Genomic DNA, 60,948 nt, shown 5'->3' on the forward strand with positions numbered 1-60,948 from the left:
TCAAGAACATTGCGGCAAATTCGGTTCTCCATGCTACGGCTGAAAATGATGAAGATGTCCAGAATTAATGTTAAATGTTTAAGGACAGAAACTATTACATTCTCTTAGTGATATTATCGTATCCTGTCTCCGGCATTAACTCCAATTTAATTTATGTGCCATGAACTATTTCTGGGGAACTTGATGGTTTTGTGATCGTGAGTGACAATCAAAATTGACCCAATTGTATAAGTGATAGTGTTAATGTTAGTGTGTTACTAATTTTAGCAGAAAGTTATGGGGGCGAGGACCATTCCTTCATAAGACGCACAGCTGTGAAAAAACGTGCAGATCGAACAAAATTATAGTTACCACTGCCATCTTTCCGGTACTTAGGCTACGTACTAAAATCTACTGGCAAATGACATATCACAGCCCAAGGAAGCTGTAAGGATGTCCGTTTTAAAATGGTGAGTGCAATTATTCAAAATTAATTAAATTTAAAAGAGCATGGTTACGGCACTGGCTGTAGAAATTAACATTTCACATGATATTGCTTCTTACTTGTATGTATGTCTATCCCTCAAGTTCCGTTTCCTGATACGAGGTCGGAGATGAGGTGATATGAAATGTATGCATGTTTTACGGCCGCATGCCCTTCCTGACGCCTACCTCAGTTGAGGAGCTAATGAAGATGAAATTTTAATTTCGTGTGGCTATTTCTAGCCGAATGCAGCCCTTGCAAAGCAGACCCTCCGATGAGGGTGGGCGACATCTGCCATGTGTAGGTAACTGCGTGTTATTGTGGTGAAGGATAGTGTTGTGTGTGGTGTGTGAGTTGCAGGGAAGTTGGTAAAAGCACAAATATCCAGCCCCCGGGCCATTGGAATTAACCAATGAAGGTTAAAATCCCACACCCGGCCGGGAATCGAACCCGGGACCCTTCAGCCAACGAATCGGACATGAAGATGAAATGAACGAAGGTGAATAAAGTTGGGTAAGGAGGTGGAAGGAATCGGCCGTGGCCTATGAATAGGAACTGTCCCGGCATTTACCTGAAAGTAAAAATGGCAAACCACAGAAAACCATACTCAGGACATACCATTACGCGGCCACTCCGTTCGGTATCGCTTCTTACCTGCACTATTTTTTTTTTAAATCTGAATGCAAAATAGACGTAACATGTTTAAAATATGGAAGATAATTTCGTTTGGCTAAAATTCTTTACCGTACTTATTGTCATTAATTAATTATCACCTAATTTTGGGTTTTCATGATCCTTTTTCTTGCGCATTTACGTTTAAATATCTGTCAGCCACTAAATCAGCTGATTATCTCTCATAAGAAGGGGCGAATGGAACATCTCTGTCTTGTGGAAAGATAAGATTTCTTCGCGCGGAAAGAGGAGGCGGGAGTTAGGGCATGCGCTCTCTCTGTTTGGTGCAAGGAGTGGACTACCACTAGACGCTCGTCATAACAATGGCCTCGGCGTCTCGTCTCGCTCTCCCTGCCCAACTCGTTAACTCGAGTTTCCTTACTCGCTTCTTTCACGAGATATTGCGATTGTCTCGCTCTCCCTGCCCTACCCGGTCGATTCGATCAACTCGAGTTGGTAGTGTTTCTGAATACGAGTGACTCGAGTTGAAGTTTTCGACTCGTTAATATTGTGATAATGATATTTCAATGAAATGAAAGAATCCCAACATGTTATGCCATGTCGTATGATGATGACGATAATTGTTGTTCAAAGGGGCCTAACTCTTGGTCATCGGCCCCTAATGGAACGAAATGTTATGACAATTTAAAAATCCATGATCCTCCACTGACCAGAATTAGAAAACTTGAGGACGAAAAATGAATGGGTGGATATGAAGTTAAAACAATCAGTGGATCCGACCCGCAATGCCCCACATTCCCAGAAACTAGCGTTAAACAATAGTTTTACTGACCAATGGACTGCTTCTAAAGCACAATACTGAATCGATGATGCTTGTAGTCAAAACGGGTCCAAAATCCAGGTCATCGGCCCCCCCCCATAATGGTACTTATCGCTAGGAAGGTAGAACCATGCTATGTGCCATGTTGCGGTACTAATCAAAAGTAGCGTAGACTCGCAGTACTCCAAAGATTATGGCAATATTCACAGGTAATGTAATGCGCACATGTAACACAGACATATGGTTTCGCACATTGCGGCACTATTTACAGGCAACCCAAACCTATACAGGCAACGCAAACCTATGGCGTTCCTCACATAAGTGCACTAACCACAGGGACTCACACTATCCCGTGGTGTTCCTCACATAGTGGGTACTAAGCATAGGCAAGGCAGAACCATTGTGTCGCTCATATAGGGATACGAATCACAGGTACTGTAAAATGGACCCTGAGCTACACACTGTCGCTACTAATCACAAACCTATTTTGTACCTAACATAGTGGTACTACGCGCAAGTAAAAGAGACCCATGGTGTTCCCTGCGTGATGCTACTAATTACAAGTAGTCTCATGGTTCTAATTTGATCATCCCTTGGTCGCCCCTTTAAGTCGCCTCTTACGACAGGCAAGGGATACTGGAATGTATTCTTCGTCTGCGTCCCCCACCCACAGGGGGTCATGTCATATGTGAAGTGATTATGAGTGGAATATTTTAGGATCTTCGATAATATGCCGAATGATGTGTTAATATGTAGAGCTTATACATTATCATACGGAGTTAGAATAATGTTAGATATGTAGATGACGGCACACAGAAGACATGTTAATGTTAGTTAAGAAGATATTGATCCAATGACATGAACAGTCGAGAATAAAGTGATTCAATGCGTCAAAATAAGTTATATGTGCGGAATATTTGAAAGATAGGAAGATATATGATATGAAATGGGAAATGAAGAAGATTTTATGATGTTATATGAGTGTAATGAGGAATAAATTGAAGGAATATATATTGCTACGATGATATAATAGATGTAATGGAATATTTGAAGACAAGTATGAGATTATTGACGCAAACTAGGATCGTATATGTTTATGATGCAATGGCATTGTTTTTGGTCGATGATAGTGATGACGTATTGCAACATTTATAAAATATTATGGCAGGATAAGATCATCAAAAGGAATGCTTATTAAATAAGTTGTTCATTAACTTGATCATTTTAACTTGGCATTTCTACTGTAAAATCACATTTTCTTAAAAATTAATTATGGCCTGCATGGGTTAACATGGATAATTATTACTACTTTCTATAGAAAATATAAATGAATAGATATCACATATCTTTGAGAATGATATTCCATACATATTTAATTAATTTGCATGAGGTCACATACTGATTTTTAGACACAATTGAGAATCTAAATGGTAGGTTATGTTCAATGACTGATTTATGTTGGAAAGTGAGTTAATATATGACATAATATTGGTCAATATTTTAATTTCAAATGAATAGTAGCACATGTTTGCTATTGAGTACAAAAATTAACATTTTCCAGAAGCTTAACTTGTGATACTCCGAAAGATGTCCTATAGAACTTGTCCTAAGAAAAACTAAACGAATTGACAAAAAAACACCTAATGTACATAAATAATTGTAAGAAATAACTTAACCATTAATTTCCCACGCAGATATGCATTTATTTTATGTTTCTTTGTAGAATATTGTATGAAAGTAAGATAATACTTCATTTCAACTGTGATTTTTTTATATGCGACGGAGATAACAGTGATCATTAACGATAATTTAAACCTCCAGATCAAATGTTAATTAATCGATTTATGAATTTTAACTTCACAATTTCATTTTCTTTACCCACATTTTTATATATTTTTAGAATAAATGATATAAGTTACGATGTATATGAGACGTTATTTATAATTTAGATAGTAATGTAAGGTAAATTAGAATCAAGGCGTTGGATTATCAATCTTCTTGCAGCCCAACAACACGTTGGATGGAGACGTCCATCTTGATTAATGATAGATAAAATGTTAGTTAGCGTATCGGCATTATCTTGATCCCAAGTAAAAAAATATATTATGAACCCTGAGAGACTGTTCAGGATTTCTTTTACGTGACCCAACCTGAATGCAGGAAGGGTGCACTATACTGGCATATTTGTGATACTAATGCCCTGTAAGCTCAGTATGCAAGCGAGTATGACCACACCCGACAGTTGCTATAGTCCATTCAAAAAACTAGGTTCCAGTGACGTGAAGAGCATACGAAAGAGTGAACCGAATGAGTAATATACTCCAATCTAATCTCAATACAAGCACACACTCACCGTTCCACCGTAGCGCATGTGGCTACATGTTAGCCTAGCAATTAACGAGACACATCATCGATGGTTCGAATCCTACATCTTTCAATATTTTTTGCATCAATATGATATTTTAATACTAAGGCACAGGCTAGTGTGTGCCACATGCAAACAGTAGAACGCCACTGTTATTGGCATTGTGTGCTGCACTGCCATACGCTTGAATGAGGCACTTCAGTCATTCGTCATATTTTTCACGGATGAATATATGGACATACTCCTTATCTATGGGGAAGCAAGAAAAATTGTGTGCTAAGCACTACGTCTGTACCAGAAAAGATATCCAGACAAGCGACATCAGACTGCAGACTTTACGAAGTACTGAAAGAGTGTACGGACAGCAGGCGTAATTCAAAGAGTACCACCTGTCTGAGAGAAAACTGTAACATCTGGTGAGAATGAGGAAGCAGTTCTGGACACAGCTAGCAATAATCCACACACCAGTACATGGGCAACTGCACAACAGTTGAACATCAGCTAGCCATCCGTATGATGAATACTGCATGCATATAAATATCTCCCTTACCATCTACAGCTACACCAAGACCTTCATTTCGAAGGTCGAATGAATTTCTGTCAGTGGCTATTAGGAAATGTGGAAAATAATGCAGCATTCCAGTCGAAAATCTTGTTCTCGGACGAATCGCTAATGGAACTGCCAACCACCACAACATGCACTCTAGGGGTGCTGACAATCCTCGCTGGGTGTGACAGGCAGCCTATCAAGTATAATAGGGAGTGAATGTATGGTGTGGAGTCTTGGGTTATCGCCTTATCGGACCGTACTCCTTCGAGGGTCATTTAACAGGCACACGCTACGTGCACTTTATCTGCCATGATCTTCCACTTCTGCTGGAGGATGTATCACTTGGAGAACATTTAGCGATGTGGTTTCAACAGGATGGAGTGCCACCACATTCAATATTAGCCATCCATCACCATCTGAATGAGAGACATCCAGGAACACGGATAGGGAGAGGAAGACCTTTTCTTTGGCCTGCCACATCACCGAATTTAACGCTACGGTACTTCTTCCTGTGGGGAAATTTGAAACAAATAGTTTACACTCAAGCACCAGAAGATTCCGAGCACATCCAGCAACTCATCACTAAAACTTACAGATACATAACACCGGCCATACTTTGGCATACTAGAAGGCCTATTAAGCAGCGGGCCGAGATGTGCGTAAACCAAGCAGGTCATTACATCGAGTATATACAACCGTAGCTAAAATTTGTCAGTGTAGTTTGGTTCCCCCTACTTCCTATTCCGTATTACGTAGGGCCACACGCACTGTCATCCATTAAAAATATGCCTAAAAGAAGATATTTCACGTAAACTGGGGTACGAGTTACAAACTTCTTTTTTTTTAATATTCTCGGCCCAGATTTAAACCTCCCTGCTCACATGCAAGACCTGCCCACTTTTCTTGCCCTTAGCAACTATGCTATAGTGCACTGCGACATAATGTATGCAGATTATAGCTCATGCAATAATTTTAACGCTGTCACAATGCCCACTTCGTGTTTCACGGATGTTTCATTTCCATATAATTTACAGAGCGCACTCGTAATAGCAATTGTTTAATAATATTACAGCATAACGTCTTCCTATTACGGTTAGGTGGTAAATACAAGATAGCTGCTTGTTTTGCTGTGCGTACCAGAAAGGCCGATGTTTTTATGAAATGTATAAAACGGCCAGTTAGTTGAGCTGCATAAAAAATATAAGGCGGGCACAAGAGAATCACCCGGTATATTTGTAATCCCACACAGTTATCGAAAGTGCACTACTCCTTTCTTGGAGCGAATGGACAAAATAGCAGCTGAGAAAAGATTGCTAACTATAAAAACACTGAACATTGCTTAAGTATGCCATCGCTTTATATGTTCTTTCAGCATGTTGTTACGAAAATACATTTTGCCACAGTGTTGACATACAATTTTTCTCTCTGCGTGGGCAAATACCATATGAGTTAGAACATTACTCTCATGGAAGTATGCTTTTCCACAGATTTTACATAAATATGATCTGATTTTCAAGTGCACCTTCAAAATATGATCCTTGACTCTGATTTTCGAGCCAAATCTTTCCCCACAGTCATGACAAGAAAAAGGTTTATCATGCTTTAGCATGTGCAATGTGTAGAGACCGGCAGACTTACATACTGATCCGCAACGTTCACAAATTAATTTGGTACCGGTACAATGGGTCTTTAAATGTTGATTTGCAGAGCCTTGTAAGGTAAATCTTCTATCACAAAATTTGCACCAAAATGGGAAGAGATTAAAATGCTTTCCTATGTGTTTAACAATAGACGTTCTGGTATTCAATGTTGCCTTACAAATCTGACAATCATATTGTGAATCATTCAAAACAATAAATGGCTTAAAGAAAGACCTATTTATTACATTACTACCAGTGTAAAAGTTTCCTGAAGGTAATTCGACTCTGATACCTATCATATTAATTTTGGGGTTCTTACCTGATGTTTCACAAATTCTTTCTGAATATTTTTTACACATCAATCTTGCTTCGTCAAGGGTTGTAGGTTTCAATTCAGTTTCTGTTGATTTCACATCGGTTGTATTACTGGAGGTTGAATTATATATTACAGGACAATCATTGTCATCAATAGAGGGAACATTACAATTGCTTTCTTGTGCAGTTTCTGTTCGTTTGCCCTTGGCCAGCAATGATTTCTTATTCTTTTCCAGTTTTTTAAGAACATTATCACAAGTGTTTGTATTGTGTATTGAAACAAAATCAGCTGAAGATAGCTTGTTAATACTGGAATCTGAACAGTCTAAGGTAACTGTAATTTGAGGTGTTACATGAAGAGTGTTCGTCTGTCCTCCATGATTATGCTGTTTAAAAATATGATCTGTCAATGAATTCTTACAAGAGAAAATGCTACCACAATCATGGCAACTGAAACTGTTATCACATTCACTACTACCATGATCACCACCACCATTACCTTCATTATCATTATCATGTAATTTACCCCAAATGTTCACTGTGTCACTATCGGAAACAGGATTATTTAAAGCTGAAAATTTTGCTTTCTCTACCAGTGTACTACTTATTTCTTCCTTGGATACAGACTTTCTTAGATGGGTATCTGTACCTTCCTTTTGCAGTGTAGCTCTCCCCTCTTTTTCTACATTTTCATGAGCACTTAACAAATTTCTTAAAATTGTATGCTGGAAATTACTTGCCCCTGTATTAACCAACAAAATTCTAGCTTGATTTATGCTCTCTGACAAATTTCTTCCTGAAGAACTTTCATTTATTTGTTGTTGTGAAACATGATTATCAATGTAAACTGATAGTAAAGCTTCCTGGTTCTTTCCACAGGACAGCATGGAAATGCTCTTCTCCACTTGTTGTGTACCATCTAATGACACTCCTCTCTGAATTTCACTCTCTGATACAACACTTCTTACAGGAGAATATCTACCTTCTGCTGTACTTGTACAAGTCAACTGACTATCTGTTCTGTCCAATAACACATTTTCAGGACTTTCATCATGTGATATAGAAATGATGGGACTACTCCTATTCTCCTGTACAGCACTGCTATTTATATGGTCCACTGAGGCTTGTTTTTCTATAACAAGTTTTGTTTGGAGGACATCCTGAAGCTTTCCCTGCTGTGCTAGAGAATCGTCTATCAAGTCTGGAGAAGTTGCTTCCAGATGATCACTCATCTTCACACTAGGAGATCCAGAACTCCTTCCATCTATACCCTCACCACTATCACAATCCTGTAATATAGACACATTTCTCCTAACAATTTCATCAACACATAGCATTTTAACAGTTGTATCAGTTTCCTGTTTATGGTCCGATCTAACACTAATCTCTGAATTACTGGATGATTCAGCATTGATTTTCCTATAGTGATTCTGTACTGTTCTGCTATTTACAGCGTCTAATGTGGCTTCTTTATCTATGATAGGTTTTGTGTTGAGGACATTTTGAAATCTCACCTGCTGCCCTAGAGTCAAGTCTGAAGACACTGCTTTCCAATGATCACTCTTCTGCACATTAAGAGATACTGCACTCCTACCCTCAGCAATTTTACAATCCTGTAATACTAACATATTTCTCTCAACAATAGCATCTACCGTTTCAGACAGACACAGTTTTTTAACAATTTTATCTGATTCTTGTTGATCATCTAATCTAACACTAACATTTGAATTTTTGGATGGTTCAGCACTGATATCCCTATTGACGTTTCGATATGACACCCGACTTCCAGCTGATGATGCAACAGTCGAAGTCAATACTGTACGACTGTTCCCGTCCAAACATACCAGTTCTTTCTTAATGAAAGGCACATGTTCTAGTTTTATTCTTTTATTCCCTGAAGCACTGTTCGAAGTGTCTTGAGTTGTCTGATGGGTGATGAAGTTTAAACTGCAATGTGGGGGATGCGATGTTCCAATGTTGACTTGATCCTTCCACAAGGTGGCTCGTTCATCTCTGCGCTAAAGTAGTATAAAATTAAACAGAAAAACTTTTTAAGCTCAGATATAGGCCTACATACTAATATAAATATGCTTAAAATCTAAATGAATCCATGATCACTAAAAAGCATTTTGACCCACATTTGTTTAATTGCAGTGAACATTTTGGTTGGTGTTGAAATTTAATCTATATGGTAAATGGGTGCCCAGAGGAGTGGCAATTAGTAAGTAAATAATTTCTGTGAGTAACGAGAGGAGCCTTGTCTATGAAGAGTTGCCTTTCAACATTCTCTTGTCAGGATTCCATACTTTGTGTACCAACAAGTAACAAACACTTTTATGGGATGACATGATTCCAAAACCGGTAAAAATGATTATGTTTAACAGCTATTTCATAGCAATATTGACCTATGGTATTGAAGCGTGCACTCTCACAAAAAGGGATTCATCAAGACTGCAAGCATCAGAGATGAAATTTCTTAGATCCACCATCCAGAAGACCAAGATGGACAAGTTAAGAAAAGAGGAGGCGAGGAAAGAACGTGGAATAAAGGCATCCCTATTAGACCGAATCGGCACATACAGACTACGGTGGTACGGGCATGTGATGAGGATGGAGCCTACAAGAAAAGCCAGAATAAATTTGGAAAGACAGGTGGAGAGGAAAAGACCTGCAGGAAGACCTAAAACCCATGGATGGACATGATTAAGGTTGATCTAGTTACCAGAAGATGGACAGTGGATGATGTTCTCCACAACACGTTGTATATGGACAGGAAGAAGTGGAAGAGGCTCATTAACAGTACCCGGGAAACTGGAACTGTACAATGATAATGAAGAATGATGTACCACACAGCCTAAAAAGAAGCACAACATAAAAGTATTATTACACGATTCAGTATGAAGAGAAATGCCTGCCTCTGTTCCTCCAATAACACTCTCCAATGGTGACGTCGAATTTGCAGAAGCAAAAAACCCACAGAACTGATCTGTCGCCAGAAGGCCATCCTGTTATTTATGATGTCATCTGTGATCTTCAGTGTTTATAGATCGCATGATATATCTTGTGGCCAACCGGAGGTGTGTTTTAATTTGGGGATGTAATCAAAAATCTTCTTGGTTAGCCTGTCCTTGTCTATTCTTTTAAGGTAACCATAAAATTGTTGTCTTTTAATTGTATATGTAATTTTCTCTTTATTGCAGTACAGATCTACATATTTTCTTTTCATCTTAATATCTTTGTACTTATGAAGTATTTTCCTTTCTTCATTTTTCCAGTAAATTAATTTAGTTGGTGAAGAAGGTGAAGCAAAGTTTAAGGAGCTCCAACCAAACACATTATTGTATTCAGCAATCAGATTCTAACATCATCATTATCATCATGTCTGGCTCCATGGCTGGCGTGATTAGCGTGCTGGCCTTTGGCCCAGCAGGTCCCGGGTTCGATTCCCGGCTGGGTGGAGGATTTTAACCTTAACTGGTTAATTTCAATGACTCTGGGGCTGGGTGTGTGTGTCGTCTTCATCATTAGAATCCATCATAGGTAGGGCCCCATCCTCATAGACACGCAGGTCGCCTGTACAGCGTCAACTCGAAAGATCTGCACCAGGCCTCTTCGGAGACCACACGCCATTAATGATCATCATCATCATATAGAGCCGTTTCCAACCACACGCTGGGTCTTCTTAGAACATACAGTAAGCCTCACCATAATTTTCTGTTGATCCACAACTTCTCTTCTGTCACTGTCATCCAGCTCCCTCCTCTTGCCTCGGTGCCCTTCTTTACATCTTGCAGCTGTCTGTTCCTCGGTCTTCCTCTAGGTCTCCTTCCCTTCAACTCCATTTCTAACATTTTTCTTAGTATCCTCTCTTCTCCCATTCTCTTAACATGTCCATACCACTGCAGCCTTGATTTTTCTATCTTTTCCTGTAGGGGAACCTCATTTTACAAATTCTCTCATTTTTTACTCTGTCCATTCTTGTTAAACCTAATCGACACCTTTGAAACTTCATTTCCACTGCTTGTATTCTGACAAGTTATCGTTTGTGGACATTTTCCTCATGTTTTACATTAATGGATATAATTTGAATTATATTTAATTATGTACCAAATGGAGTGGTTGTGCATGTTGATGTATGAGACCAGTAGGTTTGAACCCCACCGCTGGCTGTCCTGGGAATGGTTTTCAGTGGTTTAACATTTTCACTTCCAGGGAAATGCCAGGACAGTTCCTATCCACAGGCCACAGCTGATTCCTTCCACCTCTTTACCCTAATTTATTCACCATCATTCATTTCATCATCATTAGCTCCTCAACTGAGGTTGGCGACAGTAACTGCATCCGGCCATAATTTCATCTTACCTCACCCCCAACACCATACCAGGAAACAGAACTAAGGTAGGGGGACCAGATTTTGAAAATGAAAAAAGGGACACTCAGAAAATGGGACTAACGGGTAGACAGACATATTTAATTACATGTCACTCTCAATTATCCAGGGAGAAAATAGTTACACGCCAGTTACATCACAGCGCTGAAAATAGTTAAGATCATGAAAGCCATTTGCAGATGGGGAATTCATCAATGAGTGTTTGGTTGATGCAGCAAAATTTCTCTGTCCCACAAATCCAGCAAGTTTGAAAACACTGGTTTTTCCCACCAAACGTAACACAATCACATCCAAGCCATGGCTAGTGAGGAAGCAGACAGCTGTTAAATAAAGTTAAGGATTTTGCTGCTTAGGATGAATCAACAGATATATCTGATACTTCACACTTAGTCATTTACCTTACATCCAAGGTGTCAATAGTGACACTACAGAGGATATTTTAGACATGTGTCTATGAGAGACACCATAACTAGTACAGGTATCCTCCAAGTCACAAAAGATGCAATCAATGCAGTCAGCTTGGATTGGAATTGGTGGGTGTCAATCATCAGTGACAGAACACCGGCCAAGTGAGGCGATCAAAAAGAACTCGCTGATTTGTTGTGGGAAAAACTTGGGCACAATGAAACCACTTTACCCAGCTTTCATTGCATTTTTCATCAACATGCACTTTGTGAAGTAAGCGAAGCCAGGATCTGGAATGGAAGTTTGCAGTATACACTGTGAATTACCTCAAGTCCTACCAACTTAGGAGATGGCTAAGAAGTTGTGCCACCAATTGACATGCTGGCAATTTAAAAAAAATTTAATTCAAGAAGAATATGGTGACATCATGGACACTTTTGAAAAGTTCTTATTTGAGAACGATAGTTGACTTATTGCAATGGAAAAACAAGAATTAGCCACAATGGGAAGATTTTACATTCATAGTTGATAGTACCAATCACGTTCTCAACATTAGAATGCAAGGTAAAAAAACATTTCTAGTATGATCGAAATGTGGAGTCATGTGACATAAAGCTTACATTATGGGTATGTCACTTGGACATGGAAATGCAGTACATTAAATTCTGTCTATGAATGTGCTACATTTTCCTATTAAACATGTAATTATAGAACTCAGACAGCAATTTTCTAAATTATTTCATGATATTGCTAAACTGTTTCTCTGTTTAAAACATACGGTAGACTATGCATTGTATCAGTCAATGATGCTCTAGATCACTTCTAACTAATTTCCAATATTACTTGCCACTTCAAGCCAAGTTTTGCTTTGTTTAAAGCATGAGAGAACTTGATGAAAATTGTCCATGCCTCCATCATGGGACTGATAAATCTCTGTCAATATTTGGTTCAACATAAGTGTGTGATTTTATTTTTTCTGCTCGCACGGAACATCAGATGTCACTGTTCCATGCAAGCATGTCCAGTGAAAGCTTGCTGGAAATAACTTCCAACACTTCTCTGACAAGCTGCCATTAACATCATAATTTGTTGTGCTATGAAAACTTACTGTATTTGTGTTCTTTACATCCTGTTTAATATAATTTATTCTACACACATTATCAAATTTTATGGATAAAACACAAAATAAGATTTGTATTTATAAAAAATAAAAACAAATTAACAAAAAAATGTTACTCCACATAAATCCAGGCAACTTTTGACACCCCATTCAATGGACAATCCTACAGAGTTCGATAGCTACAGTCGCTTTAGTGCGGCCATTATCCAGTATTCGGGAGATAGAGGGTTCGAACCCCACTGTTGGCAGCCCTGAAGATGGTTTTCCATGGTTTCCCTATTTCACACCAGGCAAATGCTGGGGCTGTACCTTAAATAAGGCCAGGGCAGAGGATATCACGTGCGTATTCCACATGGCCCCTACCAACAGGAGGAAGAACACCACGCAGTAAACAAACAAAACCAATTAATTAATGACAATGAGATTGCCTAGTGATAACATAACAAAATAAAAAGACGTCATTAAAATGTAGCAACCAACGAAGCAAAAAAAATTAAACAAGAATTTTCCACAAAGCAACCTAATTTCAAAACTCAAAGCTCATTAATAAAGACCATTAAGAGCAAAATAAAAAGAGAATCTGTTGGGTTGCTGTTATCATTTGAGTCATCAGTCCTCAGACTGGTTTGATGCAGCCCTCCATGCCACCCTATCCTGTGCTAATCTTTTCATTTCTACATAACTGTTGCAACCTACATCTGCTCTAAATCTGCTTGTCATATTCATACCTTGGTCTGTCCCTACCGTTCTTACCACCTACACTTCCCTCAAAAACCAACTGAACAAGTCCTCGGTGTCTTAAGATGTGCCCCATCATTCTATTCCTTCTCGTCAAATATAGCCAAATCAATCTCCTCTCACTAATTCGTTTCAGTATCTCTTCATTCGTGATGTGATCTATCCATCTCACGTTCAGCATTCTTCTGTAACACCTCATTTCAAAAGCTTCTCTTCCTTTCTGAAATACTTATCGTCCACATTTCACTCCCATGCAATGCAGAGTACTTTACTTCCATTTGATCTGAAGTGTCCACGCTACCTTTCGTTGCATTGTAATCTAATACCGCATGATGTTTCTGTGTACAGTCGTCTACAGAAGCAGAGTCGTGCATAGAGGAAAGCATCCTTCAAAAAAAACCTTCTAATTCCTATATCAATGTTCGAAGTGAGCAAATTTCTTTTACTTAAGGAAGGCCTTCTTTGTTTGTGCTAGTCTGCATTCTATGTCCTCCTTACTTCTGGCATCGTTTGTAATTTTACTACCCAAGCAACAATATTCATCCACTTTCTTTAAGACTTCATTTCCTAATTTAATATTTCCTGCATCACCTAACTTCATTCAACTGCACTCCATGACTTTTTTTTTTTTTGTTTTTATCTTGTACTCCTTACCTAAGAATCCACCCACACCATTCAGCAATTTCTTCAGATCCTCTGCAGACTCAGATAAAATAACAATATCAACAGCAAATCTCAGAGTTTTGATTTCCTCTCCTTGGATTGTAATTCCCTTTCCAAATTCCTCTTTGCTTTTCTTTACTGCCTGTTCTATATAAACATTGAAAAGGATGGGGAACAAACTGCAGCCTTGCCTCACTCCTTTCTGAATTGCTACTTCTTTTTCAAAACCCTCGATTCTTATCACTGCAGACTGTAGATAATTCTTCGTTCTCAGTATCTGATCCCAAGCGCCTTCAGAATCTCAAATAGCTTGGTCCAATAAACATTATTGAATGCCTTTTCTAGATCTATGAACGCCATGTACGTGTGCTTGTTTTTTTAAATTCAATCCGCTAATAAAACCAGACAAAAAGCCAGGATTACTTCATGTGTTCCTACATTTCTTCTGAAGCCAAACTGATCTTCTCCCAACTCAGTTTCAACTTGTCTTTCCATTTTTCTGTAAATAATACATGTTAAAATTTTGCAGGTGTGAGATACTAAATTAATGGTGCAGTAATTTTCAAACATGTCAGCGCTAGCTTTCTTGGCAATAGGCATAACATTCTGACAAAAATCAGATGGCACTTTTCCTGTCTCATACATCTTACACTAAATGAAATAATCTCGCCATGCTGGTTTCTCCTAACACAGTCAGTAATTCAGAAGGAATATCTTTGATTCTAGGTGCCTTGTTCATATCTAGGTCTCTCAAAGCTTTGTCGAATTCTGACCTCAAAATTGGGTCTCTCATTTCATCAGCATCAACAGCCTCTTTTTGTTTCAAAACCAGATCATCTACGTATGTACATTGATACAACTGTTGGATATGTTCCTGCCATCTTTCTGCTTTGTCTCCTCTTCCTAGAAGTGGTTTTCCATTCGATCTCTTAATATTCATACACATAGTTTTCCTTTCTCCAAAGGTTTCCTTGATTTTTGTACATGCAACATCTACCTTTCCAAGGACCATACAACCTTCAACATCCTTACACTTCTCCTTCAGAATCTAATCATCACAAAAGTGGATAAAGGGAACACAACAGTTATAATGAAAAAAGTCATTAACAATGGAATACAAAAGAAAAAGGTGCAACCCAACCAAGATAATTCTAAGTTATATAAAACAAGAAAAAAAGAAGGCTTCATCTTCACAAACGAAGAAAAAGAAAAACTTATCATTATAAATCTCAGAACCCCTATACTAAGACTCCTCCCTACGATACATAAATACTAGTGTTCCATCAGACCAATAGGATATTTAAAAAACACACCAAGTTGCAACGTAAGCAAACTACTCAACTAAATTCTATAAGGAAAGATTTCAATCAAAGATGACAGGTCGATTAAAAACTCATTAGAGCTAACTCAACAAGCTGAACAAAACAGAATGCATAACAATGATATCTTCCAACATCACAAATGTGCCACTAGAAGAAATGGCTAAAATTACAGAGAAAAAAAATCAAAGAAAACAAATTCACTCCAAGAAACAAAGGTCTTGATCAGCCTTATAAAACACAACCTTAACCAATAACACAGGTATGTTCAACACTACATATGTACATTATCAAAGGGAAGGATTACCCATGGGTTCACCGTTATTAGGAATAATAGTGAACAGTTCCTTAAATAATGCTGAAAATTCTTAATGGACGAACATTCCAAAGGTATCTTGCACTGGAACAAATATGTTGATGACATAATATGCTTCTTTGATAGTAATGTCACAGATCTGCAAAACTTACTAAACACCATGAATTCTTTATACAGTTCAATCAAATTTACTGGAATCAGAAACAATCAGGAAGATAGACTTTCTAGACATCATAATTAGTAGCTTTTTTTTTTTTTTTTTAATGTCAGACTGACATAGATAGGTCTTAAGGTAACAGTGAGATAGGAAAGGGCTGGGAGGGGGAAGAAGTGACGGTGGCCATAATTAAGGTACAATCTGGTGTGAAAAATGGGAAACCACTGAAAGCCACCTTCAGCACTGCCGGCCATGGAGCTCAAACCCACTATCTCCCGAATGACACAATCAGTAGAAATAAAGATAACATGTCACACAAAATATGCAAACAGACTCAAACTGCACCAACAACAATAGACAACGAATTCAATCATCCAAACACTTACAAATTAGAAGGACTGAACACAACAACACATACAGCAGTAACCATACCAATGAAAACAAACCAAAAAACTACAAATAATACAATAAATCATGAAAGAAAACAACCAATCACTCAAAACAGTAGACTAGTTTATTAAAAAAAAATTTCCACATTTATTTAGTTCTCAATTTTGTGAACAAAAATATGTTCAAGAGAGCTAACATATTTATTTTAAAAGCAAGTTTTAAAAATAGCATTCAGAACAATCAACACATTAGCCAATGCAACTTAAATAAAGAAGACCATTTCTCCAAATTGGGAACTTAAAAACTTTCTTCAGCTTATTCCAGTTATTTCCGAAGTAACTAGTCACCCAGGCACACTGTGATTTTGGCAGGGGTTTGAAGACTGGATATCCTTCTGGACCCATGATTTTTCAGATAGAAATCTCAAGAGAAAAGATATAAGATTATCCGTCTTTCAATACACTATAAGTAAAATGACATATTTTAGATCATTTCTCTTTTTTTTGCTTTACGTCGCACTGACACAGATAGGTCTTATGGCGACGATGGGATAGGAAAGGCCTAGGAATGGGAAGGAAGCGGCCGTGGCCTTAATTAAGGTACAGTCCCAGCATTTACCTGGTGTGAAAATGGGAAACGATGGAAACCATCTTCATGGGTGCCGACAATGGGGTTCGAACCCACTATCTTCTGGATACGAGCTTAAAGCTGCGCACTCCTAACCGCACGGCCAACTTACTCGGTCATTTCACTATTTAGGGGACCTGTTTCAACACAACCAGGGGTCATCCTCAGCCTTATAATAATAAACATCAGCAAGTTAAACAATATATGTACAATCATTAAAATCCCTTACAGTATACATTATCACAAGACATAAAACACACATTAAAATATATAATGAAAAAGTGGAAGTAACTTAAAACACCAGATCTGAAATTCAAATAAAATGTTGTATCTTAATATTTTCTTGTTTTTCAGTCCTCAGAAGATGGCTAATAAATATAAGAAGACAAAGAGGAGGAGGAGGAATAGATCTGTTAACATAATGCAATAGCCCTGATACCTGGCATCAGACCCTCTACAGTTACAGGTTTATGAGGGATTTTCTCATGCGACAACTACCGATGTATTGATCTTTGTTCCTTCTTTCCATTAACTGCAGACAGGAGCCAATTGGGCTTAGGTCAGATTTACAGCTTTATGGTCTCAAGGCTCTTTATATATATCACCATTCTTCCATACCACTGTCAAGAGTCACCTAATCACAAGAAAAAATAAGAGTATACCTGAGTGAAAATGGATAAACTTCATTATTTAGAAATTATCAGCAAAATTATCTGCACTGCCAAGCAGTTTGCATCCGCCAAGACAATCCGCAGATATCCGCATCTGTGCAGGGCTGTAATTATATGGCTGAGGAAGAACCCTGGTTGGGTTGAAACTGGTCCCTTAAATGGTGAAGTGGTCTAAAATCTTTTCGTTTTACTTATAGTTTACTGAAAGGTGGATAACCTCATACCTATTCTCCTGATTACATGTCAATATGGACACAACATGAAGTTCTTATGAGAAATCTCAACCCAGGATCAACCGGGAGTCAAATCTCAGCCTTCTATGAGGAAATACACAAACTCAAATTCCAAGAACAAAACTCTAATGGCCCATACATCAGCCAAACAAAACGTTATTTCTCCATCAGGCACAAAGAACACAAAAATACAATAAGACGCAACTGACATTCAGCCTTCTGTGGATGCGTATATGACAGCTCCCACCATTTCACAGCTATCAGCACAGATTTTAAATTATATTGCACATTGAAAATAATAGCAGGTCCATTCAGTTTAAATAAATAAATAAATAAATAAATAAATAAATAAATAAATAAATAAATAAATAAATAAATAAATAAATAAATAAACAAACCAACCAACCTCCATGTTCACATATACACACCTGAAAAGTTTCCTGCTATTCTTTCTACTAAATTACATAAACTTACCAATAAAACACAACATTTCACACTCCGTTTAATTTAAGATTTTATTAATTGTTCAATAGATATTCAAAAATCGTTTTTTACACACCATTTCAAACACAAACCAACAGACTATAAGTATGTTTCCATGAAAACCGATGATGTCACTGAAGTGTAACAAGCAGAAAGTCACCAGCAAGACCAAACACCTGGCATATTGCTACAGATCGTGTTACACAGCCTACCCAGGGCAGCCAAGAGCAGAGGAAATACAATATATGGAGAGCATTAATGTCAGCTCAAAAAACATTTCGACATTTATTAAGGCAATGAGCACAGAATTCAACATGAATCGTTTTACCCTTGATCACAATTATATTCCATACTTAATAAAATAAAATAAATGTGATTTGATTGAATCTGAAGATGTTCTTTCGAGAACAGATCATGCCATTCTGTTATTAATTGAATGTTTTCTTTTACAGGTATTTTCTAGTATTTATTAACCTTGCATTTGTTTCAAAAATCACGAGATATATCAGAATATCTTACGATTCATGATTGGTGACGCAACTTGCATCAATTAAAGAATATTTAAAAGATTATACTGCTCTATTACATCATTTCTCTTATTTATTTATGTATTTATACTGCATATTACTGTATCTGAACTTTAGAACACACGACTCTCCATCGTAACTACCTTACACCTCTTCAAAAATTCTGCCCTAAATTATTTGCTCAAAGCACATGCCTTGCTGAATATATTTTAAGGTTAAAAGTTCTTTTCCAGAATTTTTTTTTCTTTTTTTTTTCTTTTGGGGAAGCATTGATCTGAACTGTGCTTTCGTCCTTGTAAATATGCTAAAAAGTCTCACAATCTGCACTACTATGTGCAAATGACAAAATAAAAAACATTACCTTAGAGATTCTTTCATATTTAAGATCACAACCAGCTGAATGCATCTGCCCTGCCAGTGCCCTTTGAGAATCAATTCCCTCCAACTACTTAAAGAATGAGGAAAAAATTATATTTTCAAACAATAATGAAAGCTGCTCTCGAAATCAGGAGGTAAGTCTCTGCGATCAGGAGAATGGGAGGAAGAATCAAAAATCGAGAATCTCCCACTTAAATCGGGGGAGTTGGCATATCTGGGAGTTTTCTCTACTTTTCAAAGATCACAATTCCTCTGCCATGTTTACTAGAAATCATTACTCTTGCCATTGTTCCGTATTGAAAAACAGCTATATCACTAAGTTTACACAAGGAGTACTTTATTACACCACCTATTCAATACAATTCATTCCACTACCAGATTTTAAGGTACATGTTTCGCCCCTCTTTTACAGAGCATGATCATCCTTATTCAATCCTAAAACAAAATTTGGTCTGAGGACCTTATCATATTTACATAAATAGTACTGACGAACTCTTACTAGCGTTGACACTGTGGATTGGTTATGTTTACAGTACCAAGATATTAGATAAAACATATGTACACACACTAAAATCACTTTGAAAAATTAAAATGTTCATCCAAAAGAATTTTGTGTCACATTGTTTCTTAAAAATAAATATGTCTGACTCTGAAATGGATCCTCTTCATAAAAAGCTTAAACAATATGTAACGCTTGGGGACCAGAATATCGAACCCAAGGCATCAATGGATAGGAATGGTATGATAAAACTTATATGTTGAGGTTGACATCTGTTTTTAAAAACATACAGGTTAAAATACGTAGTCAAATTGAAGGTGATGTGGATTAAGTTGTCTTAATATGTTACATATAATTTACAGTTTATTCCACCTACTCAATACTGTACAATAATTGCAATGTCTATAAAAACATTACAATATGTTATCAAGGGACTAGTTTCGACCCTGGGTTATCATCAGCCTAACTAAGATACACTTATGAATTTGCCGGTCCTAAGACAAAATTACATTGTGGGAATAAAATTTAAAAGAATGAACTGTGTATGTGATGCGATAGTGTACATATAAAATGGTGGAGTGATGAATGTAATATGTTAAGTAAAAATCATCATATGATAAGTGCTAGTAGACATTGGAGTGTCAGTCAAAATTGCTACTATAACTATTCATAAGAGTGAGAGATGAGTCCTTATGACAGTCTCATGAACACGTAATTCCCCTTGAAGATGTGGATGTCCGTGGAAAAGAACGTGGTCATTCTGTAATGATACAGAAAGCGAACTTGATGGCATAAAGACATAAAGGTCACCCAGGCAAATAATACTTTTGATTTTCAGATATATAGAAAGCCTATACATTCTCTGGTAACTATATATAATTCCTCATTACACCCCGCTTCCCAGAAACAGGCATCCTTTCATAGTTTAATATACAGAGCATTAAGAATCCCTCTTTCCCCTACTAACTTAAGGACTGAGTTAAACTACATAAGGAACCTTGCCAAACTTAATGGGTTTAAGGTCGAGATGGTAAACCGCTTAATTTATAAAATCAAAAACAAGTTATCCACAAATCTTATACCCGACACACCTAAAAGAACTGAATACGCCACTATCACGTATAGTAGTCCAGTTGTCCACCAAACTGCGAACACTTTCAATAAATGTAATGTGAACATATCCTTCAGAACAGTTTTAACACAACTCAAAACATGTTCTTCAATTATAATAAGATTAATTTTTAACAACAATAGATATTCAGGTTCAGGAGTCTATAGAGTAACATGTTCTCAGTGTGGAATTTCATATGTTGGACAGACTGGATGAAACTTCTATATAAGGTACATGGAACAGTTCAATGCAGAAAACATAACAAATATTCAGCAATGAGCACGCATAATATGAAGCAAACCGGACACCGTTTCACTTCAATAGAATAGGATCTCACAATAATAAGGAATACAGGCAAAGGTAAACTTTTAAATGAATTAAAGAGTATATACAACTTTTTGGACAAAACATATAATAAAGATGGAAATCTCAATGACGACACGGAAGTCAGAAGTCCACTCTGCAAACTTTAAAGCCTAAGTTATTAAATGCGGTCAATCCAAACCATAACAGAGTCACTTGGATATTTAAATCCTTAGAATAAAAAACTCCCTTTATCTCACTGAATACTAAACCTACACTTGCTCCTCCAAACACCCCCCCAACCCCCCCACCCCCACATTAGCATCGGCATGCAAAGCTCCGCCTACCCCCTCTCTCCCTCAGCATTTCCCACCACCTCTATCGCATCGATACAACACTAGGAGTAGGAACTCCAAACAGGCTAATGCTACTAAAACATTAGGACGTACATACTATTTGGTGAATGAGTAAGTACCCATTTTATATAACATATAACATATAACATATTTTTCAGTGAAACTTACACGATCTAATCACACGCCATAAAGTTCGCTTTCTGTTTCATTACAGAATAACCACGTTATTTTCCACGGACGTCCACATCTTCAAGGGGCATTACATGTTCATGAGATTGTCATAAGGACTCATCTCTCACTTTTATGAATAGTTTTAGCAGCAATTTTGACCGACACTCCAATGTCTACTAGCACTTGTCATCATACGATGTCCGACTCGTTGGCTGAACGGTCAGCGTACTTGCCTTCGGTTCAGAGGGTCCCAGGTTCAATTCCCGGCCGGGTCAGGGATTTTAACCTTAATTGGTTAATTCCAATGGCACGGGGGTTGGGTGTATGTGTTGTCTTCATCATCATTTCATCCTCATCACGACGCGCAGGTCGCCTACGGGTGTCAAATAGAAAGACCTGCACCTGGCAAGCTGAACCCGTCCTAGGATATCCCGGCACTAAAAGCCATACGACATCTCATCTCATCATATGATAAATTTTACCTAACATATTAAAACAACTTAATCCACATCGCCTTCAATTTGACCACGTATTTTAACCCTTATGTTTTCAAAAACAGATCTCAACATATACGTTTTATCATACTATTCCTATCCATTGACGCCTTGGGTTCGATAGATATTCTGGCCCCCAAGCGTTACATATTGTTTAAGCTTCTTATGAAAAGGATCCTTTTCAGAGTCAGACATGATTTATTTTTAAGAAACAATGTGACACAAAATTCTTTTAGACGAACATTTTAATTTTTCAAAGTGAGTTTAGTGTCTGTACATATGTTTTATCTAATATCTTGGTACTGTAAACACAACCAATCCACAGTGTCAAGACCAGTAAGAGTTCGTCAGTACTATTTATGTAAATATGATAAAATTTTGTTTTAGGATTGAACAAGGCTGATGATGCCCTGTAAAAGAGGGGCGAAACATGTACCTTAAAATCTGGTAGTTTCTACAAAGGGCTCTAGGAAAGTTTTGCAATGTGAGTGAACGCGTTAGACTTTTTAAAATAATTTCCACCACATTCAATACACTTCTCCATATGTCAAAACTAGTCACTGAACCAACTCTGCCACTTTTCTTCGGTTACATTTTCATACTCTTGATCCCATGCTGCCAGAAGATCCTCGTCGGATGCAAAACGCTGCCCTTTCAGCTTCATCTTCACTTCTGAGAAGAGTGCGAAGTCACATGAGGCAAGATCAGGACTGTATGGAGGGTGATCAAGCACAGTCAACCCTGATCTGGCAAGAAAATCCATTGTTACATTAGCACAATGTGCTGGAGCATTGTCGTGATGCAAGAGCCAAGTGTTTAACTGTGACCTTGGACGGTGCTGCTTGAGAGCCTGGAAGACCTGAAGCAGACAAGTCTCACCATACCACTTTGCAGTAACTGTCCTTTGTGTTTCTAGCACAACTCGAGTCAGGATACCCCGTTTAATGAAGAATACTGCAATCATCCTTTTCTTCACTGACCTTGACTTTCGCACAGTCACAGGAGTACCCTCATCTTCAAACAGCCACACCTTGTTCTGGGATTTTGTTGGGACATCGTAATAATAAGTTTCGTCACCTGTAACGATGCTATTGACGTTACGCGAAGTCTCATTTTCAAACTGTTTTAGCATTTTTGGGCACCATTTCACTCGATGTGCCCTTTGTTCCTCTAAAAGTGAATGGGGCACCCAAAGGGAACAAGTCTTTCTAACATGGAGATGGTCGTGTAGAATTGAATGAATAGCTGGTGCAGGGATGTGGAAGGTCTCTTCTACCTGCAGATATGTCAACCGCCTCTCTTGCTGCAACATTTTCCTCACAGCTTCAATGTTTTCATCAGTCATTGATTCAGACGGTCGCCTAGAACGAAGATAGTCTTCAACCCCAAAATTACCGAGCTCGATAGCTGCAGTCGCTTAAGTGCGACCAGTATCCAGTATTTGGGAGATAGTAGGTTCGAACCCCACTGTCGGCAGCCCTGAAAATGGTTTTCCGTGTTTTCCCATTTTCACACCAGGCAAATGCTGGGGCTGTAGCTTAATTAAGGCCACGGCCACTTCCTTCCCACTCCTAGCCCTTTCCTGTGCCGTCGTCGCCATAAGACCTATATGTGTCGGTGCGACGTAAAGCAACTAGCAAAAAAAAAAAAATTTCCCCTCTGGACTCTTTGTACCAGCAGAAAATTGTTGTCCGATGTGGACAGTCTTTCCCCAGTAAAGGAGTCGTTTGCTCCAGGCACTGGTCAACAGTTAATCCACGAGCAAATCTGTAGCGGATAATTGCGCGATATTCACCTTTAGACCACACTGACATCTTAACTTGCTTTCAATCCCACTGCTTGGTAACAACTGGTGTGGAGGTCATGCCTTGCTGTCTTCTAGACTGGTTTTCATCCCTCACCATAACAGGGGTGTCCAGCCAACCGTTTTTTCGTATTGCAATACTTTCCTAGTGCCCTTTGCATGTTCATTTAACCACAGAACAGTGGAATGAATTGTATTGAATAGGTGGTGTAATAAAATACTCCTTGTGTAAACTTAGTGATATAACTGCCAGGTTTGACGTGCAATCTTGAGATTCGGAGGCCGATGCTCTATCAATGATCCACAAAGGCAGGTACACACCTTAAGTTGTATGCAGCGAAAGTACCGAATGAGAAAACTGAAAATGCTACCATGTATACGTGGACTTACCTTTGTAATAAACATTTCTCGTAGCATAATCTGAGCCTTCCGACAAAGCTCAAAGAAATCCCACAAGGAATCCAACTTTTCAAGACAGTTAACACAAGCATTCTTTGGAAGAGGATCAGAAGCAGAAATCTGTAAACATGAAGGATGCCACTATAAAATCAACTGAATGAACATGAAAAACTTCATATTTTTAGGTACCAGTACTGAGTTTGTAAAACTTTTAAGAACACTAGAGATCATTATTATCCCCTGCATGCACATCACACTGTAGTCCATTTCTGCCCATAGCTTAATAAAAAAGCAGAGCTTTATTATACACTGCTTGCATGCCACACTGTATTCCCATCTGTCCAAAGCTAAATCCAAAAAGTAGACATCTTTAATATCCCCTGCTTGATCACCATAGCGTTGTCTCATCTATTCGCAGCTTAATTGAAAAAGCAAGCAGGCTTGTGGGTTTACATAACTGTTGATATAATGACCTTATCCACAGAATCTCCAATTCTACATAGAATCCAAACCACATTAAAATGACTCTTAATATCAAAAATCCTACATGCACTGTCCAGGATTCAAACTGTGGCCAGCTCTGTAACTATACCAATGAGCTATCAATCCCATCCACCACCACAGCTTAATCAACCCAATTCCTACATAATGTCTTCCACTCCATGAAAACCACCGACCCATCAAACATGTTTATGCCGAAGTGCCCATTTGTGTAATCACAAAATCTATATTAATCCAAGTCCACTAACAATTTTAAAGCAGGTAAGAACAGGGAGTTCACAACCTAGTGCCACACATGCTCCACCAGGCCCAACCTCCGCTGGCTGTGCCACGCCATCTAGCATAATTAAAAGCTATAAGATACTTTGAGCATGTTAACGCCCTAAAATACAACAGATGCCATGGGACAGCACATGGCTGATACTAACCATAAGTTCACTAATATCAACCAAGACATGAAAATTCTCAAAATTATACAAAACGGCCCCCTGCTCAATATTATGGAAAATTGTTTTATCCATCTGGAACAGTTTTTCAATCCTAACTTCAAACATTTCATTTGACCTTTTAATTCCTATCTTCAGTAATCATGCCTCAGATAAAAAGAATTCTTTCTTTCATAATCTATTTAAATTCCCCTCTCAGCAGCAGTCTTTCTTTCCACATCCTTCAGCCCCACCTTAGACACCCCTTCTCTCTTTTTCCCCCCTCCTGCCCCTCCCCTCCTCTCCCTACCTGCCCCTTTGTTTACATTGCCTGCTTCCTATAAGAATACAGTGCTTGTTCCCTACCCACTCCTTTGGTACATGGCCTGCCAGCTTCCTAGAGCAAGTCAGTGCTTGTTCTACATCAGACATTAGAGGTGAGTCTCATAAATAATTTTTCTCCTTTTTAATTTCTTTTCTGTAGGTTTATTCATTCCTAATTCTGGCTATCATTTCCAGATTTACTTCTTTGCCTGAGGTCCTAAGTGAACTTAAAGACATCATGTCATGAAAAGAAGATCATAACCACAAATTTTGTTATTTTAGGCTGTGTAATTTAATGTTATAATTATTCCTGCAACATTGCCTTTGTTATACATATGATTTAGTTATCACACAATCTGTTAACTTTTATTTGGCTGAAGATGGCCACTAAGAGGCTGAAACTAGTCCCAAGACTGATGTAAAATCACTTACTTGATATATTGTATTGAAAAGGTGGAGCCTCTTGTCAATTTATTTCTTACACCATCTAGCAGTTAACCAACAAGGCCAAGCTGCAGCACATCATCTGTCAGTTGCAGTTACACAAACATATCAGGCATGTTATAGCAATGATATGATACACTAGAGAGCAACAGACATTTTTTGTCGAGATGTAAGAAAAATGTTTACAAAAATTTTACTATCATTATCTGGAGGTTCCCTGACTATAACGCAGTTGTTCAGGAAGTGGAGAGAAAAAGGCTCTGTTTCTGATAAGAAGTGATGTCCTAAACAAGATTTCACCAAGCTTCAACATATCCGAGTGATGATGGAACGGAGTCCGAAAAATCAATCCGCAGCTCTCCCAAGAACGTGGCATGTCTGTAGATTCTGCCTATAAAGGTCTTAAAATACACTGTGAAAGCAGGTAAGAATAAACTTCCAATACGATAGTTTTCAGTCAGGTAGCTATTGCCACCAGCTCCCCTTACGAGCTGCCTTGGCAGAGGCCAGGCCCAGCAGAGCATGCACGACACTACGACAGCCAAAATTGAAGTGTGCAAATAAAAACTCAAAATAATAACAGAGATCTGCTGGACACATACAGACAATATTTTTCAATGACCAACAAAATACTCTGTCAAATGTTCTTCCCTTTCTTTGCTACTGCAGCTATAGTCACCATGCCCACTGGATGACCCAGTCAGGAAGAGAATGAACGGAAGGCTTTTCATAAAGCACGGTCGTACCCACCCCCGAACCTTGTAGGCCAACCCTCTAATTGTCATAGACCGACTCCCTCGAAACAAGAGTTAGTCCCAAACATCTTCGTTCCTCTACGAAATATTCAGTGTAACCTAGTATCTAAAGCAGAATGTGCATTTTTAGTTTTCTATAGTGCTGTTAGGATTTTATATATATGTGGAACTAAATGAGGCCACAGACCTAGTTGCAAATAGAGATTGTGGAGGTACTTTATTAATTCATACAGAGTTGCAGACAAATACTGAAAGACGTAACAGTCTATAATAAAGATGTGTATGTAGTTTATTGAGGAAGGCCAGATTTTTAAATGGATCTACAAACAGATGCCATCCCGTGGAAGTAAGCAGTCAGAGGTCAGTTTGGCATCTACCTGCTACAAGAAGCCCAGACGTGCACAGTTAATAGCTTTTAAAAGTGTTAAAGAGACAATAGCAAGTATTTCACAACAAATCAAAAGGCTGCTGACTGCGGATCCAATGACTGTGGCAACTTCGACCTGCAGTCACTCTCTTCAAACTCATTTCTGAAACCAAAAATTTGCAGAGGAGGCAAATGCTCAGGAACCAAAATATTTCCCCACAAAATTAATATGCCACTTTTCATTAATATCTCAATTAAATTGACTAGGATTGGCATGGATCTGGCACATCTCCTGCTTTTTATCTTTTGTCCGTACATCTGGCAGGAATTTAAATTCCTTTTCAACTATCCTTAATCATGTTTACTGTGTCTTATGAAGTTACAAATTTTAAAAGTAACAAAAATTATTAAACAGAAGACACTTCGTCCAACTGGCAATTCTTCTCGAATGAAGTAATCTTGTTGAGGGTCCAATACACTGGAACCATACTCTAATTATGGTATTACCAGATACACATATGCCCTCTCCTTCACATCCTTACTACAACCCCTAAATACCCTTATAACTTATAACCATGTGAAGAGATTTGTAACCTTTATTACAATCCCGTTTATGTGATTACCCCAATGAAGATCTTTCCTTATATTAACACCTAGGTACTTACAGTGATTGCCATGAGGAACTTCCACCCCATCAACGCAGTAATTAAAATTGAGAGGGCTTTTCCACTTGGTGGGACTCCCAACATGACTTTTCAGCCCGTTTATCAACATACCATTGCCTGCTCTCCATCTCATAACACTGTCGAGTCCTTTCTGAGTCGTTCACAATCTTGTTACTTATTTATTACTCTATACAGTATAGTATGATCCGCAAAAAGCCTTATCTCCAATTCCAGTTCTTTATTCATTTCATATATGTAACTTATATAAGAAAACAAAGGTCCAAAAATATCGCCCTGAGGAATTCTGCTCTTAATGATTACTTCCAATACTCCCAAGTTCTTTTTTCAAGAAATATAGCATCCATTCAGTCACTTTTTTTCTAGGCAAATGCACTCATTTTTGCCAGCTGTCTCCCATGATCTACTTTATCAAATGCCTTCGATAGGTCAATTTGACCTCCTGAATCTAAAATATCTGCTATATCCTGCTGAAATTAGAAGTTGAGCTTCAATTGAATATCTTTTCCAGAAGCAGAAATGCCTTCCAGCAAACCAGTTTGTAACTTCGCAAACATGTCTAATATAATCAGAAAGAATGCTTTCCCAAAGCTTCGATGCAAGATGTCACGCTGACTGGCCTGGAACTATATGTTTTGTGTTTATCACCCTTCCCTTTATACAAAGGGGCTACTATGGCAACTCTTCAGTCATCTGGTATAGCTCCTCCATGCAAACAATAATCAAATAAGTACTTCAGATATGATACTATATCCCAACTCATTGTCTTTAGCATACCACCAGAAATCTTGTCAATTCCAGCTGGTTTTCTGTTTTTCAACTTTTGTATCTTATTGTAAATGATTTTGTTACTAGAATAGTATGTACATTTCAATTATTAGTATTACTCACCTCCTCTACATGGACATTATCCTTTTAAGCAACAATCTTCACATACTGATGACTGAATACTTCTGCCTTCCATAAATCTTCACATGTTCATTAATAATTCCTGGAATATCCTTCTTGGAACCTGTTTCAGGCTTAAAGTACCTGTACAGGATGTGGTGGCCTGTCATGTACAGTTGCAGAGTTTATGCCATCCTCTTCTATCCTGTGCTAGATGTGTTGCTTGATGTAGACACCTCCCAACCAACTCCTTCAAATGGTCAATCCACTTTGCTGGAGGCCTTCCTCCAGTCCTTGTTCCTTGCACTTTGCCCTCAACAATCAGCTTTTCCACATCTCCAGTTCTCCTTGATATGTGGCCAAAGTATCTCAAATAGCCTGGCTAATCTTCTTCTAGAGCCTGTCCTTATTCTTGAACTTTTCTAGAACAAAAGCATTCCTCCGGTAGTCTGTCCAGGATACTCTTAGAACTCAGCGGTACACCCACATTTCCAACGCTTCAATCTTCTCTCTGCCACCTTTATGAATTGTCCAGGTTTCAGCTGCATATGTGGCAATGGGAAAAACCAGAGTATTTACCAGACTGAGTTTGGTGTTGCTAGTGATGGCTCTGACTTTCCAGACCTTCGTCATCTTCGCAGTCACATTGCGTGCCGTTGCACAAGGCATCTTTTTTGTTGTTTTTGTTTTGCTTTACGTCGCACTGACACAGATATGTCTTATAGCGACAGTGGGATAGGAAAGGCGAAGGAATTGGTAGAAAGCAGCCGTGGCCTTAATTAAGGTACAGCCCCGGCATTTGCCTGGTGTGAAAATGGGAAAGCACAGAAAACCATCTTCAGGGCTGCCGACAGTGGGACTCGAACCCACTATCTCCCGATTACTAGATACTGGCCGCACTTAAGCGACTGCAGCTATCGAGCTCGGTGCACAAGGCATCTCCTGATTTACATATGAACATAAGGAAGTAAACAATCAATGTTGTCAACAAAGAAATCATATACAGCCTTTCAGTATAAATTTAATACTGTTCCCATCCAAACAAAAATAAAACGGCGTATGGCTCTTAGTGCCGAGAGTGTCCGGCAAGTCCAGCTCGCCAGATGCATGTCTTTTGATTTGACCCCCATAGGCGACCTACGCGTCGTGATGAAGATGAAATTATGATGAAGATGGAATATACAACCATCCCCCGTGTCAGTGGAATTAACCAATTATGGCTAAAATTCCCGACCCTGCAGAGAATTCAATCCGGGACCGCTGTGACCAAAGACCAGCATGCTAACCATTTAGCCATGGAGTCGGACTCCCAGACATAGCTGGGGTGAGTCGGTAGTGTCGTAATGTAGTTTTGCTTCACACTTTATTAATAACTTTTGTGTGATTATTCCTAGCCTGGTGCAGACCCTCCAACGACAGTGGGCAGCATCTGCCTTGTATGGGAACTGCGTGTTTCTGTAGTGGAGGACAGTATTGTATGCGGTGTGCAAGTTGCAGGAATGTTGGGGACAGTACAAACACCCCGTCCCCGACCCAGGGGAAATAACCATTTAAGGTTAAAATCTACAACCCAGCCAGGAATCGAACCTGGGGCCCTCTGAACCGAAGGCGACCATTCAACCAGGGAGCTGGACACACCTTATTTACTGCACTGATACAGAATGTACAGGCTCAATTGTATGCTCCCCAGTCACTGCACAAACCGGTTAGCTCGCTCTCACTCCAAGCTCCTGAATGTTTTCATGAAACTTCAAGTAGTCACAGAAAGTAATCAATTACGATTTTAAAAATAAATGTTAAGTAGTTTATATGCTTTCTCTGTTTGTGATTTTTTAAAGGAATATACTGGAAAGGAATAAACAAGTGCCAAATCAAGTTACAGAAAGTAACAAGAGAAGGAGCACATAATTGAAAAAACGCAGTGATGCGTCAGTGAAAGAAGAGGAAGCAATATAAGTAGGAGAAAAGGACAAAAATGATTAACAGTAAACGACATCTCCACATCTTCATACATTGCCTTCTTCAAGTACACATAGGTTCTCTCTTCATAATCCCATTCTTCAGCAACCATTTGTTCTTAGCCCTGACAAGCTCCTTTCTGTTTCCCAGCTTCATCAGAAGGGCAGGCATCAGCACTCAACAAGAACAGAAGTGGTAAAAGAACACAGAACAAACACTGACAGCAGAAACAACTTGACAGTGGCTGAGAAGAAATAAATGAAGAACTGGGATCGATGAAGAGACAGCCAATCTATGTGAAGACGGCAGTACATGAAGATGTGGTGACTTGCCCTGTCCTGTTTGTGTTTTCATATCTGTCCTTGTCATTTGTTATAGTAGAAGCCATTTCTTTTCAGTTTCCACTCAGTTAATATATAACTGTTAGGTTCTTCAGACAGTCTAAACTAATTCATGTAAAAATTTGGAAAATACCTAAAAACCATTCAACAACAATTTATACCTGACAAAGAAATCCTTTAACTTTTCTTTAAAAAAATGTACAATTGACTTTATCGTAATCTATTATCTTCATTTCCGTATTGACAATTGCACAATTAAAAATAGGAGAGGATTTCCACCAATCAATACTTATTTATTGTATATATTAAACTACAGGACCGGTTTCGACCTCATATTCAAGTTCATCTTCAGCTGAACCATATATACATATTTATATAATGAAGCTTTGATTAAGATTGTGGTGTTGAAGGAATGCCATATGATGATGATGATGTACATTTAGTCACATACAAATGGGGCATGTCTTAGAGTGAACTGGCGTATATGTCATTCTGTACAATATTGCAACTGTATGTCTAAAATGTTGAAGGTCTTAAAACTAGTGTATAAAACATGTCTTTACCTAAACTAACTTATATATATGTACAAGATAAAAACAATATATAAAAACACTTCATGCATATGAACATTCGTTCTTGCTTGGTGGTCAATACATCGACTAACTTCCGTGTAAGTCTTATTCACAGTTGTACACTTCAGCTGCTATTCTTGGAGTTTGTAAAATTGCATGGATAAAAGATTTGTCTTCCTGTGCGTATGTGAGATAAAACACTTTCAATATTTTTTTAAAAAGGTGCCAAATGTATGGATGAAATTCAAGTAAAATATGTTCAGCTCTGCTGTGTGTGTTGCCCTTTTATTAGAACCAATTCATGTTGTCTTTTTGGCGTCCGTAAATTTGGATGACATTGGTTTCAAAGTAGTGGCTCCTTTCCCATTTGCAGCTGTGCAATGATGTTATGTTTATTGTTGTTGGTGTAGCTGAGTTGTTACAAGTGATGAAAATCATTTTTCGTCCGTATTAAGAGTTTCATAAACTGTATATAGGATAATATCTTTTGTTTATTTCCACCTATTCAATACATTACAAGAAGTTGGCATTTACTTTAAAACATTATTCAGATGAGACATGTTTCGCCTCTCACTGTGAGGCATCTTCAGTCATTATCAAAAACCTTATTATTTTACCAGGCATCTGGTTAAAGATATTCAAAAATGTGTTTGATGATTATAAGAGAGGTAAGATTTACGTTAGTTATAAACATGTTCATGACAAATTCATCTCACCTCATACCCGACCCCGTAGGGAAACGGGACAAGGGCTGGACAATAAACATGTTCATGAAGTAAGTAAAAATCTAATATATTGATAAAAACATATGTAGTTCTTTGTTGAATAGGACTTGTTTGATTGTACTATAGTAAGAGAAGGTGGCTTGAAGCCGTAGTCATTAATAGATGTCTAATACATAGTGGAAGGCATAAAATATCAGTTCTATGAGAATATACATTACATTCAAATGATACTAAAAACTAGTGGATTCAAAGGTAGTACATATAAAATGTTCAATGAAATAACTATAGATCTAATAAAATGATAAACACATATGTAGTTCTTTGTTAATTAGGACGTCGTAAGATTGTACGGCTTAAAGCCGTAGTCATTAATAGATGTCTAATACATAGTGGAAGGCATATGAAATCAGTTCAATGAGAATATATAATACAAACAATTGATGCATAAAAACTGGTAGATTCATAAGAGGTACATTTAAAAATGAAGGCGTTATGTGACTATAAAAGACAGTTGATGGCTTAAAGCTGTAGTCAAAGTTTGAAATGTAGGTCAAATAACTGCTAAATATATGGTAAAAAGATATAAGTCAAAATATACAGCTTAGTGTAAAAAATATGAAGGAAAAACATTCCAATTGCTTGACAAAAGTTACTTGACGTTGGCATGCGTTTGTCCGTGATATTTATTGGTCAACATTTCGTAGGTTATTTTAGATTTATTCGGCAAGATTGCGTTGACAAGAAGTTCACCAGAAGTTTATAGTTGGCCTAATTTGTAAAAAGAAAGTTGCAGAGATGATGATGGGTGGAAATTCTCAACGTTGGTATGGTTTTCTGACGTGAAGGTTGGAGAGCTGTTGTGTTCTTCTTCGATGACAATATATTTTATAAAACGTTAATTGTAAATAATTTATACTATTGAAGAGTATTATGGAAGTTTGATGAAGCTGTTGAATTATTGTTGTTATAGAATGGTTCGGAAATGAAGAAAAAACTGTAGTTAATTTTGACGAGAATGAAAGAAAACATGGGAAGGTTTTGTTTAAGTGTTGTTAATGAGAAAATGTTGGTGCTTACCTATGGCGTTGTAGGCCCATTTAACAAGCTGTGTGAGGCGCTATTAGGATACTAATGGTCACTAACAGTTTTTACTCCTTGTGTTGTACGTATGTTGTCTGGCTAGAGGGGGGTGGGTAGGAGGGGGCGGAGTTGTAGGCTTGTGATTCGTGAACGGGAGGGAGTTGTGAATGGTAGGGGAAGCGGAGGGGCGTGTATCATTTATTGGTTTATGAATGGCGCGTGGAGGGGAATTACGTAAGATGGGAGGGGGAGAGGGGTATGATGTATTTGTTGACGTAGGGGTGTTTGTTGATACTGTTTTGAAAATATTAAAAAACTTTTTGTCCTGAAGGTTTACATTATTGAATAATGTTACTATTTGGTCATATAAAGGGCTTCTATTGTCTACTGGATCATTTAAATTGTTATTAGCATTGAATTTTTGGTCCAAAAATATGTATAAATTTTCGAATTCGGTCATAAGTCTACCTTTTTTTATTGTTTTTAAAATTTGAAGGTCCTGTTCAATTGTGGTAAAGTTGTGCCCCGTTTCTTTCATGTGATTGCTCATTGCTGAGTGTTTATTATGTTTCTGAGCATTGAAATGTTCTGTGTACCTAGTTATGAAGCTTCTTCCTGTTTGTCTGATGTATGAGCTGAGGCACTCGTTACATTTTAATCTATAGATACCGGAGCCTGAGTATGTATTATTTTCTGAATTTATTGTATTATGGTTGAAGAACATTTTTTGGTTTGAATTTTGAGTTTTGAAAGCTATTTTGATCTCTTGATTTTTTAAGGTGTTGGTTACTTGGTGTATGATTGGGTTGGTGTATGTAAAGGTTGCGAACTTTGATTTTTCATTTTTTATTAGGGAGAGGTTTGTGAATAGTTTCAATTTAACTTTATTAATTAGTTTGTCTATGATAGAGGGATTATATCCATTAAAAGTGGCTATTTCTTTTATAAAATTGGTCGCTGAAAGGGGAATTTTTAGAGCTCTGTACACCATACTATAAAATGAGGACTGTTTGTGTGATTGTGGATGAAGGGAACTTTGTTTAATAGTTATAGGTGTGAATGAGGGCTTTCTGTAAATTTGGAAATCAAACTTATTGGAAGTTCTTGTTATTGTGATGTCAAGAAAATTAATTGATTTGTGGTTCTCGTCCTCTTTAGTGAATTTAATATTGTTATCCAGATTATTTAAATAAATAATTCCCGCTAAAAAAAACTATAGAAATAATAAAAAACAATCTTTCCAAACATAGCAATTTAAGCAAAATAGAAACAGAAGAATTCTTAAAAGTACTAAACTTCGTCTTACAAAACAACTTTTTCACTTTTAACAATAAAATATACAAACAGGAAGGCCTGGCCATGGGAGACCCTTTATCCGGAATACTTGCTGAAATTTATATGGAAAACCTTGAAAACAGCAAAATAATAAATAACATCAATGGATTAAATCTCTGGCTACGCTATGTTGATGACACGCTAGTAATAATTGACAAAAATCTCAACAATAGTGAAAACATATTAACTTATTTAAATAATCTGGATAACAATATTAAATTCACTAAAGAGGACGAGAACCACAAATCAATTAATTTTCTTGACATCACAATAACAAGAACTTCCAATAAGTTTGATTTCCAAATTTACAGAAAGCCCTCATTCACACCTATAACTATTAAACAAAGTTCCCTTCATCCACAATCACACAAACAGTCCTCATTTTATAGTATGGTGTACAGAGCTCTAAAAATTCCCCTTTCAGCGACCAATTTTAAAAAAGAAATAAATACAATAAAAGAAATAGCCACTTTTAATGGATATAATCCCTCTATCATAGACAAACTAATTAATAAAGTTAAATTGAAACTATCCACAAACCTCTCCCCAATAAAAAATGAAAAATCATAGTTCGCAACCTTTACATACACCAAGTAACCAACACCTTAAAAAATCAAGAGATCAAAATAGCTTTCAAAACTCAAAATTCAAACCAAAAAATGTTCTTCAACCATAATACAATAAATTCAGAAAATAATAAATACTCAGGCTCCGGTATCTATAGATTAAAATGTAACGAGTGCCTCAGCTCATACATCGGACAAACAGGAAGAAGCTTCATAACTAGGTACACAGAACATTTCAATGCTCAGAAACATAATAAACACTCAGCAATGAGCAATCACATGAAAGAAACGGGGCACAACTTTACCACAATTGAACAGGACCTTCAAATTTTAAAAACAATAAAAAAAGGTAGACTTATGACCGAATTCGAAAATTTATACATATTTTTGGACCAAAAATTCAATGCTAATAAGAATTTAAATAATCCAATAGACAATAGAAGCCCTTTATATGACCAAATAGCAACATTATTCAATAATGTAAACCTTCAGGACAAAAAGTTTTTTAATATTTTCAAAACAGTATCAACAAACACCCCTACGTCAACAAATACATCATACCCCCCCCCTCCCATCTTACGTAATTCCCCTCCACGCGCCATTCATAAACCAATAAATGATACACGCCCCTCCACTTCCCCTACCATTCACAACTCCCTCCCGTTCACGAATCACAAGCCTACAACTCCGCCCCCTCCTACCCACCCCCCTCTAGCCAGACGACATACGTACAACACAAGGAGTAAAAACCGTTAGTGACCATTAGTATCCTAATAGCGCCTCACACAGCTTGTTAAATGGGCCTACAACGCCATAGGTAAGCACCAACATTTTCTCATTAACAACACTTAAACAAAACCTTCCCATGTTTTCTTCATTCTCGTCAAAATTAACTAGTTTTTTCTTCATTTCCGAACCATTCTATAACAACAATAATTCAACAGCTTCATCAAACTTCCATAATACTCTTCAATAGTATAAATTATTTACAATCAACGTTTTATAAAATATATTGTCATCGAAGAAGAACACAACAGCTCTCCAACCTTCACGTCAGAAAACCATACCAACGTTGAGAATTTCCACCCATCATCATCTCTGCAACTTTCTTTTTACAAATTAGGCCAACTATAAACTTCTGGTGAACTTCTTGTCAACGCAATCTTGCCGAATAAATCTAAAATAACCTACGAAATGTTGACCAATAAATATCACGGACAAACGCATGCCAACGTCAAGTAACTTTTGTCAAGCAATTGGAATGTTTTTCCTTCATATTTTTTACACTAAGCTGTATATTTTGACTTATATCTTTTTACCATATATTTAGCAGTTATTTGACCTACATTTCAAACTTTGACTACAGCTTTAAGCCATCAACTGTCTTTTATAGTCACATAACGCCTTCATTTTTAAATGTACCTCTTATGAATCTACCAGTTTTTATGCATCAATTGTTTGTATTATATATTCTCATTGAACTGATTTCATATGCCTTCCACTATGTATTAGACATCTATTAATGACTACGGCTTTAAGCCGTACAATCTTACGACGTCCTAATTAACAAAGAACTACATATGTGTTTATCATTTTATTAGATCTATAGTTATTTCATTGAACATTTTATATGTACTACCTTTGAATCCACTAGTTTTTAGTATCATTTGAATGTAATGTATATTCTCATAGAACTGATATTTTATGCCTTCCACTATGTATTAGACATCTATTAATGACTACGGCTTCAAGCCACCTTCTCTTACTATAGTACAATCAAACAAGTCCTATTCAACAAAGAACTACATATGTTTTTATCAATATATTAGATTTTTACTTACTTCATGAACATGTTTATAACTAACGTAAATCTTACCTCTCTTATAATCATCAAACACATTTTTGAATATCTTTAACCAGATGCCTGGTAAAATAATAAGGTTTTTGATAATGACTGAAGATGCCTCACAGTGAGAGGCGAAACATGTCTCATCTGAATAATGTTTTAAAGTAAATGCCAACTTCTTGTAATGTATTGAATAGGTGGAAATAAACAAAAGATATTATCCTATATACAGTAGCTGAGTTGTGTCGCTCGCATGTCAAACACAACTCAGCTACACCAACAACAATAAACATAACATCATTGCACAGCTACAAATGGAAAAGGAGCCACTACTTTGAAACCAATGTCATCCAAATTTACGGACGCCAAAAAGACAACATGAATTGGTTCTAATAAAAGGGCAACACACACAGCAGAGCTGAACATATTTTACTTGAATTTCATCCATACATTTGGCACCTTTTTAAGAAAATATTGAAAGTGTTTTAACTCACATACGCACAGGAAGACAAAACTTTTATCCATGCAATTTTACAAACTCCAAGAATAGCAGCTGAAGTGTACAACTGTGAATAAGACTTAAATCCGCAAGTTATTCGATGTATTGACCACCAAGCAAGAACGAATGTTCATATGCATGAAGTGTTTTTATATATTGTTTTTATCTTGTACATATATATTAGTTTAGGTAAAGACATGTTTTATACACTAGTTTTAAGACCTTCAACATTTTAGACATACAGTTGCAATATTGTACAGAATGACATATACGCCAGTTCATGCTAAGACGTGCCCCATTTGTATATGACTAAATGTACATCATCATCATCATCATCATATGGCATTCCTTCAACACCACAATCTTAATCAAAGCTTCATTATATAAATATGTATGTATGGTTCAGCTGAAGATGACCTTGAATATGAGGTCGAAACCAGTCCTGTAGTTTAATATATACAATAAATAAGTATTGATTGGTGGAAATCCTCTCCTATTTTCAATTGACTTTATATCGCACCGACACAGATAGGTCTTATGGTCACAATGGGACAGGAAAGGGCTAGGGAGTGGGAAGGAAGCGGCTGTGGCTTTATTAAGGTTGCCTGGTGTGAAAATGGGAAACCACAAAAAACCATCCTCAGGGCTGCCGACAGCAGGGTTCGAACCCACTATCTCCCGAATGCAAGCTCATAGCTGTGCGCCCCTAACCGCACGGCCAACAAGCCTGGTTGCCATCATGTTATCCTTAGCTGACCTATTCGCAAGGTTCAATTTTCTAGTAATTTCCTTCAATTTCTCTTCACTTCCACAACCTTTTCTAACTCTGATTCTTTCCAACCTGCACCTCATGATTTTCCACCAGTGCCTGTTGATGAATGATGCAGTGAAACACAGGGCAACTTATTCTAGCTTTCCCGATTAGGCTTACAAACCTTTCACAACCATACTATTGCAGTTTTACTAACTGATTTAAAGTTATCTTCCCTCTGTGTGTTTGTATTGAACAGACACAAATCTACCAGTTCTTCTTGTGTTGAGAAATAGCTGAAAACCATGCCTATGAGAATGAGAAGTTGGCTGATGTGTCTGGTCAATACTCTCATCCAACCACAGGAAACGTACCTACATTTTCCTACTATGTCTGCTGGTTTGGTTTTCTGTTCATACTCTTTTTATGAAACATGTTTGCCATTGCAATTGCACATTTTAAAATTATTTCACTATCAATGAAACGGCTAAACTGGCTACAATTCAACAATATTAAGGTTTCATTGTTGAGACTTTAACGGGTTACCCTTTGAATACTGTGTTATAGAACGGAATAACTTTCATTCCAGTTTGAAATTTCAGGCATGTTTTTATGGCGCTAAAATAACGACCTTTTCACACATGGAAAATCGATGTCTGATTCCAGTTGGTGAATTATCACTAATTGCTTATACACATTTTTATTTATTTTATGCTGGACGTATACTCCAGAAACAGGATCTTATTACACTGTGATAAAATTTTACTGAAATGCCGGTCTTGCTTCCTGCTGTGAAAGAGAATTAGAGCTGTTAGCATATGGTAACGCTAGCAGGCTATGGAAGATAAACATTGCACATCGATGTTTCATTATCTCCACACCTGGTTTCACTTTAGAAAAGGCAACTGAGATGGCCTATGTCAATAATCTTGATGTCAGTAAGATATACATTTAGCCCCCAGATTGCAGTGTTGTAACAGATGTAGAATGTGCATATGAAAATGGCGAAGCTCTTCTAGACAATCTCAATGGTTTTCAGCTGACTCCAAAAGCAGAAATAATTCATGGAAATGAATCCATTGTTTGAAACACCATCCATATTGAGGAGCAGTCTAATGTCGTCTTTTCAAATTCAGAAGACGTTAACAAGAGTAGGCCAGGGCTAGAAAATATTTTATGGATCAAAGGTGATATTGAAAAGTTCAACAAACCCTTTCCAAAACCTAGTTATCAGAGATATATGGACATTACCAATTTATGAATATATGAGTGTTTTGTGGACAATGATGTTATAGAGTTTCTTGTGGATCAGTGTACAAAATATGCTCTTTTCTCTAATGATCCTGATCCTAAGGTTTCTGTTCAGGAAATGAAGTATGGAGAAGACCGGAATATAAACAAGAGGTCGGTAAATGTGCAGCTCCTCTTATAAACATGATAGATTAGTTTTTCCTGCAGACAGAAAAATCTTCCTTTCAAGTTCTATTTCAACAATTTATTCACTGGATTCAACCTCTTACAGGGTACTGTATAACCTAAAACAAAGAGGAAATTATTTGACAGGAACTATCATGTCCGAAGATCCCCACTTCACCGAAGAAAGAGTAATGTCCAAGACAAATAAGAGAGGAGATACTGTCTCATCTACTCTCTAACTGAATACAATTTACTTTTTCTTACTCAACAAAATGTTTCTCAATATGTCTGATAAGTTACTTACCAGACAGAATATAAAAACCTTTAAAACTGACCTGTATGAAGTTTGCTCTAAACACCTTAGCTTAGGAGTTTTAACAAAATTTAAAAAAAAAAAAAAAAATCACAAGTTTTGCAAATTTTTCATAAAAACATGGCTATTTGAAAGTCTGTATCTCAATCATTATGTAAACTACAGAGCTGAATTTGGACTCTAACTTCAGAAAAATTTACTTTACTTTAAATTTTGAATGATGTTCTTTCCATTTAGGAGATATTTTGAAAAAAAAACAGAGAAAAGGTCAAAAATGTTTATTATTTCAATGCCAAGTGGCAGACAGTGGCACTTCAAGGTCAAGAAATCTGGATTTTACATTAAAGGCCGAACACTAAGAACATACCAAAAAATCAAAACTACCCGAGCTTTTGCACAGTAAACCCCTATATTCAGGACAATATTACTGGACTAATAACATAGTTATTATTTTGTGTTAATGACATGTGATGTCTAAAGCGAGTGTGATAAACTTGATCTGGAAAAAACGAATACCAAGGAAGTGTAAAAAGATGATTAATGACAAGGAGCAGAGACAAAAAGACAGAAGAATAATATCCAGGTCAGCTTGTATTTAGAAGATAGTAGGTTTGAACCTCACAGTCAGCAGCCCTGAGATGGTCTTCTGCAGTTTCCCCACATTCACACCAGGCAAACGCTGGGGTTGTATCTTAGTTAAGACCAGTGACGGCGCATGACCCTTATCAAAGTATTAGCACACTAGATTGTAGAAACATGGATAAAAACAATTTATGGGTTTTAAAGCTTAAACAACAGAAACATGCAAGTTTAAGCTTATACCAATCAATCCTTCCTGTACGTCTGCACATATAACATCTTGTAACACAGCTTTATTCGGCAATTTTCGGCAGCAAGCATGTCTATAACAGAATCATGGAACTCCAAATTCTTCTTACAGCTGTTCAGAAAGTTCTTCTCATTTGAAATTAATGACAATTTTGGCAATCTTCCTTGTGTTTGCGTTCTACTCAAATACATCTTCAGCCATTTTATTGCCGAGAAGGATCGTTCGATACAGGCACTAGCAGCAGGAATAGTCAAAATTAATGTACAGTGTTTGATTACTTCAGGTAATACCACATTTAATACTGAATCGGTTAAATATTTAGGAAGTTCTAGTATGCACGACTTCTTAAATTCTGTTGATGCATAAGTGGCAGACAACTCTGTTTTCAGTACCAGGACGTTGAAGTAGCTACCATATGATTTAACCAGGGACTTGAATGGCTGAGCAGGGAAAGTGTCTATGTATGTTTGAAATAAGTCAGAATCCAAAAGACCAAGAAATTCAAGCTTATTCAGTTCAGAAAAGTGGTTGGTTATATGTCCAACCATTGTATCAAGTACTTCACAATACAGTCTGAAGTATGATGTATTTTTGTCAATTTCCATAGCATCAATTCGCTGCCTTTTAGCTGTAACTTCATTTTCATTTGAAGTGCACAGCTTCTAAAAGAAATCAAATTTATCACGTTTGCATTCATAGCTCTCTTGAATTCATCAACCTCAACAGGACAATACCTTATGTCATTAATTTTAATTTGTAAAATATTGAACAAGACTTTTACTTGAGGCAGTACAGATGAGAATAAATTTAAAAAGAAAATAAATTCAAAATCTTGTAGAATGACAAACCCCTTGAACTGATTCCTGTTTCACCGTCCCATTCCTTTGGAGTTACTTATGACTGACATGAATAATTTCTTCAGAACCTCTTTTACTTCTGATATTACTTCAACCAAACGCTCTGTACTATATTCAGTAGGTCAGGGCAACCAATGACAAATGTTTAGTAGTAAACACCACATATGCGGCTTTTCTCTTTGTAATAATAATAATGTTATTTGTTTTACGTCCCACTAACTACTTTTACGGTCTTCGGAGACGCCGAGGTGCCAGAATTTAGTCCCGCAGGAGTTCTTTTACGTGCCAGTAAATCTACCGACACGAGGCTGTCGTATTTGAGCACCTTCAAATACCACCGGACTGAGCCAGGATCGAACCTGCCAAGTTGGGGTTAGAAGGCCAGCGCCTTAACCGTCTGAGCCACTCAGCCCGGCTTTTTCTCTTTGAAGATCTCTAGAAAAAATTTGCAAACTCCGAGTTTCAAAGATATTTTACATTCCTTAATGCCTGCAACAGATTGTTTTAGTACTGGGTTTAGCTTGTGTGCATAGCAGTGCACAAATAAGTTTGACTGATATTTGGCAAGAATGATTTGTTGTAGACCATTATGTACTCCAGCCATAACAGAATTAACGTGGTCTACAAATTTTTTTTAGGTCATTTCTTTTGTGCCTAATAACTGTCAACATCACAAACTCCCTTTATTATCCAAACATTCGTGTCTGTTGAAAATAAAAAGGCAAAGCCAGCAAATACAAGGAACACGACTTCCTACAACCACACAGCCATGTATCGTGTGTACCAGGAATCATTAAAACGACGAGCTTTGCCTCTTCTTTCTGTTACCATAGCTGATATACTGGGGTGGGTCTCCCATTGTCTATTAAACAAGTTCGGTTAGAAAATGAATGTTTTATAAGTCTTCAGTAACACAACCGCATTTGTCCTCCATCATAACTGAATCTCCTTTTCACAACAACAAAGCCGTTGCAGGCACAAAACATGCTTATAACAATCGCCACTGAACACTGCAAGAGATTACTGTTAAGTTAGCCTCTCATCTGGGGCAAACACGCGGGCCTACTAGCCAGCATGGTCAGCTCTGTGCTCTGTTCCAGAATGCGCAAGCGCGCTCCGACTGAATTCAAGCTTGCCTCAGAGAAACGGCAAACAGAGTGCACAGTAAAAGTAGGCATATCTTCATCGTTCGATAAATACGAAGGTTTTGTCACTTAATCTGTTATTTATACGGAAAAGAATTAGGCTTTTTGGTTGCTATAATGGCATTAAATAAACTATTTACATCCCGTAATATTATGCTGTCAAATTCGTTTGCCAACACGGCAAACATAGGCCCGCCATGCCTGGTTAAGATCACTGCCGCTTTCTTCCCTGTCTGAGCCATTTCCCACCCTTATAAGACTTGTCTGTGTCAGTGCAAGGTAACATAAATAAAAGTAGTACCATGCGGAACACAAGAAAAGACAGAGTAAGAATGTCAGGAAGCAAACAGGAGTGGAATTGCTTTCCAACAGAATGGGCACGTTAAGAGGATGGAAGAGGGAAGGCTGCAGAAGCAGATGATGGAGCCTAAGACTGAAGAAAGGAGAACAAGCGGTAGATGCAGAGTACAGTGGTTGGAAGAAGGAAGCTCGATCAGGGCACAGTTAATGAGCAGCAATGGTAGTTGGATAGAGGAAGATGGGAAGGTGACATTTACGCTCCCCCCCGGCTGGAGATGGAAGGGGAAAATTGATGTCATGATATGATGTCCATAGTTCCTGTAATAATTTGAACTGGCACAAAAATTGGATCGCCTAAGTTATAATGATACCTTTGCTGGCAGGACCTAGAGTTTACAGTGCACTATGTCTTCTGGTATGGGCTAGAGCAATTTTGTTACTTTCATTGAACTGTCTTTGTCTTATCCTTGGCTTTGATGATATGAAAGTGACTGAGGTATGAGCGATGCTAGTAATGCCATTCCTTGTGCAGCCAGTCCCTGCTATGAATGGTGTGAAAATTTTGCTCATAGGGTCGGTTGGTGCATGCATTTCAGTGGACTTGGCAGACTGATATGTAATAGCAACTTCTGGCTCGGTGAGGAAAGCAACGGAAAACTACCTCACTCCTCATTTCCCTAGTACGCCTCTTCAGTGATGCCTAGGCCATCTATGACAGCTGATGGCAGAGCTGTTGAGGATCCAACCAGCCTTAGGGCTGAGGACTGAACATACAAGTTCTAATGACAAAACATCACTACAGTGAGTTATTTCCACTTGTTTCAAACAGTAAAGTATGTTTATATATGTGCTGACCCCACTGCAAGCTCAGCTCCAAAACAGCGCCACATAAGGCACCTTACTGGCTTTATTTCCTACTAACTATTTTTGTGGTTTGCCAAGGAGCCAGAAATTTTGTCCGGCAGGAATTCTGGTAAATCTTCCAACACAAGACTGGCGTATTTCAACATCTACAAGCACCACTGGACAGGGCTCAAAAATCCAGTACTCTACCATCTGAGCTACTCAGTCCATTGAAGTCTACTGTGCAATAAAACACAAAGGTACATATATGAATTCAATACATGGACAGGTTAAAAAAAAAAAGCACCATTAGCTAAAATTGATATCATGGATGTAACATACAGATCGGGAAGTTTTTGTTGTTCTCAGACCAATCTTTAGTAATGGGTTTGTGCGAAATTTCAAAAAACGTGCCTCACAGAGGTTGATTTATGACACACTAATTACCTTAATACTCTATGCAGACATCATGCCTCTTTTATTGCACTAGTAATGTCTTACTAATGGTCTCACCGGGCGAGTTGGCTGCGCGTAGAGGCGTGCAGCTGTGAGCTTGCATCCGGGAGATCGTGGGTTCGAATCCCGCTGTCGGCAGCCCTGAAGATGGTTTTCCGTGGTTTCCCATTTTCACATCAGGCAAATGTTGGGGCTGTACCTTAATTAAGGCCACGGCCGCTTCCTTCCAACTCCTAGGCCCTTCCTATCCCATCGTCGCCATAAGACCTATCTGTGTCGGTGCGACGTAAAGCCCGTAGCAAAAAAAAAAAAACTAATGGTCTCAATGGTATCAGCCTTTGTTACTGTTAGATTAGAATCAATTTTTAAAGAATTTCTCACCAGTTTAAAGCAGGATTTCATTGAGAGAATATACCTTTGAGTTTGGAGCAAGCTGCAAGGGCAGCCAATTTAGAAGAAAGTGGTAGAAGTCTGCAGAATGATGCTCAAAAATGTATTGTCTCTAGTATTAAAATAAGATATGTACAAAATATGAGGGGAGCTTGGTATACACTCCAGGAGGCAGCAGAACAGTGATATTAATTAGGGATGACCAATGTATCTAATTTATATGTTTTAATGGATCAACATGCCACTGCTGTAAAAGTGAAAAATCTCCCTGCATGAACTACAAGGGTTCATGATGGTGGAAATATAGTATGCATGTATGTCCAACCCTTGTCCTGTTTCTCTATGGGGTTGGGTATGAACCGAGATGAAACTTCATAGTGAATTTTTACAACTGGATGCCCTTCCTGACCATGATGGGAATATATTAATGATCAATTAATTTCATTAATAAAAAGGAAAGACCAGATTTACAAGAAAAGTCTCTAGCCCATAGTGTCACTACAAACTATTGAAGATTATATGAGGATCTGCAATGATGTCACGAAAAAAAAGAGGAATCACCGAGCTCGATAGCTGCAGTCGTTTAAGTGCGGCCAGTATCCAGTATTCGGGAGATAGTAGGTTCAAACCCCACTGCCGGCAGCCCTGAAAATGGTTTTCCGTCGTTTCCCATTTTCACACCAGGCTGTACTTTAATTAAGGCCAAGGCCGCTTCCTTCCCACTCCTAGCCCTTTCCTGTCCCATCGTCGTCATAAGACCTATCTGTGTCGGTGCGACGTAAAACAACCAGAAGAAAAAAAAAGAATCATAAACATGACTATTACAGCTCTAAATTTGAACACAGTCAAAATAAACCGAAGCAGATCTGGGGTATTACTGATCAGGTTCACAGCGGTAATAAGCATTCTAACAATAACACCACCAAGAATATCGAAGTACCTACTGAAAGTTAAATGGTAGTCAGTATTATACAGATAATAGCTGATTGCCTTAGTACTTATTTTACCTCAGTTGCAGAAGAGCTAAACAAAAATATTCCTTATACTAATAAAGTTACAGCCCATATTAAAAATATAAGTAATTTTTTAAACCAGTTTATGTTGAAGAAGTTTCACGTTACACAGACAGCATGAATAATTCAAGTTCTAATAATGGTGATTACGTTACACAAGTTAATTGCATTGAATATTTAGGTGTTTTTATAACCTCCACACTAGACTGAGACCATCATCTGCAAATTATTAAGAGTAAAATAGTACCTACTATAGGAGTATTAAACAGACTACGGGGAATAATTCCTGATTCTAAGTGTGTTTACTATGCTTTAATTCATAGCCATCCACAATACACTAATGTTATATGGAGTTGCTGCACTCAAGTTCAAATAGCAGAACTTCAAATTCTTCAAAATAAAGCACTCAAGAGCCCTTTATAGTTTTCCATTCTTTATGCCCAAACAAATAATATGCTCATCAACAGGCATTCCTCCAGGTAGGTTATCTATTGCATACTCTTTGGTAATACTTGCCTTCAAAATTAAACATAGTTTGACTTGGGGAAAAATAAAACTCATATTCATCAGTAATTCAACTATTCATGACCACGCAACACGGCAATCTGGAAACTTACATATCCCTAGAATGAATACAGTGAAGTAAGGAACTAATGGTGTATTGTATAAGGCTATAATAGCATTTAATTCCATTCCAGACTCAGTGAAAGTCTGTCTGAACTTCAATAAATTCAAAAGAAATATTAAGACACATTTATGAACAAAATTTAATATTCTTGGATTTCATCTGTTTAAATAAACTTACTATCAGGTTTCATTTTGAGCTATATGGTTCTGTTTATATAAACTTTTAAACAACAATTGTATCCTTGAAAAATGTTGTATTTTAGATTTAAATTATTATAAACTAGCTGATGTACACGTGCTTCGCTACAGAACTCTCAAAAAGACCGTCTTTGTGGTTTTCCCAACTGAAGTTAACATAGATCATTCCAATGACGTCAGTAGGAATGTAGCGATTAAAAGCAATGTTACCATATAAAATACTTTATCAAATGAAAAGCCGCACATTTTCTCACTTTTAACTAACAGTACTACGCTGTCAATCTAATAGTCAAAAGTTCCAGTGCTGGAACGACCAGGCCGCAGACAGCTGCGAACACTCCTCTGCCATTATTCTGTTAAATGTGCACACTGCTCATTCTAATCAGTGCCTCAAAGTAGGGATTGAATAGCTGGAATGCTATAATGAACCAGTGTGTTCCATACCAGTACTATAAGAAAATTTATGAACCAGAGGAAAGGAATGGTGTGCTAAAGAAGATAGAGATCTAACTCCCCAGCTACTTTCCACCAATATTCAGGCAGGCTGTTATACTCGGTACATAGCAGTAATCCCATGTATCGGAGATGAGTAGCAACAGAAGTGAGAAAGACATCACAACAAACAATGGTCAATGTAATGTTATTTTTGGTCAGTTTTATGAGCTTTCTATATTGTAGGCCATCACATTTAGTTTTCCTGTGACTCTGTGAAATTAGGGCATCTTATAAAATTATGTACAGTACAGACAGTAGTTCCTTATTCCCAGACTTTACATACCGATTTTCATTAAAATCTATTTACCCATTTTCTTGCGACTCGGCGCTGATATGGACTTGGCAACAAAAATCCAAATTCATGAAATCTCTTATCACAGCCAGTACAGTAAAAATGTATAAACATAAGTTAAACGATAGGAAATTTAATTATATATAACTTTAGTTATCTAGTATTTATCGATAGGACCACTAATAATAAATATTTGAGTAAATTTTAGGCCTTCCCCTAAACTACCATTTTGCTCCGCATGAATAAAATTATTTATGGCCTAGATTGTAGTGACTTATTCCCCAACTATACATACCGATTTTCATTAAATTCTCTTCAGTCGTTTTCTCGTGATGCACGTATGTACATGCGTACATACATACATACATACATACATACAACATACAGACACATAGAGACAGAAATTACGGACAATTAGAAAGTGCATTTCCTTGTTACTATGGACACGACCAATACAGAAATATAATGCTTTTTAATTTTGAGCAATGTACAGACAAAACTCTTATTTTATATATATTTTTATCAGCCCTGTATTATAAATACTTCAATTTTTCTTTAATACTGTAACTGTGCCAGCTCTTAAATGTACTGCCCCAATACGAGTATTAGCTCATGGGATCTTTGAAATAAGAAAATAAATAAAGATGGGAGAAAACTACACTATAATTTAGAAGAATAGCTAGAGGCATGTTACTGTCATTCTTCTCAACAGTAGTGGCTGGCGTACAACAGCAAAAGTGCAAGTGCACACCCAGAATCTGGAACTGGAACCTATGTTACCCTTTAATTACTTGGTATCTAACTTATTAATTAGAAAGCTGATCAGCTGCATTTTAAATTTGCCCGGTTCTATGCTCAAACTTCCAACACTCTTCATGTGCACATTGGTCTTGTGCTCTCGATGTGGCAGGTTTTGTGCATGCGTGAGTGAAGTTTACGTCATACATTAATGAAGCTGTTACCGTATGGGAAGTGCAAACTTCCAATGTGCTCTTTCTTCAGAACTAAGTAACTGGACAATGCTGCCATCTCAATGAATTTTGTACCAACTCGTACTTCTTCCAAAAACCGATACTCTTTGTTTCCTGCGGTCTTTAAGCTGGTGACTATTATTTTGAGTAACTGTTATTGTGTAGTGTGTCATTGTGTATGTCCTGGCTTTGAAAAAGTACACAGTAATTGGATCTGTCAATTGAGTTTTCAAATAGATTTATACGTTTATTAGCAGTTACCCGCGGCTTCGCTCGCATGGATTTCGTAAAATGATCAAAGTAATCGTTCCTCGGAACTGTACTAAGACATTATGGTATCTGAAAATCCCTAAAGTATAAACACTCGCCAACAAATTGAGTTCCATTTATCCCCGAAACTCTTTGTAAACCATGTTTGTGTTATTGCCTTTTGAGGCTAAGATGACCATGCAACATAGAACTGTATATGTGAGAAACAGTCTTCTCTCAAATTGAAAAAAAAAAAAAAGTTTATTTTTAAAGGAGATTCCAAATATCTATTTCCATGCCGTAACATCTTCAGTTTTAGAGATAGGCTATAAGAATCCCCATAAAAGTAATTCAACCCCTTTATCAGTCCTTCGCAATTTCTGAAAGAAAAAAAAAAAAACACAAACTCCTTTACTTTTAAAGGAGATTTCCTACCGGGCGAGTTGGCCGTGCGGTTAGGGCCGCGCAGCTGTGAGCTCGCATCCGGGCGATAGTGGGTTCGAACCCCACTGTCGGCAGTCCTGAAGATGGTTTTCCGTGGTTTCCCATTTTCACACCAGGCAAATACTGGGACTGTATCTTAATTAAGGCCATAGCCACTTCCTTCCCACTCCCAGGCCTTTCCTATCCCATCATCACCATAAGACCTATCTGTGTCGGTGCGACCTAAAGCAAATAGGATTCCAAAAACCAATTTTTGCGTCTAACATCTTCAGTTTTTGAGATATAAGCATCCTCATTAAAAATTATTAACTTCCTTTTTCACTATTTTTCAGCCCCCGTTAAGTGCCTTTTCCGCAAAACAAAAGAATACATGTTTCTTTATTTTTAAAGGACTTTCCACGTTTCATGTCTGTAGCATGTTAAGTTTATGACATATACACTGTAGATATACTGGTACTCATTTTCAAAATTCACCCACGTTTTCAATTCTTTACAGCCCCTTAAGTGGATTTTCCAAAAACAAAAAATACATGTTTCTTTATTTTTAAAGGAGATTCCAATCACCAATTTTCACATCTGTAACATCTTCAGTTTTTGAGATATCAGTATCCTAATAAAAATAATTCAACCTTCTTTCAGTCCTTTCTACCCCACCCCCACCCCCGTGTTTTTTTCCGGAAACAAAGTTGTGTGTTTCTTATTTTTTGAAATAAATTTAAAATACCAATTTTCACTTCTGTAAAATATAATGTTTATTAGATATACTGTAGATACGCTCATTCTAAAATTTCACTCCCTCTTTTAGTTTCCCTTAAGTGGATTTTCCAAACAAATTATCTATGTCTCTCTACTTTTACAGGAGATTACAAATACCAGTTTTTACATCTGTAATGTGTTATGTTTCTGAGATATACTGTAGATATAGTCCTTCTAAAAATTCACCCCCTTTGTTACTCCTGTTCACCCCCCCCCCCCCCATTAATTGGATTTCCCAAACAACAACAAAATATGTGTTTCTTTATTTTTAAAGGAGATTCCAAGTACCAATTTTCATGTCTGTAACATCTTCAGTTTTTGAGATATAAGTATCCGCATAAAAGGTATTGAAACCCATTTTCACCTTTTTTCACCCCATTAATTGGATTTTCCAAAAAAAAAAAAAATTACATTTTTCTTTATTTTTAAAGAGATTGCAAATACCAATTTTAAAGTCTGTAAACATTTAAGTTTTGAGATTTAATTTTAAAAATTCACCTCCCCCCCTCTTTACCCTCTTAGAAACGGAATATCCAAAAACCCTCCCTTAGTGAGCACCTACACTCTAATATAAATGTATCCCCAAAATTTCCTTACATTATGCCCAGTAGTTTTGGCTCGGCGATGATGAATCAATACCAATATAATGGTCCGTTATTGGGAATCAACATCTACATCAGATGATGAATCATTCAGTCAGTCAGTACAAGTTACTTTATATACATAGATTTATTTTGATCAGGCAAGGCAACCATGAACTCGATAGATATAATATTAATAAGTGATACCTTTACTGGTAAATGAGAAGGGGCAAGAAGAAACAATGGGGAAAGAAGAACAAGAAAAGGAGATATCAATGTTAGAAATAGAGGAAGCCATAAATAGATGAAGAGCAGTAAAGCAGCAGGAGTGGAGGAGGTAACTATGGAAATGATAAAAGCAGCAGGACCAATAGGACTACAGTGGCTGTATAGATTATTTAGAATAATCTGGAGGAAGAAAGAGATCCCAGAAGAGTGGGGAAAGGGTTTAATTATTGTGATATTTAAAAAAGGTGATAAAAAGGAATGTAATAACTACAGAGGGATCACCCTTATTGCCCATGTAGCTAAGATATTTGAGAGAGTATTGGAAGGAAGACTGAGAAAGAAGCTAGAAGGAGAAATGGAAGAAGAACAGTATGGTTTTAGGAAAGACAGATCAACGTTTGACCTGATCTTTACATTAAGACAAATGATGGAGAAAAGATGGGAGTTTGGGAAAGACATAGTGATGACTAGAGACGAGAATTATAGGCACTAAAAACAGTTAAAATAGGCAGGCATATAGGCTCTTAAATTAGCCAAAATAAGCATTTCAATAGGCACGAATGTGTAAAATAGGCACGAAAAAATTTCTTATAATTTAATAACACACTCAGTTACTATAAAAGGAATTTACAAGCAAAGTTTCAATGTTTTTGGGTAACAATCTTGTTCTCCTCTCATGCATAATGTTTTTGTACTGAGAGAAATATATCTCAACATCCCATGAAGTGATTGGACAAAAATTCAATGAAGTCACTTCATCTGGTTTTATTTCGCTGACAGCAGCTGCCTTCCCAGAGGTTCAGTCAAAACTTCCCCTGACTTCTTCCAAAATCCTAAATGACTCCACCAGGGGCATGCCACTCTTCTCCAACTTGGTGATTGCCCCTGGCAGCTTGTTGAAATTTGAAGATACTCCGGTTTATGCAGGGGCATATTAGCTCCCAACATTGCAGTGCATAGGTCTGAAGAAAATGGTTGTTGGTCGCTGCCCAAAGTGGACTGGTAGAAAGGCTGCGTTGATAAAGGTCTCTGTACTCGTATCAGATACTCGTATCATATGCATCGCAGTATTTCTAAGTTGATCTATGTGGTATTTTTCTCACCTTTGATCTGAAAAATAATAAAATTGACATACATTACATTGTCCCTATATCTTAAATTTCTACAGCTGGGCTAATTGGCAATAATGCTTAATATATATCATTTATTTGTTTCATAAAAAAAGACTATTAGAAATGATGTTTCTGGAAGTATTTAAAGTAGAAACAAGGGAATTAGTAATTTATATGGAAATATATCCTCAAGGATTTTCAGTTATAATTTGGCAGTATCGTGTCGAGTTCACCGGGTGAAAAATATAATAAATATGTGAAGCGAGAGATCCGTTCTTTATGCTTTCCAAGCACCCACCAAGCTGGCCCTAGCAGTATTCTTACTTATAGAGAAGAATGGAAAAGGAGGCACCATAAATCTCAAGTCATCTCCGTACAGGCCATGAAGGCCCTTGGAGGGGTGGAAGGTAAAGGCCTCCAATATCTGTGACCTCGGCACTTGATAGAGTAGAGTGGTTGGCTCTATGCCCGGCCGCCTTTGCCCCCACGAATGATCCTGGTAACTCATTTTTGGTGTAGGCTGAGTGAACCTCAGGGCCATGTGCACCTCCAGAAGTGGAAATATAATTTCTTAAATTTTATGACTTCCTTACGGGGATTCGAACCCAAGTCCTTACGGGCAAACCGAGAACACCATTACTGACTCGCCCAGGCAGCCCCCACCATAAATCTCACATTTGTAAATATTTTATTTGTTTCTATTCGCCGGCTTTGGTCAGCCGGGTCAGCTGTCATGAAGACTATTTTCTGTTGCCTACAATAGAGCCATGGGGTTTGGATTTTTTGCAATAGATCCTGTATCTTGTATGCTCACAAGGCTGCCACCCTCGAAAATTAAACACCGCGTAATTTGAAATTATCATGACATGCGCCCATAACCTTATTTTTGTGCAATTTAGCAAGACTCTAAAGGGGATGCTAGAGGCTTGTTAACCAGGGCGCTTACGCTCCTCAGACTCTCTTTGCTTCCCCCCCCAAAGCACAACGGTTACTAACCGGACCTCACCAATCCAGACCAATGCTCTTCTTGCTGGCATGGTCTTGTAAAGATAGTCTTGGCAACCTTGTAAAACACGCTGTGGCATCATCCTAGCCGGGCTACATTGGATCTGCAACCTGTGTTTCGCGAAGACTTAGCGGAAGTGTAATAGAATTCACGATTTTTAAACGGGAGTTTGAAAAATTACATTTCAGTTGTAAATCTCTATTTTCACAGAAAATTAATCACAGGTCAAAATACCAATTTAATTTTTATCCATTATGTGACAAGAGACCACCGGCGTTCTAACTCCTCGTTCAGTAATTTAATGATTATTTACAGTTTAGTATTATAATTTATTGAAAGTTCACGACTAATACAGCAACACAACAAAATAACTTGCCACAATACATACATTAATAGGCCTATATATGCTACAGTGAAATGCGATCACAGTTCTGTCACAAAAAAGATAAAAGGAACAAACGAACTTACCTCATTACAGCATGCTTGACAGACTACCCTCCATCCGTAGTGAAATTGGGATCCCCTGTGATCCACTGCTTCAGCCAGTGGACTTCAAAGATTTTTCTTTGGGCATTGCCGCAAACCCACTAAGTCTTCTTCTTCTTCTTCTTCACAATAAATCACAACACGTTCTGAACATAAAGCATACGCGTACAACAGTTCGCATTGAAACAGAGGTACAGGGCATATGGGTTGTTCAACATAGTTCGACGTTGACTAGTTCTCGCATATGTCTAGGTTGGAGGGGTTGAAGGCTTCGAGGTCAAATTGTTCCTTGTTTCTCCTGATGGAAATTTCCCTAGAACTATTTCTGGTGACTTCTGAGAATTCCCATTTTTATACAAGCACACTAGCTACACTGGAAGAAAATCGGCTTTGTAATAATACAGTCAAAAGGCATCAAATAGGCAATTATACTCCAAATAGGCACAAACCCCTGAAATAGGCATTTATAAGCACATTAAAACCAACGAAATATAGCTAAAAATACCCTAAAATGGATTTATATCTCAAAAGCCTTGGTACGAATCTTCACACTTACGGCTATATCCCTTTAGGAATCATCAATCAATACCAGTATATTCCCAAGTATTAGCAGGAACATCATTGCAAATATCAACAAGAGATCGATGCATAAGAAGTGAAACACTCCTGCGAATACGTTCTAGTGTGCAAAGCAAAGAACTCAGCAGAGCAGTGCGCAGGGAAAAGTGAGATATACGAATGTCATACTTCAAATGTTGACAATCATTCAAAACATTCAACAACATAGATCATGGGCCTTTTCCCAGGAGGAATTTCCATAGTAAGTACATGTTAAACCAAGGGAGAGGGAAAACAAAAAGAGAAACTCCCAAAACATAGGTTTTTAAAAAATTGAACAAATATATATTGAATCAGGTTCAATTAGATAACATGTTTTCACAAGAGAGGGTAAAAATGGACCCAACGGGAATTTTACAAATAGATTATTATTTGGCTTTGGCTCATATAGATAGTTACAATAGAGGGTCAATAACCCGTAAATCACACTTATCTTTGATATGCACAGGTACGAAGTGAGAAGTTAGACCAGAATAAACCAATATTCTCAACACATTCAAGTTCCAATATGACGGTATTCTCATAGACCGAAACAAAATTAAGCAAGAACAAGTAACAACTATTTTATGTTAAAGAGAACCTTTCAATACTAAAGGGGTTTACTTTGCGAAATGACACCACTATCCCCCAAAAACCTAACACAGCCTAGATAAAATAGGGAACACACAAACATCCAAAATATAAAGAATAGATACAGCGTAAAAGTTAGCAGACCACGATATTACAAATTTGCGTAGTAAACGTGAGAAAATAGGAACGGAAATGATGAAAAGGGGCGGAAAGACAGGAGCAGGACAAAATAACAAAAACAAAGAGGAGGGAAAAGGAGATAAAGTACTGATCAGGTTGCCAAGTCCGCTCTTTATATTAATGTAAGGCTAAAAGTTCACACATGACAGGTTAAGGTTAGAGCTGACCAAACATCGCTTGTCCTGATCACTTCCTCCATCACAATCGCACCACAAGTTCAAAGTTTCAGTTTAACACAGCGTTAATCTCGTTGTGTCCTGAAGGGACTAAAGTTCGAACTCCAAATAACACGTAAGCCCAAATGAAAAGAATGAGAGCAAAATTGAATGGATGTAAAATTGAAAATATATATATAAAGTCTGCTCACCCAGTACGTAGAGAAAAGAGAATTAAAACTGAAATGCACACGGTCCAGCCGTGTGTACACTGCCAGAGCTTCCACTGCCTATCACAACATTTCACTCACACCTGAACATCGAACAATCAAAAGCAGGCCGTATATATACAGAAGCGAGGCGAGCTGGAGAACATGCTAGAAGCAGGTGACGTCACAGAGCTCGCGTAGAGCAAAGAAACAGTCCAAGCAGTAAAGTGACAGGCTTGAAGGCAGACAGTTCGTATAACGACGGAGTGCACTGGGTCGAGCGTAGAAGAAAAATAAGGTAAGCAAAATTGCACTCGTTACAGCCCACATTTCTGAACGCAGGAATGAAATAGGCAATAGGCAAATTCCCGTCTCTAGTGATGACATTTATTAATAATACAGAAATGTTATTGGCTTTACGTCCCACTAACTACTTTTTCGGTTTTTGGAGACGCCGAGGTGCCGGAATTTTGTCCCGCAGAAGTTATTTTACGTACCAGTAAATCTACCGACACGAGGCTGTCGTGTTTGAGCACCTTCAAATACCACCGGATTGAGCCAGGATCGAACCTGCCAAGTTGCGGTCAGAAGGCCAGCACCTCAACCATCTTGAGCCACTCAGCCCAGCGATGACATTTACTGACATTGAGAAGGCTTATGACAGTGTGCCAGACAGCTGGTATGGGACACGTATGTATGTTCAGTCTTCAGCCCTAAGGCTGGTTGGATCCTCAACAGCTCTGCCATCAGCTGTCATAGATGGCCTAGGCATCACTGAAGAGGCGTACTAAGAAAATGAGCAGTCCATTAAGGAGAAAAAAGTTAACAGTGTGGAAGTGCAAATGATAAAAGCTATGCACAAAAATTGTGTTAGTAGTGTGAAGACTAGTATAGAAAAAACTTTTTTTTTTTTGCTAGTTGCTTTACGTCGCACCGACACAGATAGCTCTTATGGCGACGATGGGACAGGAAAGGGCTAGGAATGGGAAGGAAGCGGCCGTGGCCTTATGGTACAGCCCCAGCATTTTCACATACCACGGAAAACTATGTTCAGGATAGGAAAAACAAAATGGTTTATAGTTGAAACTGGTCTCTGACAGGGAAGTGTACTATCCCCCATACTCTTCATCATAGTCATGGATGAAATTCATAAGAACATTAAACAGAGATTGGGAAGACAAGCAACAAACGTCATGTTGTTTGCAGATGATATAGTTATATGCGGTGAGGATGAAACTAAAGTGCAAAAACAAGCAGATGTATGGAATCAAGAGATAGAATAATTTGGGATGAAAGTATGCACAGAGAAAAAAAAAAAAACAACAGTGATGACAAGGGAAAGAAAGAGAAAAGATAAAACCGAATGGTAAAATTCCGGAAGTGGTTAAAAGTTTCTTCTTTTTTTTTTTTCCAAGTACTTGGGAAGTGTGATCACAGAAGATGGAAAGATTACCAAGGAAATTGTAAAAAAGAATACAACAAGCAAACAGCTTCTACCAGAGTGTAAGGAGTATTTTGTGGAACCAAGATGTCCCGAAGAAATGTAAGAAAGTATTATATTCAACCTATTATGAACCCATACTAACCTATGCATCTGGATCGTGGACTACAACGAAACGAGAGAAGAGTAGAACACAGACAGCAGAGATGAAATTCCTAAGAGGTATCGAGGGCAAGACCAGAAAGGATAGAATTAGAAATGAAGAGATAAGGAAAAGGACAGGAATCTTGAAACTTCAAGACAGGATAGAAACAACAGAGCTAAAGTGGTATGGGCATATGATGAGAATGGGAGAAGAGTGTGCCAAAAAAAGCTTTTTCAGAGAAGTTACCAGGAAAGAAAACATGACAAGACCCGAAAGAGGTGGACAGATTCAGTTTGGGAGTGCACAGAGAAGAGGGGAGGAAAACCAGAAGATGTACCTAAAAAAGAAGAAGTGTGGTGGAGAGACAGACAGCGATGGAGGTCCTAGATTCACAATCCGACTCGGGAAGCTGGAAACTGGAAATGAAGATGATCTTTACATATAGTGCCCTTAGGCAGGTGACTAGCATTTTACTTAATACGTTATTTTAAATTTTGTGAATACCCAATTCTCTATTTGATGAGTCGTCACTGGTTCTCAACATCGTGTAGCACGTCTGAGGTCAGCCCACCACCATCAGCAGTGGTGCTACGAACCATTTTCTTTACAGGTGACCTACTAGAAGGGGGTAGGCTATAGACTTTCTGACATTCTCCTCAACGGACAATGTATTGAGAACTGGGATTGAATGTGGCCCAACACCATGACTGAACTTGTTTTCATCAAAAGTGACGGGCTCAGCAGTCAGATATCTTTACAAAATTCTTCAAGAGCAGATTGTATTTAACCTGTCCTCGGCACAGGCAAAGATTTCAAATATATGGAGGACAATGCTCGTCCTCTAATTGTGTGCAGAAGTATCTGCAAGAGTTAGGGATCCAAACGCTACTCTGGCCAGTTTGAGGCAGTGATTTCAACATTATTTATGGGATATCATCGGTAGAACTATTTTCCAACGTTGTCCTGAGATCCTTCAACAACTTTGTGAAGTGGTGTGCAGGGACTGGGGATTATATCTCACATGAAAGCATTGCAACAATCATCCTGGTAAAAGTTACCCTGTGCTCCACCATATACAGGACTTAACTGCAAGAAGTCTAATCCCTTACACCTGTAAATAAACCAATGGTGATAAATTAATACATATACCATAAAATAAAGAAGTTTCAACTGCAACCTCTGCACAAATTATTAGCCATCACTAACAACAACAAAAATGTTGTTACATTATTAAATTGGTGTGCATTGTCCCCCCACCCAAACCGGTGCTGGGGTGGCTCAGTTGGAAGGAAGTTAACAACCAAAGATAATCATAATGTGGCAAGCTGCAACACATTTCAGTGAAGCAGCTAATGAACTTGGCTGTGGAGCATATAAACAAGTTCTACTCTGTCAGTGTATATAACGTGATGTTACGCTGCGCCTGTAAATCAGTAGTAAAACGACATCCCACAGAAGACAAGATTACAGGTTCAAACCTGGCAGAAGAAGTCAGATATTTTAGGGGTTGGAAGAGTCCTTTCACTATTCCACGTTGTCAGATGTCAGCATATAAAAATACAGGTGAGGGACTATCCCGCTGAATTTTTGTGACATCACCCAACAACAGTTTGGCTTTGGGTGAAAAGAAAGACATGTTAAATAATTTCATTTACAAGTAGCCAATTATAACTACGGTAAGAGATGAATAGCACCACAGTGGGCAGTTGTAACAACAATAAATAGATAAATAACGTTAAAAAAAATGAAAACCTACAGCTTTTTAAGACTCTCACATTAGGCCCACTGATGTTATTTATTGTGAGCTTACGATAACTTTGACTAAGGCAAGTGCTCGCAAGCTTCAGCAAACACAACAAGCCATGGTGTGACAGATGCTAGAGATCAACTTTAGGGATAAGATCCGTTCAGAGGACATCAGGAGAAGAAAGATTGTAACAGACATCCTGGAGAGGGTAGTAAAACTAAATTGGCAATTGGTAGAACACATAGCTCGACAAGAGTACAACAGGTGGGCCTCTAGGATTCTTCACTGGAGACCATGGGAACACAAGAGAGGCATTGGAAGACCTCAGAAGAGATGGCTCGATGAAATAAAGCTGTTGGCTGGAACACGCTGGTTCCAAGTGGCTCAAGACAGAAGACGATGGAAGCAAACGGAAGAGGCCTACATCCAGCAGTGGACTGAAATAGGCTAGGAAAGGAGAAGAAGAGACTCATCAGGCTGGTTGCCTGGCAAAGCAGATGTCAAATTATTACTCGCGCAACTTTTAGTGATACCTGGGCTCCCTAGTGTTGAATCGGTAGACCTCGATTATCTTCGAGATTCGTATTGGCAACCTTTGAAATACAAACTTGTCCTTGTTGCTTTCTCTTAAAGACTTTTGCGGCTGATGATGTCTACAAGTTAGACGAAACATGTCCCGTCATATTTTTAAAAATGATATGTAAATAATTAGATAATAAAGAATCTTGGTATTGTAAAGGTGGAACATTTGACTCAACCTTCAAAGTATACAAACTATGAATCGCTTATGCATCACCGTGATACATCTGGCGTACACTTTACTTACTAGTACTGTTGTTGTGTACACAGCAAAGCCAAACTACAGAATTCATGCTAGGAACAAGATTCACATAAATGTTATATAATGTGTGTGTGACAGTTGTTGGCTTAAGATAATAAAGGTTTAGAAAATTCATATTGATCGATCATATTATCGATTCAATTCAGATTTCATTTCCATTCAGCTGGCAGTATTACCAGAACCAGGAGAGCTCCCTCCTTACCCCAGTAACACCAGGTATCACTAAAAGTTGCGCAAGTAATACATAGCCCAAGCAAACATTTCCATAGCCTAAATCTGGTAATCTTCAAAGTCTACCGTATGGTACCATTGGTCAGCTGTAAGATTCCGTATTCAATGATACACAGATAAGTCGGAATTTACAATCAGGCATAGATACTGAGCAAATAAAGAAATTCTCTCCCTTCCCACCCAGTATAACTGCTCCTGAGGCTTGAAGTGGAACCACATGGTACATTCATCTCGAGCTCACAGAGAGCTTTCTAACACCACCCCATATGAGGAGTCTGAATTAATATTTAGGTCAAATCGCAGACTTTTCGAAATTTCCTAACTTAAAAATTTGGACCCCCTCCCTTGACTCTAGGGATTCAGACCATTTTGTTATGCGAATGTAAGGCGTCAACTGTTCTTATTTTTAACCATCATAACCAACTTCGTTGGCTATGTGGTTTGGTTTTGGAGTTATTAACCGCAAACCAAAACAATCACTTATTTCAAAGCCTCCTACGCCCTGCTTATTTAATTGAGGACCATCGAGTGTCACACTTCCTGTCATGCCCCACATTTTCAATCAAACGGTATCACAACCCTTCCGGCAGGATATTTAGCTCCGGAGGAAATAAGGCAGAATAAAAACAAACGATTTTGTTACACTAACGTTCGAATATATGGTAGCCTGTTTTTAATAGCAGTCACGTCAAAAGATCTCTGGTGTCACATCTGTATACTGTATACTGTATGGTACCAACTTGTATTCCACAATGAATAACTTTTGACAGTTTCATCCATCTGTACTGTACGCAATATATATTTACCAACACCAACCTGTATAAGTAATCTTGTTTGAATTTTCAACAACACATGTTTCCTATGTGCTTCTTCACTAAATATCGGTATAACATCACATCTGCACTGCCCGCATAAACGACAGATGTTAATTCTACTTTGCTCGGATGTTGTACCGGTACGTAATTCCTCGACAAGGCCTTCTCGTTCTGCTGATATCATCTTGAAGTGTACAGAATCGTTCGAAATAACAAACTTATTGTGAACAGACAAATATTTAGTCCACACTGCCCATAATAGTAAATCTTCACTCACTCCGCTGATTCAAATATACTTCTCCATTACTTCGCGTTCGTGCCACGACCAGCAATGCCAACAAGCGATAACCGAAATCGGCTATCGTAATAAAATAAAACAGATAACGCTGCATTGGCCACGGCCAAAGTGGATTATGAGGCTACGAATAATAACGTGCAAACGCTACTGGACTACAGACAATTTTTAATCATCACATAGGGTCTTCACTCAAACAACCAATAACTCAAATCCCACAAACTAACTTACAAGTGCACGTACCGTAAACTGGGATGAATAGGGACGCAGGAGTGAATAAAGACAACAGTTCT

General features: G+C 37.9%; 1 protein-coding gene across 1 annotated transcript; it reads right to left on the reverse strand.

The window, feature by feature from the left end:
- Positions 1-4,506: 4,506 nt before the first annotated feature.
- On the reverse strand, positions 4,507-60,671 carry LOC136875452 (uncharacterized). The gene is made up of 3 exons (XM_067149002.2): positions 60,362-60,671; positions 24,332-24,460; positions 4,507-8,804 (listed from the first exon to the last, which is right to left on the reverse strand). Exons 1-3 carry the CDS (start codon positions 60,542-60,544, stop codon positions 6,171-6,173), a joined length of 2,946 nt encoding a protein of 981 aa, XP_067005103.2. The 5' UTR covers positions 60,545-60,671; the 3' UTR covers positions 4,507-6,170.
- Between the last annotated feature and the right edge of the window lie 277 nt (positions 60,672-60,948).

The sequence above is a fragment of the Anabrus simplex genome, chromosome 6 (genome assembly GCF_040414725.1).
Source record: "Anabrus simplex isolate iqAnaSimp1 chromosome 6, ASM4041472v1, whole genome shotgun sequence".
Lineage (NCBI taxonomy): Eukaryota > Metazoa > Arthropoda > Insecta > Orthoptera > Tettigoniidae > Anabrus > Anabrus simplex.

Excerpts from the sequence above, each read along its gene's own strand:
- LOC136875452 (XM_067149002.2), bottom strand. The coding sequence starts at position 60,544 with ATGATATCAGCAGAACGAGAAGGCCTTGTCGAGGAATTACGTACCGGT. Across the intron at positions 24,461-60,361 it reads AAACAAGATTACTTATACAG|ATTTCTGCTTCTGATCCTCT; the intron begins GTTGGTGTTGGT and ends TCATGTTTACAG. Across the intron at positions 8,805-24,331 it reads GAGAAATGTTTATTACAAAG|CGCAGAGATGAACGAGCCAC; the intron begins GTAAGTCCACGT and ends ATACTACTTTAG.